This window comes from Megalobrama amblycephala, linkage group LG17 (assembly GCF_018812025.1).
Source record: "Megalobrama amblycephala isolate DHTTF-2021 linkage group LG17, ASM1881202v1, whole genome shotgun sequence".
NCBI lineage: Eukaryota > Metazoa > Chordata > Actinopteri > Cypriniformes > Xenocyprididae > Megalobrama > Megalobrama amblycephala.
In genome coordinates, this window is record NC_063060.1 from 18,694,736 (window position 1) to 18,766,824 (window position 72,089).

The 72,089-nt window shown below is 36.5% G+C and overlaps 5 protein-coding genes across 12 annotated transcripts in view; 4 read left to right on the plus strand and 1 right to left on the minus strand.

Annotated features, from left to right (window-relative positions):
• Positions 1–430, plus strand: part of zgc:92744 (uncharacterized protein LOC436846 homolog) — a 4,463-nt gene extending 4,033 nt beyond the window's left edge. Inside the window, exon 3 of the mRNA XM_048162995.1 lies at positions 1–430. This exon is cut by the window's left edge and continues 300 nt beyond it. The gene's annotated coding sequence lies outside the window, so the exon portion shown is untranslated.
• Positions 431–1,809: 1,379 nt separating this feature from the next.
• On the plus strand, positions 1,810–6,864 carry fuz (fuzzy planar cell polarity protein). 3 transcript variants are annotated; one of them, XM_048164414.1, is made up of 2 exons: positions 1,810–3,538; positions 5,149–6,864. In XM_048164414.1, the coding sequence occupies exon 2, from the start codon at positions 5,216–5,218 to the stop codon at positions 6,494–6,496; it is 1,281 nt and encodes a 426-aa protein (XP_048020371.1). In that variant the 5' UTR covers positions 1,810–3,538; positions 5,149–5,215; the 3' UTR covers positions 6,497–6,864. The 3 variants fall into 3 exon arrangements, with proteins under 3 accessions (XP_048020371.1, XP_048020370.1, XP_048020369.1); XM_048164413.1 differs by having other exon boundaries at positions 1,810–3,372; XM_048164412.1 differs by having other exon boundaries at positions 1,810–3,091.
• A 7,725-nt stretch (positions 6,865–14,589) lies between these two features.
• gpt (glutamic--pyruvic transaminase) lies at positions 14,590–40,096 on the plus strand. Of its 5 annotated transcripts, none has more exons than XM_048162476.1 (12): positions 14,590–14,746; positions 15,204–15,393; positions 28,728–28,817; positions 29,045–29,153; positions 29,644–29,777; positions 30,325–30,568; positions 31,281–31,360; positions 31,539–31,675; positions 32,342–32,516; positions 35,028–35,183; positions 35,266–35,378; positions 39,492–40,096. In XM_048162476.1, the coding sequence occupies exons 2-12, from the start codon at positions 15,253–15,255 to the stop codon at positions 39,580–39,582; spliced, it is 1,470 nt and encodes a 489-aa protein (XP_048018433.1). In that variant the 5' UTR covers positions 14,590–14,746; positions 15,204–15,252; the 3' UTR covers positions 39,583–40,096. The 5 variants fall into 5 exon arrangements, with proteins under 5 accessions (XP_048018433.1, XP_048018434.1, XP_048018432.1 ...); XM_048162477.1 differs by having other exon boundaries at positions 14,594–14,772; XM_048162475.1 differs by lacking the exon at positions 14,590–14,746 and having other exon boundaries at positions 14,815–15,393.
• Positions 40,097–64,675: 24,579 nt separating this feature from the next.
• On the plus strand, positions 64,676–66,389 carry c1ql3b (complement component 1, q subcomponent-like 3b). Its single transcript, XM_048164235.1, has 2 exons — positions 64,676–65,257; positions 66,093–66,389. The coding sequence occupies exons 1-2, from the start codon at positions 64,700–64,702 to the stop codon at positions 66,270–66,272; spliced, it is 738 nt and encodes a 245-aa protein (XP_048020192.1). The 5' UTR covers positions 64,676–64,699; the 3' UTR covers positions 66,273–66,389.
• Positions 66,390–69,791: 3,402 nt separating this feature from the next.
• The window catches only part of pter (phosphotriesterase related), a 5,679-nt gene continuing 3,381 nt past the window's right edge, over positions 69,792–72,089 (minus strand). For both annotated transcript variants that reach the window (XM_048163965.1, XM_048163964.1), the window contains exons 3-5: positions 71,752–72,017; positions 70,481–70,621; positions 69,792–70,276 (exon numbers count right to left, since the gene is read on the minus strand). In XM_048163965.1, coding sequence (XP_048019922.1) covers positions 70,066–70,276; positions 70,481–70,621; positions 71,752–72,017 — 618 coding nt within the window. In that variant the 3' untranslated portion in view covers positions 69,792–70,065. The remainder of the gene's footprint in view (positions 70,277–70,480; positions 70,622–71,751; positions 72,018–72,089) is intronic.

Consider the following 72,089-nt stretch of genomic DNA (forward strand, 5'->3'; position numbering starts at 1 on the left):
GCAAGGAGTGATGTGATTTGTAACGCCTGACTTCTCGATCATTCCTGAAATAATTGTGCAAAAATGATTCAATGTGTTATTGTTTGGTTTTTGGACCCCAAAACATGAAATATTACGAATGAAAAGCCAGTCAGTTCATCTTAATGACAAATCACACCTTGTATTACCTTTCTTTTATTTGTTTTCTTAATTTAATAGCTGTCTCCTTTCTTCCAGAATATGAATCTTCAACCTGAATAATGTAGTTCTCTGGCACATATTCTTGTCATTGTGGTACAATTTACCATAATAAAATGAGGCTTAGCAGGAATTCAGCTTTTCTCAGAACAGATGATGTTATAGTCATGTATCATGATAGCGTAATGGAGGAAGAGGAACAAAGCTGGACTTTTAAAAGATAAAAAAACACAATTGCTTTGTTTTACTAAAATGAGTGTAATGTTTTTTTTTATCAAAAATGTATGCAATTTAACCAACGTTTATTTGTTTCGGTTAAATTACCCATTAAATCTGCACGCATGTATATATTGGTTACATTTACCCATAAAAAGACTGGTAAAGTGAAGAGATTGAAAGGCATTCATAGTTTGTTTGAATTAATATGCCAACAAAACATTAAAGGGTCATAAGAGTGTTATCTAGTAAGTTAAATGAAACAAACTGTTTGAGCTGTTTACACTAGCTTAAAGGTGCCCTAGAACCAGTTTTTACAAGATGTAATATAAGTCTAAGGTGTCCCCTGAATGTGTCTGTGAAGTTTCAGCTCAAAATACACCATAGATTTTTTTTAAATAATTTTTTTAACTGCCTATTTTGGGGCATCATTAACTATGCACCGATTCAGGCTGTGGCCCCTTAAAGCCGCGCTCACACTTAACGATTGTAAGGCCGATTATGAATGTAAATTGATACTTATGACTGATCGCGCTCAAACGCGTCCAGTCAGAGCCAGTTGTGTTCAGTCTGCGATTACAGTCGGTGTTCAAATTCCATGTGTAAGTATTTAAATCTGCTTCAGTCGCAGGAAACAATCGCTGTATGTTGAGCTCAGTCTTAGAATGTTTTAGCTAGTCGTTAAATGTGTGCCCGGCTTAAAAGAACAACATGCACAGATAAAGCTAAATGTGTGCCCGGCTTAAATCGCGCGCTTCCCGCCCCCGGAGCTCTTGACTATAATACAGTGCATTTACAAAGTTCACACAGCTAATATAACCCTCAAATGGATCTTTACAAGATGTTCGTCATGCGTGCTGCATGCATGCTTTGGATCATGTGAGTATAGTATTTATTTGGATGTTTACATTTGATTCTGAATGAATTTGATAGTGCTCCGTGGCTAAAGCTAACATTACACACTGTTGGAGAGATTTATAAAGAATGAAGTTGTGTTTATGAATTATACAGACTGCAAGTGTTTATAAATGAAAATGGAGGCTCTCGTCTCCGTGAATACAGTAAGAAACGATGGTAACTTTAACCACATTTAACAGTACATTAGCAACATGCTAATGAAACATTTAGAAAAACAATTTACAAATACCACTAAAAATATCATGTTATCATGGATCATGTCAGTTATTATTGCTCCATCTGCCATTTTTCGGTATTGTTCTTGCTTGCTTACCTAGTCTGATGATTCAGCTGTGCACAGATCCAGACGTTAATACTGGCTGCCCTTGTCTAATGCTTGAACATGAGCTGGCATATGCAAATATTGGGGGCGTACATATTAATGATCCCAAGTGTTGCGTAACAGTCAGTGTTATGTTGAGATTCGCCTGTTCTTCGGAGGTCTTTTAAACAAATGAGATTTACACAAGAAGGCGGAAACAATGGTGTTTGAGACTCAGTGTATGTCATTTCCATGTACTGAACTCTTGTTATTCAACTATGCCAAGGTAAATTCAATTTTTGATTCTAGGGCACCTTTAAAATGAGGAACAATATAGTGGCCAGAAATTTGCTGACTAAAGTCAGCATCACTCAAAGATATCCAGTGCTTAACATTTTGACTTGCCAATTGCAAAGTGTCACACAATGGTGATCAATAGAGCTGATTACATAACACGGTGTGAATGTTCATCATTTTGGTGTAAATTCAGCATTTCATTCGTTAAAAACAATTGATTTTGACTGTAGCATAATTTAAGCATGCTGCTGATGAAATGTTGTGAGTGTGTTACATTGTACTTACGAAATGCTTGAATTTCAGTGTGGAATGAACTCTGCTGCGTACTCAGAACTTTGTAGCAAGTAACATTTTATAATAAGGTTTAAAATGTTTAGTTCAGAAAGACCAACTTATTTGATTAAATTGTTACAAACATAATATCATGCTGTTAAAAATCTTCTCTCCCTTCTTGAAGTAAGCATCCAGGCAGTTATTTCTATAGAATTATTATAGTAATGAGGAATTTGTTTAATGAAAATTAGTCCTCAATGTGTTAACCCGGTACGCACAATAAATAATCAGACTGAATAAATAGAGCAATCTTAAGATTTTTGTTTTTGGTTGCTAGTAAAATGAAAATTCTGTCATAATTTACATAGCTTCAGGTTGTTCCAAACCTGTATACATTTCTTTGTTCCGTTGAACACAAAAGAAGATATTTTGAAGAATGTGTTAAGGTCAATGGTGCCCTAAAACGGCCTGGTTACAGACTTTATTCTTCCTTTTTATACATTTATACAGAATTGGAACAACTTGAGGGTGAGTAAATGATGGCAGAATTTTCATTTTTGGGTGAACTATCCCTTCAATGATATCATACTAGAACGAAGAACTGCTGAAAATGAGAGTTGTTTAATAGTTTCATATATTAAAGTTCTTTTTTATTTGTCGAGACTTTTCAGGATTCATAAAGTATATTTAGATATAAAATAAAATATTAAGGATACATTAGACATATAAACATTTACTTGCAGTTCTAAACAGAATATGAAATGGTTTCATAGACGCTACTTAAATCTCCGCAAGGTGGCGGTGTAGAGCCGTCAGTTCTCTATTACTTTCATTGGCTACGAAGAAGAGCGGAACCGCTGTTGTCAGAGATGTTGCTGTGGAGACTAGAAGTTTACAACACGAAGTCAGGCAAGACAGATAATGAATTAATTTTCTTATTAACAGTTACCAACTCAAGTTATTAGCTCCGTATTTCCATGTATAGAGATATTTGGTCAAACTTAAGCGAGCTTACGCTGGTTACAGCAGTCTGTGAATGTTTCAGCTTGCATTAGCAACATTTAGTTCACTGTTTGCATAGTTAACGTTACGTTACACTAACAAAACAAACACGCAAAATGTAATTTCGGCGCAGATATGTCACGCTTGCATGCCTATTTGCATGAGGACCAGGCTTTCCTGTTATTAAGGTACGTTGGGGAAAGATGCCCTCTGGGGCAAGATGATTCTATTTTTCCCTCTGTATCATGGCACAAAATCCCATCTGAGCACATTTAATGAACGGCTGTAACGTTCCCAATTTTGTCATTACATCTGGATATCAACATTTGTGAGATTTAGTCGGTCAAAGAACAGGTGCGAAGTTAATTTATCTAATTTTTAAAATATTGTATTATGTTTTTGTGTGATGTTACTTGTTAATGGAGAATTTTTAGAGACACGACTGTACATTTTGGAGTAAAAAATTTTTAATTTTGAAGTGAAAAGATAAAATTAGACCCTTGGGGTAAGATGATATTTAATAATTCCATAAAGTAGATGAACATTTAAGACACCTTTGCTTTTCATTAAAACCTATTTAATGTAAAATACTGAATCAACTACTGTATTTAAAATGTTTTAGTTGAATAATTGAATAACTGATGATAACATGATATCAGTAAAAGAGGTTCATCTGAAAGCAAAATGTATTATATATACAGTTGCAAGAAAAAAGTATGTGAACCACTTGCAGAATCTGTGAAAATGTGCAGAATTTTAACAAAATAGGAGAGATCATACAAAATGTATGTTATTTTTTTATTTAGTACTGCCCTGAGTAAGATATTTTACATAAAATATGTTTACATATAATCCATAAGACAAAATAGCTGAATTTATTAAAATAACCCCATTCATAAGTATGTGAACCATTGATTCTTAATACTGTGTTTGGTTACCTGGATGATCTACGGCTGTTTTTTTATTTTGTGATGGTTGTTCATGAGTCTCTTGTTCATTCTGAACAGTTAAACTGAACTCTGTTCTTCAGAAAAAATCTCCAGGTCCCAAAAATTCTTCAGATTTCCAGCATCTTTTGCATATTTGAACCCTTTACAACAGTGACTGAATGATTTTGAGATCTATCTTTTCACACTGAGGACAACTGAGGGATTCAAACACAACTGTTAAAAAAGGTTCAAACATTCACTGATGCTCCAGAAGGAAACACGATGCATTAAGAGTCGGGGGGGTGAAAACTTTTGAACAGGATGAAGAGGTCCAAATTTTTCTTATTTCGCTTGAATATCATTTTTTTTCATTTAGTACTGCCCTTCGGAAGCAACAGAAGATACTTGCATGTTTCCCGGAAGACAAATTAAATACAATTTACCTTGATCTTCAAATTCCAAATATTTTCACCCCTGTCTATTAATGCATCATGTATTTTTTCTGTAAAATTTTATGTAAAATATCTTACTCAAGACAGTACTAAATAAAAAATAACATGCATTTTGTATTATCTCCCTTATTTTGTTAAAATTATTAACATTTTCACAGATTCTGCAAGTGGTTCACATACTTTTTCTTGCAACTGTATGTAACTGTGAATATTTTAATTGAATATGTGTCATAAAAGCAACACAATGAATTCAGAATGAAGGATTTCACAATTTCACAAGGATTTCAATTAGCTTTGACACTTTGATATATATAGGCTACAGTAAATATTAATGAGAATGATAATAAAACAAGTGATTTATACATTTTGTGCAATGACAACTAAAATAACAAATGTTTCTATTTAGATCCCTTAATAACACATTGGCTGATGCATATGCTAAATCTTTATCCAAATATGTTACAATTTAAAAGTAAACGCACATTGTTCTTGCATCTTTCCCCATCTTACCCTAGACAGGTGTTCGAATGTTTGATACTGAAGTTCTCATGTGTTTATTTCTTGTGTCTTTGTGCACCTAAAGGCTTTATACGATGTCTTCATCACTGATTGTTGTTTAGAGACACTCTCCAGCCCAGTCTGAACTCACTATGCTGCAAGCAGAGACTCTCCAGCTGCTGTGCCTCACAGCTTCCAGTGGGGTCCCACTGTTCTCACGAGGCTCCACCAAGCAGCTTCCCTTTTCCATCATCGGCTCCCTAAACGGTGTCCATATGTTTGGTGCCGGCCATGGGGCTCAGTTATCGAGCTGTGAGACAGATCGAGGCAGCCGTGTGGTTTGGGGGGTCTTTCAGGAGAGCCTGATGCTGATTGCGGTGAGTGGCAGCGGGGGCTCCGCCATCAGTGAGCTGCAGTTGCGTCGCCTGCTGGAGAACGTGTGGAACTGCATGGTCATGGTCCTGGGACAGGACGAGCTGGCAAACATACGCAACGTGGAGCGGTTAAAACGAGAGTTGCGCTCTTGCTACCGCCTGATCGACATGTTCTTGGAGCGCGTCAGTGACGATCAGGGCTTTATGGGAGATCTGACACAATGTGCCGACTGTTTGCTTTCCTCCAACTCCGGCTTGCTTCAGGAAGCTCTAGACTCCTTCGCCCAAGCGGCGGAGAGCGAATTTGGCTGCCTGCTAGTGCGTGGCCGTGTGGCACAGGCCACGGAGAAATGGTGGTCTCGACTGACTTCCCAGGAAGTTGTTGTGCTCTCAATCCTGGTACACTCGCTTTCTGGTGCATCGTCATGTGACTACCCGGTCTTCCTGCCCCAAGGCAGTCCCACCGTCGCTATTCGCTTGCTCAGTTTCCAACTGCTTCCTGGGGTTCACGTGTGCATCCTTTGTGGCCCCAAACCCTCTCTGTACAAGGCGGAGAATGAGCTTGTGAGTCGTTTTTGGTCCACTTTGGTGGAGAATCTACGCATCTGTATGGAGCAGGCCGACCGTTCCACTCTTCCTCCGTCTGTGAGCCTTCGCTGGGACGTCCAGGCTCTTCTGCTCATCAACCGCGAATCTCGACGCGCGGTCACCGTCTGCCCTAGGGTTCGTGGTGGTGCTCCTGCGGAGGCTGTGCCTCTTCTTTCATCAGGAAGGCGTTTGGAGCTCCTTCGCCTTTTTTACACGTTTGCCATGACCCGATATTTTACCTCGCAGGAGACATCAGTCTCACCAGCCTCACCTACCTCAGAGGATTTTTCTCAGGGATTTACCCATGTCCCTGTGCAGTGCTACCTTGTGACTGATGAGTGTAAGTGTTATGGCCTGCAGAGTCCCCAACACCAGCTCTTCCTCCTCATGGATCTCTCGGTGCCAACATTTGCCTTGCGTACGGTGGCTACACAGACTCTCTCTGCGATTACTGCTGCAACTGGTTTTTAGGACATCGGTTTGCTCCTGTATGGAATACTGAACCAGATACCAGACCTACTGGATTTGTAAACATGAACAGTTCAGGCATTAAAGAGATTTTATTTTCTCACCTACGTTGTTGCATAACCTGTTTGACTTTGTTACTTCTGCAAAATGCTAAAGAAGATATTTTGAATTTTTTTCAGCTGTTTTTATCCCAAACAGCATTTAATCCCATTGAGTTTTTTTGTACAGAAAAACCCACCAAGACATTTTTGCCAAATATCTTCTTTTGTGTTTCAACTTCATGGTTAAAGGGTTAGTTCACCCAAAGATGAAAATTCTGTCATCATTTACTCACCCTTATGCTGTTCCAAACCTGTAAGACTTTCGTTCATCTTCAGAACACAAGATGAAGATTATTTTTTAATACAATCTGAGAGATTTTTGTCCCTCCATTGACAGCTACATACTACAACTTTGATGCTTTAAAATGTTCATAAAGAGATTGTAAAACTAATCCGTATGAATTGAGCGGTTAAGTACAAATTTTCTGAGGAGACACAATCGTTTTATATGATGAAAATTAGCTCAATTCATATGAACTAGTTTTCTGATCTCTCTATGAACATTTTGAAGCATCAAAGTGGTAGTTCAGTAGCTGTCTATGGAGGGACAGAAATCGCTCAGATTTTATTAAATATATCTTCATTTGTGTTCTGAAGTTGATTGAAAGTCTTATGGGTTTGGAACGACATGGGGTGAGTAAATAATGACAGAATTTTTATTTTGGGGTGAACTAACCCTTTAAGCTTGTGCCTGGTTGCATATTAATCAAAAGGAGATTTTTTGGTAAGACTTTACAAAAGGGGTCAGTTTGTTAGCAATAGATATCATTAAACTAAACATGAGCAGTAATTGTGCACCATTTATTAATATTGGTTAACCTTTAATGTAATGAAAATTATAATGTTAGAATGTTAATTTTTGCATCTACTAATAAAAGTGTTTAATTGTTAATGTTTGTTCACAATAAAGTACAATAAACTGTTAATATATACTTTAAACCTTTTTAAGATGTTCAAAATATAGTAGTAGATGCTGAAATGAACAATAGCAGATTTGTAGTAGATTAATAGAGTGTTTAATATAGTTTGCTTTAAAGGATTAGTTCACTTTCTAATTAAAATTTCCTGATAATTTACTCACCCCCATGTCATCCAAGATGTTCATGTCTTTCTTTCTTCAGTCGAAAGAAATTAAGGTTTTTGATGAAAACATTCCAGGATTTTTCTCCATATAGTGGACTTCAATGAAGCCCAAACGGTTGAAGGTCGAAATTACAGTTTACAGCAATCCCAGACGAGAAATACAGGTCTTATCTAGAGAAACCTCATTTTCTAAAAACAAAATTAAAATTGTATACGTTTTAACCATAAATGCTCATCTTGAACTAGCTCTCTTCTTCTTCTCTATTAGAATTCAGGCAGTATAGACGCTGCTAAGTGTATTACTGCCCTCCACAGGTCAAAGTTTGAACTAAATTGTCATATACAATATTCTAGTGCAAGTATATAACAATTAGTTCAAACTTTGATCTGTGGAGGGCAGTAATACACTTAGCAGTGTCTACAACGCATTCAAATAGAGAAGAAGAACAGAGCTAGTTCAAGAAGAGCATTTATGGTTAAAACTTATATTATTTATTTTTTTATTTATTTTTAAGAAAATGAGTGATGGTTTCTCTAGATAAGACACTTATTCATTGTCTGGGACCGTGTAGAACACTTTGAAGCTGCAATGAAACTAATTTTGAACTTCAACCATTTGGGCTCCATTGAAGTCCACTATTACCCCTTTTCCACCAAGGCAGTTTGAGTGCTGGTTCGGAGCCAGAGCCTAGTTTCAAATCAGTTCTTTGTCTTTCGACACACAAAGCACCAGCTCCGAACCAGGAAAAGTGGTTCGTAAGTAGCACCAAAACATTGCTGGGCTAGAAGTAAGAACCGCTTGCGTCAGGGGCTGGGGGCGGGGTTACTGTGACCAACAAGAAACTTGTGACCGCATTTTTGAAATAGCAGCTAATCGAGCTAATAGCAGCTCGATTGTAATCTCCGTCTATACAAATTACGGCGATCCGTGTTTGGATGCAGATGTAGGTTCGCAAAGCCATGAGCATCAACTGTAGTGAAACATCCGCGATTGTTGATAGAAGGCTTGTTCGAGATGCTTCGGAGCAGCGCGGACTGATTCGGCGGGTGCCGCGGATCCGCGGGAGCGTTTGTAGAGCATACGACTCCTTGTGCTTTTGGATCGTTCTCGCGGAGCTTTGATGTCATGCGCCGATCGCTCTGCGAGAAGCCGATGCATCTCAAACGAGCCTGGTGTATTTGTGTTTGGCGCTGCAGCGCTAGCTTTGCTGTGAAATATGAGACGTATACAGTGACGTAAGACCTGTGCTGGCTCTAAAGCCCGTGGAAAGGCAAACCGGTTCTTAGAAGGCTCGTCAGTTGAACCAACTCCGAACTGGCACTAGCACTAGCTCTGAACTAGCACCCGGTTCGTGCTGGTGGAAAGGGGGTATATAAGGAGAATAATCCTGGAATGTTTTCATCAAAAACCTTAATTTATTTTCGACTGAAGAAGGAAAGACCTGAACATCTTGGACGATATGGGGGTGAGTAAATGATCAGGAAATTTTAATTTGAAAGTGAACTAATCCTTTAATGTGAACTAATTTAACCTTATTTTAAGTGTTGTCAATCCCATTTTGTATTGTTACTGCATACTTCCTTAGGAGCTAGAATAACAGTAAAATGACAGGATTTAAACAAATGAGATTCTGTGAATCAAAATATGGACACAAATGCACTTACTGACTCTACTGTATGACTGTTAATGTGTAGCATCCACACTGTGATACCAAATTCTACCTTTGATTTGTTATTTTTACTGAACATGAATGTAAATGTGAGTTTGGTATTGAGGACCAACATATCATTTTTGAAAGCTGTTATGTTAATATTCACTTAATGACACTGGTGAATAAATTAGTTTATTAGTGGTGTTAATATTTAGTGGTGTGAATAAAAACAAATTGTTTGAAATGCATCTTAAGATTTTTGCTGTATGTTTTAACAACAACAAGGAAATAAAAACATTCTGCATTCTAGCAATAAATCTAATGTTATTATTTCTGATCCACAGTCAGATTTGTGAATGTTTTTTTTCCCTATTTTGTACAAGTCAGTAGAATTCTGTGTAACTACTCCCCCTGTTGGCCAGTCTTATTATGTTCAAAAACAGTTCTGTTTTTAGAACAACATAAAAAAAGAAGTACTTATTTAAACACACACTGTATAAGCAGGCTAAATAAAGACGGCATTTTGGGTGTGAGTGTCACTGCATGGATATTTTAGGCAATTAATAGTATGTTTATCTCATTTAAAATATAAATAGCATTGTACAGCCTGCACAAAAGTTAACCAGCATTACACCCAACAATTCAGAAGCTAAAAAAAAATAGATAATGACAAAATAAAGTTTTAGTGCTATATTATATTTAGTGCTCATTTTAGTGCTATAGTCATTGTTATTTTGTTCATATATAATTTACTATTAACAAATGTAACTTTTATCTAGTTGGTGGAGAACAGTCACTTCTGCAGTCAAAGGTCTGATCTTCACAAAGCTGAAATATTGTTGCAGTACAGTCAATAAGCTCTATAAATGACTAAAAACTCATGGTATGTTTTATATCGATATTCAGCCACACCCAGCCTCATTATCTTTGCTTAAAAGGAATAATCCAGGTTAAATACCAGTTGAGATCTGTGACATGCCTCAGTGACATGCCTCAGTTTGCAAAGACAATGTGTTGATAGAAATGCGCTTACAATGGAAGTCTATGGGGCCCCTTAGACTGTACTGTCAACCGCCTATCCCTTGTCTCACTGAAAAACTAGTTTGACTATTAGATCAAACATTATATCTCAGAATACAAGCAGAAGGCACTGTCTTATGTCCTTAACTTAAAATATATAGCTTCAACTGTTCGTATTAGTTTTTTATAGCACCCTAAATCCCTGTTTAATGGTCCTTACTGCATATTAAGGGTAGTTACATGTTATAAATTGCATTTAAGTAAATAGTTCACACAAGCTAGTGCATAGGATAAGATAATTTCATTGTGGTCTCTACAAGTACATACATACACACAATTAAAACACGGACACATTTATTGAAGGGCTGTGCTATTGTTTACCAATTTATCCTGTTTGAAAGATGTCAAGCCAACTTGATTAATACTATCTCAACACATTGTTGTGGCTTAACCCAAATTGACATCAAAGAGGAATTAGAAAATTGCTGATAAAGTACTATCTGTATTGTGTGGCTGCATTTATCACTGAGTCCACATGAATAAATATTTGTCAACTGTGCATAAAATATGTGCCACATGTGCACAATTTCTATAGATGGCCTCATATGGGCAGTTCGCAATGGAATAATGAGAAATTGACAAATATGAGGAATATGCTGAATGTGGTTGGTCACATGTTTCTACCCTTAAACCGAGATGCAACTTCTTGACATAATTTGCTTGTCACTGTTGTAAGATCAACAGATCCTCAGACACTTTGATCTCCTGAGATATGGACAGCACAAACACATACAGCCATTTGTCTCCACACCCCACAGAGTGAAGTTGCGGGAAAGCTTCTTTCCATCCTGTCCTTCCTTCACATTTGCTCCTTCTCCCCCACTTCCTTCCCTTTACACATTCTTCCCATCACTCAGTTCACTTAAAAAGATCATATACAAATTATAATGTTCTGTCAATGCAAATGAATTAACAGTCATGTTTGGTATCGTTTGAAATGTCTCAGTGCAACTGGTACAATGGTCTCGTCTACATGAAAGTAAACCAAAGGTATTAAAGATTTTAAGAGTTTTAGAGATACTTTGGTTGCGACCATGGGTGTGCCTCTTTCCCAGAGTCTTTCATCTAAATTACCTCCTGTTCCACAGCAAGGTGCGAACCCCTGAGGTCTGTGACCCTAGTCAATGCAAATTATGATTGTAAGTTCATGCCTCATATTGGGGGATGTTTTGTCTTGGTCTGAGTATTTGACAAAAGGCTCAGGGCGACTCTGTATTCAGATGGAGCCCACATTGCTGAGTGTCTTGGACACTCAGCAATGTGCATGTCAGGTATGCATCTTACTCTATTTCTGAGCATTTGATGTTTTGTATTAATCATCTTTGAATTGATTATGTAATTGACATGATACATTTACCTTACTAAAAAATTGTCACATTTGACTTTATTCTGATTTACTCTGAAATTATTGACTTTAGTAGATTCCGATGTATCCGTACCGCAAATCTGCGTCAGGTTAGTAACGGACTAAAGTCCAGTTGAGTGGAGCATAGGGCACACTAACTGTGATTTTAGAGCTCCGACTAACGCTTGGCATTAGTTCAAGTGTACTTAAACTGTAAAGGCTAAAAAGGGAATTCCGTTTAGGGCAACAAATGTTGATCGACCAACCTAAATAGGGTGAGCCTTACCTCTGTTTATTGTAACGTTACTCTAGCTAAGTGTACATGGGAAACCATGGCATAACCAAACCAAAGCTACTATAAGAGAAGTAATATTGGTCGGCTTACCTGTAGTAGTGGTTATGACCTCTGACTAGAGTTAGTGTTACTCTAATTCAAGTGTATACAGTTCTATGGGGGACTAAACCAAATACTTTTAGAGAAAGCAAGCATGAGAGCGGCACTCTATTAGTATAGTCAATTACCTCTGTCTAGTGACCAAGACTGGCGAGTTTGTGATCGTGGGCCCGCATATTAATGAATGGCCAGTGCGAGGACCCTGTGCGACACTGAGAACCGAATGAACGAGTACATTAAGAGTAAAGAGTTAAATAGAATATTCAAATGTAAAGCTAAATTATTATACAAATGACCAATAATCAATTGACATTTTAAACTAAATTCGAGGTCATAATAACATGGAGTCAGATAAAAGATTATTTGGAATTAAACTACTTTGCCACGCTGAAAAGACGGAACGTGCAAGAAACCTTCCCCGCCCGGTGGGAAACCGCCATTGGGCCGATTGGGCGGGCCTTACACTGTCATGCTATTATGACTGCAGTATGAGTTGTGTGTGTTCCTTTGATTAATTATTGAACTCTGGGAATGATATGGTTGACCCTTGTCTGAATGTATCCCATAGTTATGTGTAGAAGTTGTTGCTTTGTTATGAGAAAGAATGTCCAGAAAAATGAATTTCATTGATGTCATTTGGAGTAACCAATATAAAGGGACCATTTTGGATCAAGTCATGCGTTCAATATCATGTGACATTATTCAGACACCTGCAAAGGACTACATGGTCGTTAAGCAAAGTGACTAACTCTCTCTTAACTATTTGAAAAATTCATGTTTTATCTTGCTCATACACATCCCAAAACATCAGGTCATTCAGTATAAAACATGGAAAATGTAATATTTTAAAAACTTGTACTAAATATAAAATGTTTGATTGTCCTTTTGATAGCTAGCTAGCAATCTAACTAGCTAGCAAGTTATCAGCCTGTTTGCATTGTTTGAAAATAACGTAATTCGGTATAACCAAAAGTGTCATTCGGTAAAGCCGAAATTTTGGTGACAAATTTTGTCCATCTTGTAAAAAATGACAAAAGCAGTGTTAAAGGTGCAATATGTAAGAATTTTGCAGTAAAATATCCAAAAACCACTAGGCCAGTGTTTAGTTCACTTGAGTACTTACAATATCCCAAATGTTTGCAAGTATTTGTAAATCATGAGAAAATTGCAATTTTAACCAAGGCTGTGGGACGTGTGAGGAGTCGCCTGTCAATTGCGTCATACACACTTTACCCTCGGTTTTCAGTTTTATTTTGTAGAAACCATGGAAACACCAAAGATGCTTTAATATTTACATGTTTTAATAGGCAAGGGAACAACTGTTTTGATACATTTATTGACAGAAAACTAATTATTGTTATATAGCTCAACACATTTAGTCTTATTGTTTAAATCTAATTTTCTTGATTTTTTGCGAGTACCATGCTTTACCATGCCTCAGAGAAAAACACTATTTTATGAAGTAGCTAACATAGCATAATCAGATGCAGCTTTATTTTTAGTAACAGTAATACAGCATTTGATCCATCATACAATACGCTTTAAAATTAATTCCATGCCATTTATCAACACAAGCCATCCAGCATTTATTAATATGATATTCTAATATGGATCTAGCTTACTGCATTGTGCAAAAGTGTCTCACAGCAGCCACCGAGCAAACTCACAGAGTAATGTTATAACATAATTTTCAACACACTCAAATGTATCTAATATGATAAACAGAGCTGTGTTACCTCATACACTTGACCGGAAAAGCGGAAGCAGCGCCGGCGACTCAAACTTGGCGTCATCAAGCTACGCCTTTGTTTTGAATAGGCCTCTAGCGACCTCTAGCAGACAGAAACTATTGCATATTGCACCTTTAATTGATTATAAAAACCACATAATCTCATTGTTAACACTTAATAAAACTTCAAAATTAATTATATCTCCATTAGGTTTTTTTTTACACTTTTAAATACTTTATTCATCAATGACCTCAATATGACAACATATATTGCATGTTTTTCATTAACTCATCAAAATAATTTAACCAGTTTCAACTTCATATTTTTAATCGAGATACTACTAGACAAAATTTTAAAAAATGTTGAAATGCCTCTGCGAATTTGATTATACTTATATACATTTAATGCAACTGGACTTTTAAACCTCATAGTTACAGAGAAACAGCCCATAATATTCCCCTCTTTAACAACCACACCCCTCTCCCATATTCTAATAAATGCAAAGTGATTGAATAATGATGCTGCCTGGAACAGAATGGTCTCTGAACACATGACAGCTGACTAGACTCTTCTGTTTCCTTAAGTTTGCCAGTAACTTTGCGGAACTATTCTGTCAAAGAACACACAATCATGTAATGTGATCACACTGCTTGTTAATCTCTCCTGCAAGAACCACAAAGAGCCTAGTCAACATGGGAGGAGCTGACGTGTTTTATTCAGTTATTGAATCAATGGGAGGAGGTTCACTCACTGTGTAGGGAAGTTTTACACAGGTCAAAGTTTGGAGCCGCATCAGACTCTTCACACGGGTCCATCGCTGCGGTCTGTCGTCTCGGTAACCGAAGAAACTTCCCTTTCTACACTTCTGGTGCGTAATACAGTCTGGAGGAGGAGGTACTGGATATAAAACACCCCATTTAAAAAGAGGTGGCAGTCATGGAAAAGTTACTGGCAACACTGAATATACTGTTTGTGAGCCCCGTAGATAAAAAAAGAGGCGTGGGGATTTAGTGGGGGCCAGCAGTGCTTGTGCTTCTTATGAAATCTTGAACTATCTGATGCTCAGTCCAAAGGTCTTCACGTGTTGATATTTGAAGGTTTTGCTACGCGCATAACAGCGAAACCTGCGCGGAAAACCAAAGTTTAAGAAACCAAATTTAAGTTATACCTCTTTGAGTGCTTTAACTGTTTATAAAAATGTTTTCTAATAGAAGCGTGAGGGTTTTGAAATTGGGAAGATGTGAGGCTTACGCGACGGTGTACCCCAGGGTTTCAAACTTGGTCCTGAACTTTCCTCCGCTGCCTTCTCTTTCTTCTCCCCATAGGGGTCTTTCTGCTTTCCCGGCGGCCCAAAGCGAACATCAACAGCAGAAGATGTCCGAAAACGGAGCGTTACCCCATCGGGGGAAAGTGCTCACCGTTGACACCATGAACGCCAACGTGAAGAAGGTTGACTACGCGGTCCGCGGACCCATAGTTCAGCGAGCAGTGCAGATTGAGAAGGAACTGAAAGAGGTATGAACAGATTTTATTTAATTTTCGCAAGAAAGTGATGCATTGAGCTAAAGTTTATGGGTAACACTTTACAATAAGGTCCATTAGTTGACTACGAGTCAGATGTTGTAGTTGTTAACATTAGTTAATTGACTGTGGACTAACATAAACAAACAATGAACAGCTGGATTTGTATTAACTAACATTAACAAAGATTGCCCATTGTCATTTTAGTTAATACATTAACTAATGTTAACAAATGAGACCTTATTGTAAAGTGTTACCAGTTTTTGTTATGTCAGGCTTTCACTTCAGCTATCATCCAGTCATTTTCTTGCGCAATGCGCATAGTTTGGTTTCAAGTCATCCACGTAGAATAAGTGGATGTTTATGCAAATACCCCCCCCCCCCCCCCCCCACATTCACTCTGACGTGAAGACAACTTGGTGAACTGATGCTGTCCTGAGCTATATTGTACAATTTGTTTTAAAAGTTTAGCAGAAGGATGTTTTTTTTGCATTATCTGAATTTGCTGAAATAGCTTTTATTGTTGTAACAATGTTGTCAGGCTCAGATTAAATAATGTTTTTGAATAGAACCATTTGACCATGTAAAGCACATTTTTAGGTTACTTGACAAAACAGTTGATTCTGAAGTGGATTCTGAACCTCCCAGATGAGCATTTTTATACATACTGAAAAAAGAACAGTTTTACTTTTCTAGTGAACATCTTTCCTGTTGTGCAATTGAAATTCAAGTGAAAATCTTTGATTAGTTAAAGGGATAGTTCGCCCAAAAATGAAAATTTGATGTTTATCTGCTTACCCCCAGGGCATCCAAGATGTAGTTGACTTTGTTTCTTCAGTAGAACACAAATTATGATTTTTAACTCTAACTGTTGCGGTCTGTCAGTCATATAATGCATTGAAACGGTAACACCATCTATGAGAATTAAAAAAAACATGCACAGACAAATCTAAATGAAACCCTGCGGCTCGTGACGACACATTGATTTGGTTTAATTTGGATTTGTCTGTGCATGTTTTTTCAACAGTAGGAGTTAAAAATCATCATTTGTGTTCTACTAAAGAAACAAAGTCACCTACATATTGGATGCCCTGGGGGTAAGCAGATAAACATCAAATTTTCATATTTGGGTGAACTATCCCTTTAACCCAGCGACAAACTGACAGAAAAAAAGTCCAGTGTATCTCTCAGTCACTCTCTATCCTAGAAAATTTTCTAGGTCAGTGTTTGTGAAGCAGACTGTCTTCACTCATTAGTGAATAAAGTCCACTCTTTGTTACTCATTTAGTTAGTTTGGCTACAGACATCTCATAGCAATCCTCATTTCTCTTGGCCAAATGAGTGGTGCTCGGAGTAATAGTAAACTCTGAGGTCATGCCCTTGATAAGACCACAGTCTAGAGTCAGCACTGATTGTCATGGAAACAGAGAGCATCTCTGTTTGTCAAGTCTTTACCTCACTCTTTAAATTGGTGGCTGTATCTAAGTAAACTACAGCACTGGCAAGAGACCTTCCAAGAACTAACTCAAATGGAAATTATATTAGATGTCAAACATCTGTTGCCATACAGTTGCAAAACAACTGATGAATTTGGATTTAGACATATTTCCTTCCAGATTACATTTATGACTGAATACATGTGCATTTTTTACTCTTTTGTTTTACTCTTGTCTCAGATCCAATGATTTTCAGTTGTAATCTATGAAAATGCGTTGTAAAAGCAATAATTACATAGTTTACACTTTATTTTAAGGTCTCCTTGTTACATTGTAATTATACATTCAAGTACTGAGTAATACTATGTAACTACATCTACTTACTATAGTTTTAGGGTAGGATTAGGGTTTGGTTAAGGTTAGTTCTGTGTAATTATGCATAATTCATAGCTATTACTATAGTACCTATTAAAGGTGCCGTAGAACGTCTTTTTAAAAGATGTAATATAAGTCCAAGGTGTCCCCTGAATGTGTCTGTGAAGTTTCAGCTCAAAATACCCCATAGATTTTTTTTTATTAATTTTTTTAACGGCCTATTTTGGGGCATCATTAAATATGAGCCGATTTAGGCTGCGGCCCCTTTAAATGCTCACGCTCCCCACCCACTGAGGTCGCGCTTGCCTAAAGCACAAAGTTCACACAGCTAATATAACCCTCAAAATTGTTCTTTACAAAGTGTTCGTCATGCAGCATGTCTAATCGCGTAAGTATGGTATTTATTTGGATGTTTACATTTGATTCTGAATGAGTTTGATAGTGCTCCGTGGCTAAAGCTAATTACACACTGTTGGAGAGATTTATAAAGAATGAAGATGTGTTTATGAATTATACAGACTGCAAGTTTTTAAAAAATGAAAATAACGACAGTCTTGTCTCCGTCAATACAGTAAGAAACGATGGTAACTTTAACCACATTTAACAGTACATTAGCAACATGCTAACGAAACATTTAGAAAGACAATTTACAAATATCACTAAAAATATCATGATATCATAGATCATGTCAGTTATTATTGCTCCATCTGCCATTTTTCGCTGTTGTCCTTGCTTGCTTACCTAGTCTGATGATTCTGCTGTGCACATCCAGACATCCTGCCTTTGTCTAATGCTTGAACATGAGCTGGCATATGCAAATATTGGGGTCATACATATTAATGATCCCGACATGTTATTTAACTATGCCAAGATAAATTCAATTTTTAATTCTAGGGCACCTTTAAGTAACATGCAACAAGGACACTGTAAAAATAAAGTGTTACTATTACACATTTTCTTATAATAAAGTCTTATAATTAAGTCATTTCAATATTACGTAACAACGTTTTCACACAAATTACACCTGTCATTTCCAAAATTACTTCAGATTTGCCCCTAAGCCACAAAAGGCATTTTCTCAGAAGCAAGGTACCGGCAGTCACAGTGACAACATCCACACATACACTGCTAGAGACTGCAGGAACAATGAGTAAGCAGACTCTATTAAAGGTGTCCATGGCAGTTAAATTGTGAAAGAATTCAATCATAACTTCCTACTCTCTACTCTGTCATAAAAAAATGTGCAGCAGTTTCACATAAATATGTTGTAACAGTGCAACCAAGATGTTTTTTCAGCACAATCTACTGGGGAATTTCTTGATATAGGAAAGAATATGCGCTCTGTTTTAGTCTTGGCATCTGTTTTTAGGTCCTGTGGTTTTAGGTTTCTGGGAAAGTCATGCATGACAAAGGTGGCCTTCACCTAATACTGTACAAATCTCTCTTGCTGTCTTTCTTCCTTCTTTTCTTTTATTTACTTGTCTTACAGTGCTTTTTTTTTTTTTTTTTTTTTTTTTTTTTACACAATTTTACCTTTTTTGCATCGCTTTTGTCTCTCTTTGTCTTTCAGCAAAGTTTTATTGGTATGTAAAATATTACAATATTACAAGTAAGTATCCATAGTTACAAAGTACAAATGAACTCACGTCAGAGGTGGCCCTTGAAGTCCACTGTCCTGCAGAGTTCAGCTCCAACCCTAATAAAACACACCTGAAAAATCTAACCAAAGTCTGCAGGATTATTTGAAAATCACAGGCAGGATTACTGTTTGAATCGGTTGGAGTTAAACTCTGCAGGACTGTGCACCTCGAGAGCCAGAGTTGCCACCCCTGACATACATACAGTAGTACACAATATTACATTTGTAAATGATTATTTGGTGAAGTAAGTACAGAAAGTCCAAAGATGAGGTCACATAAATGTGTCAGGAGTAAGAGAGTGAGTGTATAATTATATAGAATTGAGAGGCATGTGACATGGTATGCTTCATTCAGTAAAAAACGATGTAAATCATTTGCATTTGTTCTTAAAATGACTAATTTAGGTTAAACAAAAAAAAAAAAAAAGTTTTGAGCCTTTTTAGAATAGATGTGTTAGTCCATCTGTATTCTACTCCGAAAAGTTGATGTAAAATCTGTCTTTTCTGGGAAAATGGGCCTAAAACATTGGTGACTCATCATGTGCTAAACAGATTTTTATTCAATCAGATGCTTGCTTGAATACATATTCATTAATAGCATGTTAGTGTGATTTATGAACATTTGCTCAAGCTATGAAACACAAATAAATGATATTCTGTGGTGGTTAAAAATGAGATTTTTATGTTTTCAGTCTTGACCTTACCCACAGATTCTCATTTTCCAGGTCCTGTATCCATCCATCCATACATTCATGTCTATTTATCCGTCCGTCTGTCCATCCATCCATCCTTCGTCTATTTGTCCATCCATTTACCCATCCTTCCATCCATGTCTTTCTATCCATTTGTCTGTCCATCCATCCATCCATCCATCCATCCATCCATCCATCCATCTGTCCTCCCATCTGTCTATCCATCCATCCATGTCTATCTATCCATCCGTCTGTCCATCCATGTCTATCTATCCATCCGTCTGTCCGTCCATCCATTTATCCATCCTTCCATCCACATCTTTCTATCCATTTGTCTGTCTGTCCATCCATCCATCCATCCATCCATCCATCCATCCATCCATCCATCTGTCCTCCCATCTGTCTATCCATCCATCCATGTCTATCTATCTGTCCGTCTGTCCATCCATCCATCCATCCATGTCTATCTATCCATCCGTCTGTCCGTCCGTCCATCCATTTATCCATCCTTCCATCCATGTCTTTCTATCCATTTGTCTGTCCATCCATCCATCTGTCCTCCCATCTGCCTATCCATCCATCCGTCTGTCTATCTGTCCATCTGTCCATCCATCCATCCTTCTGTCCTCCCGTCCATCTATCCACCCATCCATGTCTATCTATCCGTCCGTCTATCTATCCATCCATCCATCCATCCATCCATCCATCCATCTATCTATCGTCCATTCATCTGTCCATCCATCCGTCTATCTATAGTCCATCCATCTGTCCATCCATTCTTGCCTATCTATCCATTCGTCCATCCATCCATCCATCCATCCATCCATCCATCCATCCATCCATCCATCCATCCATGTCTATCTATCCATGCAATAAAAGAAAATAAATTACAGAAATAATGTAAAAAAAAAAAAAAAAAAAATTCAAGCAACCTTTTTAACTTTGCAGTTATTTTGACATGTTTACACCATTGCTAGTTACATTGTAGTTTTTTCATGAACTTTTTATCCTGCACAATCTTTAATGTATATGCTGCTATATATTTGTAATGCAGAACATCAGTCATATGTTGACTAAATGAAAGGCAGTTTTTTGATAATGCAGGGAAAGGCCAGCTGTAATAACTACAGGAATGCTTGGTGAAATCTGACCCACTGTCCCTCTCGCTTCGTACTGCGAAGGTCTGCGTGACTCAGTTTTACAGTTCTGAAAAACACAAACCATCTGCTCTCTTCTCAAACAGGATTAAAGGCTGTCATTCTTTTAGGGGTGGTAGTCACACCGCTATCTCTGATTGGCTGCTTGTTAGAAACATCTCCCCTTCCCGACCAATAGGTGAAGGGTTGGGAAATTAAACTTTTGGTTATTTATGGGGTAGTGGGAGTTTCTGGTAGATGCATCAGGTTCTATTGGACAGAGACTCAGTCTCACCCTAGTGAGAAACAGATGTGCAGCTTGCAATCTAGTCCCGTCCGTACCAACTACTGGGAGTGCCGCTGTTGTTTGTTGAATTCCAGACAGCTGGAGCCTGAGGGACAGGATGAGAGAATGAAAGAGCCATAATCAAGTGCAAGTACACTGAGCCTATATTTTTTCCACACAATAGTGTGCTGAACACTTTTGCATAAAGGCTTTTATGAAACAACAAAATAGTTGGTGTGTACTACTCACATATTGTTAAGAAGAAGGCTGTGTGGCTTGATTGAAGTGAAAGCTTTTTTTGTATTCAAAATTTACAAAAATTATATAATGAGCAAGTACATCATGAATCCATTTTCCAAACCGTGTTTTTGTTTCCGTGTTTCCGTTTAAATGAATTATCATGTGGATGGAGTGTAAACATAATAGTGTTGGTCTAGACTAAATATGAGCATTTACTCATCTCACTTGCACAAAAACAGATTCAGTATTCCTCAAAATGAATAAAAACGGTAAAACGCAAACTCAAAATATGACATAATCCTGCAATAATTAAATATGTTAAATTATCTTTCATAAAAAGTAACACAATTAGTTACATTTTTAGGGAGTAACAGGGAGTTCTAGAAACATGTTCACCCAACAGATCCTCTTCATAATGCCATTCCAAACCTGCATGATATTCTTTCTTCTGTGATATTCTTCTCCAACTCGTAAAATAGCTACATTTTCATTTTATGAGATCATGTTGGTTCCGCTTATTACTCTGATAGCAGTAGCAGCTCCTGACTGTAAAGTTAGATAGGGCAGATTCCAGGTCTTATGATAAACATCCTAGCTTTATATTCTAATCGCTGAACACATGCAGACAGACTTTTGTCAGAGGTCTAATGTCCTTGCGTTATTCAGCCTGAGAGTGGTGCTCTAATGTTGATTGACAGGTTTTAAGTGCACACCACACACGCATAGATTGCAATCTTAGTATTGCCTTAATGTATTGCCTCTGAATGTTGTTTTAGGATGTTACAAATTGTGGAAGAATTATGGTGAGGAAAAGAAAGTCATTCTATTCTCAGAACAAACATAAAACAAACACAACAAAACTATATATTATAAAGGCTATTCACATTTGCACGTTTAAACTTTAATTAATTTGATATGAAGAACAGACATGCCAACTAGTTACTGATCAGAAGTGTCTTATTACTCTTTAGCTCTTTTATATTTCCCTTGTTTTTTGGTCAGGTCTTTTTTGTTTTCTAGTTTCTTGTACTTTTGTTGTTGTATTTTAAAGTACCTCAATTGCATCCAAATCTCACTCGTTTATGACTTGATATCTAGAAATATGACTCATATAACATTTTATGAGATTGGATTCAGGACATTCCTGAAGGACTGAATTCATTACACATTCCTGTTGATCATGTAAGGACCTGCTCTAGCTGCATTAGTTCACTAACATTTTTAAAAGAAAGTTTTTGACCTCTTCCTATTAAAATGTTGCAACACTGACTTAATAACAATAATATGTAATGATTTTTATAACACATACCCTGGTTTGTAGAACAGCCTATTACCATTATTTCTAAGGTGTGTGATATTCTGACCTTTATTGACACTCAGGAAATTCATGTATTCACACATTTTTTTACCTATAACTGCAGTAGGGTTATTCCATGTCAAATCAACCAAATTTTGGAAATTCCCCTGGCTCAAAATTTTGTTTTTGTTAATATTTTTTTTTTTTTCTGAAGAAAGACAAACATGAATAAAAATAATGAAAGCCAAAATAATAAATGTATATTGACTGAGTAATCCACTATTTTGTAGAGGGGGGGTCAAAATGACAATTTTCACATGAGATTTGGAGCCAAATTACAGGAGGGTAAACATGACTATAAAAAAATGGCAGCAACATTTTTTTACTTTTACACAGAGATTGGTAGGTGTATTAGTTTACTTTACTTTATTTACTTTAGCAATCTTTGTTGCAAATGCCATCGGTGACAATTCAAAAATGGGAAAAAAGCTATTGTGTTTTTTGCCCCAAGTTTGCATCCCTGAAGCTCAAGACATATTAAAGATATCTTAATATCCTTTTATATATTACAACTGATACTTTTTCTTTTGAAGAGAAATATCTAAACAAATAATGTAAAACTAGAAATGTATCTCGTTTTTTTTCTAACAACACAATTGCATAGAATATTCCTTATCTGAGCTTGAAATGGTCAAAAACCAAATGTGGTTCACTTTGCACACAGCTGATACTTATTGCATTTAAAGAGGAATGTCTGAAGAATAAATAATGTTGAAACTAGAAATGTGTGTGTGTGTAGAACATACTCAGAGAGGTATGTTCTATGCAATTGTGTTGATAGAGGGAAACAAGATACATTTCTAGTTTCAGTGTTATTTGTTCTTCAGACATTCCTCTTTAAACACAATAAGTATCAGCTGTTTGAAACGTTTGCCACATTTGGTTTTTGACCATTGAAAATGGGTAAAATTCAACAATTTGAACATGGAGTCGCGTTGGGATCTCCATATGCGATTGAACCATATAGGACCTAGGAAATGAAGATTCCAAAAGAAAAGTTTTTTGAGAATTAGAATCTTGAAGGATATTAAGATTTAATACTTTTAGAGTTACAGGTATGCAAACTTTGGAAAAAGAATATTTATGGCACTCAGGCGGGTATGCAATGCAATTGTGTTGATAGAAAAAAAAAAAAAAAATGAGATACATGTTTAGTTTCAAAATCATTTGTTTCTCCGATTTCCTCTTTTAAAGAATAAAAAGTAACAGTATGCAAAGAGACCCACATTTGGTTTTTGACCACTAAATGTACAATTGACCAATTTACTCATGGAGCTGCATTAAGATCTCCATCTCTCTGGGATTGAACCATATACTTCCTTTAAAATGAAGATACCATAAGAAATGTTTGTTAAGAACCAGAATATGAAAAGGATATTAAGATATCTTTAATACATCTTACAGGCATTCAAACTTGCATCAAAAAACAAAAGAAGTACTTTTGCTAAACAGATTTAACTAATGGACCTAATAATCTATGTGTAAAAATAAAATATCGATGCTACCATCTTTCTTAAGTCATTTTTACCCCCTGTAATTTGGCTCCAAATCTCAGGTGAACACAAAATGGTGAGGCACACACACACACACTACACACACACACACACACACACACACACACACATACACACACACACAGGTTTGTTTTGTGCATTGTAGGGACATTCCATAGGCGTAATGGTTTTTATACTGTACAAACCGTATTTTCTATCCCCCTACACCAACCCTACACCTAAACCTACCCATCACAGAAAACTGTGCACATTTTTACTTTCTCAAAAAAAAAAAAACCTCATTCTGTATGATTTATAAGCCTTTTGAAAAATGGGGGCATGGGGTAATGTCCTCATAAGTCACCCTCTCCTTGTAATACCTATGTCATACCCATGTCATTATACAAATTTGCATCCTGATATATCACAAACACACACACACACACACACACATATATATATATATATATATATATATATATATATCAGGGACCTCTGGTTGAGTTGACACGGAATGACCTAGTAGTGTTTTAGCTGATTTACCAAAGAGCTCTATCAAACAGTTATCAAACAGAGTGGAGAATGCAGCTGCAGAAATGCTGACTCATACTAGACTGTCAGCTCTTCACTCCCTTTTCTGGCTAACTGTGTCTTACACAACTGATTGCAAGATCATGTTATTCATTTTTAAACTGACATCGGTAATACAATATTTAAATGTATTCTCCAGTTTCTATACTGATTATATTAAGAATTTTTGCAACTACATGTCAACTTATTGTACTAACCTGAACCCTAACACCTAACCCTAAGCTAACAGTTTACTAACAGTCTAATTAATAGTTATATTAATTAGTTAGTAGAGTTAGTTGACATGTAGTTGCAAAGCTACTTATAGTTAATAGAATGTCTAAAGTGGACCATTGAAATAAAGTGTAACTATATTATATTATATTATATTATATTATATTATATTATATTATATTATATTATATTATATTATATTATATTATATTATATTATATTAGACTATTTATAAATGTGCTATATAAGTTTTATTTACAACAAATAATTTGTTAAATTCTGTTGATGGATGATGATGGATTATCCAAGATTTGTCAGTTTGCTCAGTGTTCTCATTGCTCAGGAGACTTAGAGTTTCAATTGTACTTCAGATGTTTCTTCTAAAGAAATAAAAATAGATATACAAATGCGACAATTAAACAAAGTGCATAGCATAGCTCAGATAATTTGGTTTTGGAAGAATTTGATGAGAAATCTTCATATTGAAATCTCTGACTTTTATCACAGACATTGATATGTTGGCAAATGAGCGCAGTTTAAAGTATAATAGGGATTTTTGCCTGAAACTCTGCAGGAGGCACATATGGGGTTAAGTCTTAATTTGCTCTCCATTTAATCTCTTTGCTGTTTAGCAGCAACAATTGAGCTATTGAAGAGATCTCATTTCTGTCTGTCTCCCACACATTCACATTCGATGTTTGTACAGACTTTCACTCAATCTTTGATCATTGATTTCTTTTATCATTTCCTTAAACAGGCAATAATTTTAATGCTGACAAAAAACAAAAAACAACAAAAAAAAAATCATCAGATGACAGCAAAACAACATGTTTTATTATCTAACTCTGTCAGAACCATGTGTTCCACACTGGAGAGGACACCGTATTTGGAAAAACAAAGTGTTTGTGTGTTGCAATCAGCATGCAGTGAGAGTGACAGGGAGGTTGTTTGTGAAGCTTCAGCTGCACACTCTGTTAAAGTGCTTTTGGAATGAGCAAACAGAAAGAATGGGACACAGAAGGGGACTGGGTGAACCCCTGCCATCAGCAGTAATACTGACCCTTGCTGCTTGTTTGTTCGCCTGATAAGGCATTTCAAGCACTGCAGCATTTTAACCCTCTGCTGTTCAGACGAAGTTGGGTTTAAATAAAGGTTTTGTCACAAAACTCAGCTTGCAAATTTGAGACAGATGTGATATTACTTTTCTAAGCAATCAGATTTAAATATTTTGCTGGTCAATGATAAAACCTGTGAAAAAATGTAAATAGACTTACAGTGAGGAAGAGACCCGAGTTGAAAATGTCTGAAATGTAGGATGGTAGGGGAATGCTGCTACCTGATAAGTCCCTTTCCCTAAAACCCACCCCATAGTGAGCCTACTGATCAGCATGCTGTTTCACCGACCACTCAGGTAGAGTTTTCATCATGAATATTAATGTCCCCCCAACCATTCAACTCACACCTAGGCGCTATAATAAAGACTTGTGGGTGGGCACTTTTGACTTGGCCACCCAGAACACCCTACCAACCACTTAGCAACTACCCTGAATTCCCTGGCAAACCACTCAGAACACCTTAGCAACGCCTTAGCAATCCCCCAAACCTAGCATCATACCCAGCAAACAAAAATTGCTGATGTTCATATTAAAAGGTTATTTCACCTAAAAATGAAATTTCTGTCATTAAGTACTCACCTTCATGTTGTTCCAAACCCGTACGACATTCGTTCATCTTTGGAACACAAATTAAGATAGTTTTGATTAAATCCAAGAGGTTTATTTTTATTCCCCATAGAAAGCAACGTACAGTGCATAGCATAAATGAGTACACCCCCTCTGAACAAATACAAAAAATTTATTTTCTTTATGATCACTAATACAATTCATGGAAAGATGGCAAAACTAAAATGTATTAAACATATACATAATAAAAACTGGGAAATATATGTCATTAATAGCCATAAATGAGCCAAATTTGTTTAAATTAAGGATTGCAGAAATGAGTACACCCTAGATTTCATTCAACAAATGTATAATATTCTAGCACTTAGTATGCCCTCCATAATTTTGAATATACTCCTCTGACCCTTCTTGGCACAGAGTGTGCAAGTTCATGACAAATTGTCACGTGTCCTGTTTAACTCCTGGATGTTGAGCTCCTTAAATGCCCTGATCTTTAATGGGGAGTGTTGCTCAACTCATCTCTACAGAATCCCCCACAGGTGCTCAAGAGTCTTAAGATTGAGTGCAATACATGTCCACAGAAGGTTTTTCACCTTGGGAGAATGCATATCCTTATTGTCATGTTGAAAAAATGCCCAAAAATGCAGGGAATGAGGAAGGGGTAACATCTTCTGTTTTAAGTTTGTGTATTAAATTACACAGTGGTGTGGGAATTCATGACAGCATTGATAAAACACAACTCCCTCACACCTTCATCACTCATACATCCCTATATAAGAGCTTTACTACCACTGAACTTTACTGTGGGAACCAGGCACTTCTCATTGTACTCCTTCTCTAGCAACACCATAACATTTTGGATGCTGTTAGATCCAAAATGATTGATTTGGTCTATATTTTGTAAATATGGGCTTTGGAAATGGCTAACTGACTTTATTGTGCTTTGGCTACAGTAGGTAGTTCCAGTGAGAACAACAACCATGCATGTCATTTCTGCAGGCTGCATCTTACTCTGTGAGATGAACAGTCACTCTTTTCATAGCTTTTGCTGGCTCTGAGACACTCGTTTGGTATTTCTCCTGCTCTTTGTCTAGCAAAAAAAATCCCTCATCACTAAATGAAAGCTTAAAATGAAGGCCTGATTATTTCAGGGGCCTTGTCACAAGTCCATTGTTTTTGAATTTCTGTGTTACTTTTGCTATATTTCCAAGGATTTGGTAGTCCTCTTGTACCACTGTCCTCTTTTGTGCTAAGAAATAAGTCTCCTGACAGTTCTCTCCCAAGTGGTTCCATTGTTGTCAGCATGTCAAGTCTGACAATGATTCAGTGGGCTATATAACACGTTTTAATTGTCAAGAAATTACTTCTCTTTAAATGTTTTGGTTCAACATACTTACCTGTTGATCAAACATTGCCTCAAACTTACACCTGAAAAATTTTATTTAATTTTATTTAGTAACTTTTAGGAGGGTGTACTCATTTTTGTTACACATCATTTTATCACCTTGATAATAAAATCTTATTTTCCTTAATAATTTTGACATACTTCTTTGGTAATTGATTAAGCAGACTTGCTGGAACATTATATCTCTAAAGAACCCTAACATGTCTTCTAAGTAATTGAGTAATTGCTGACTTTCAGAAGTTTCAGAGGGGGTGTATTCATTTATGCTGTGCACTGTAATTACCATCATTCAAGGTCCAGAAAAGTAGTAAAGACATGGTTAAAATAGTCAACGTGACTATAGTGGATCAACCTTAATGTTATGAAGGGACTAGAATACTTTTTGTGCGCGAAAGAACCTGCCGTAGAACCTGGAAGCGCTGAACATAAACAGCATAGCAGAATGACAGGAGAGAGACGAATTTGTTGAATAAAGTCGTTATTTTTGTTATGTTTTTGCGCACAAAAAGTATTCTTGTCGCTTCATAACATTAAGGTTGAACCACTGCAGTCATGTTTTTTATAGACTATTTTAACAATGTCTTTAATGTATTACATAGTGTATGACAGACTTTTTTTAGCTTCAGACTATGAATGTTAAAATGAATGTTAAAATCTGTTCAGATTGTAAAAGTTGTGTACTGTATTCCAACCTCAACTCTACTCATGATTGACAACATCTATATGCTAAAAATCATTGTTTGCTTTCTTACATTTTGTGTGATGCATTTGACTCCATTACAGGGTGTCAAGAAGCCTTTTAAAGAGGTCATTAAAGCCAATATCGGGGATGCTCACGCTATGGGGCAACGGCCAATCACCTTCTTTCGACAGGTAGCTGACTCCTTTCCTTTTGATGACTAAGAGTCTCAATGAATCATCTACTCTAGTCATTTCCAGTCATTTTAAGGTCCACTGCACCTTCAGCTGTTCCATGCATTAACCAAAGTCAACAGTTTAGATGGACCGATTTGCACATATCTGAGTTATTTAATTTGATAAATTTTGCTCAGTTTGTTTCTAGATGTTTTTATGGCCTCATAACTGAATTGTTTTTCAAGGTGATGGCACTGTGTACTTATCCACAACTACTTGATGACAACAAATTTCCAGAGGATGCCAAAAACCGAGCGAGGCGTATTTTGCAAGCATGTGGAGGGAACAGCATCGGTATGTGATTTGTGTAAAATGGGAGTTGACATAAAATATTAGATTCTTTTTTTTTTTTTTTTTTTTATACATATTTTTACTTTTTCATACAATGGAAGCCATTGGCGCCAATGTTTTTTTGTTTTGTTTTTTGGACCCCATTGACTTTCATTAAGTGGATAAAATCATCTTTAATCATCTCTTAAATGGTTAAATCATCTTTTCAAAAGAAAGAAAAGAATGGTGACCAGTTACCGGACATAAAATATACACTTTACCTTATCTATGCAGTATATGTAAATTTTAACCTAATATATCACATAATATGATAAACTAAACTCTAACTGTACCAAATGTTAACTGATGTTACTCTGTGTTCTTGGGATGTTACTGATTAAAATGATGATGTTAGTCACTGTTCAAAAGGCAGCAGAGGCTTTAAGGCTCTGTAATATGAAATTCTTTCCACATTTACACCACCATTTGCTCTGTACCTCTTCTTGTTTGTCAGGTGCATACACAACCAGTCAGGGCATTGACTGTGTTAGGCATGATGTTGCCAACTACATACAGCGCCGTGACGGCGGTATTCCGTCTGATCCTGATAACATCTACCTCACGACAGGAGCCAGTGACGGCATTGTGGTACGTCAAGCAAATGCAAACACAGTTCTTTGTACACTTGACTTGTGTACTCAGAGTCAGCCTGCTCCAGTATGTCAATTAAAGAGACAGTCCACCAGTTTTCAGTATTCCAGATGAAAAAGGTTTTTGGTCTTTCAAAATCTGGTCTTGTAAATCATAGTGTGTAAGATACAATGATATTTTATTTTAAATAAGTATAATTTTTAAGTATAAGTGACAATTTTTTCAGAATTATGAGAAATAAACTCGCAATTGTGAGATAAAAAGTCGCAATAATCTTTTATTCTGTAGCAGAAACAAGCTCCTAAAGCAATCAGACTGGATTTTAATTTAAAAAATCGCATAGTCTTACATTACATTGAGCCATATATAGAGACCAGAATATCCTAGAGACTTTGGGGTGCCTCTTTTGACTTGGTCTTGTAAACAGCCATCCATAAACCACCTTCCTCCTCCTAGCATCATGCATCTCTCACTTTTCCTCACTTGAGGAAATGTGAAAATCTAGTTTTCCCTATGGTCTTATTCTCTCTTCTTGTCTTTTTAGACCATACTGAAGTTGCTGACAGCTGGAGAGGGTCGTACACGGACGGGGGTCATGATCTCTATTCCTCAGTACCCTCTGTACTCTGCATCTATAGCAGAGTTGGGTGCCGTTCAGGTGAATTACTACTTGAATGAGGAGAAGTGCTGGAGTCTAGACATTAGTGAGCTACAGCGCTCTCTACAGGCAGCCAGAGAGCATTGCAACCCCCGTGTACTGTGCATCATCAACCCCGGCAACCCCACTGGTAAACCATTTAGATAATTTCCATAAGAACTATTTCAAATTGATCATCTGTAATGCAGTTAATTATTATTAAGTATACATTAATAATAAATAGCTATCAAATTCTAATATAGAATATTTATACAACTTTATAAAATATAAATATATGCCTATTCAAAAGTTTGGGGTCAGTAATATTTTCATCTTAAAAGAATACTTTTATTCATAAAGGATGCATTAAGTTGATCAAAAGTAACAGTATTACACTGTCAAATAAATGCTGTTCTTTTGAACTTTTCTATTCATCAAAGAATCCTGAAAAAGTGTATCAAAGTTTTCACAAGAATATTAAGCAGCACAACTGTTTTCAACATTGTTAATAATAATAATAATAATAATAATAATAATAATAATAAATGTTTCTTGAGCAGCTTGATTTCTGAAGGATCATGTGACACTGAAGACTGGAGTAATGATGCTGAAAATTCAGCTTTAACATCACAGGAATAAATTACATTTTAAAATATATTCAATAAAAAAACAGTTTTTAAATTGTAACACTATTTGTATTTTACAGTATTTACTGTTTTCATCAATATTTACTGTTTAATCAAATGCAGCCTTGGTGAGACTTTCAAAAACATTACAGACTCCAAACTTTTGAACAGTGTAATCAATCAAAACATTGTATAAATAATTTATTGTATAATTATTTTTTTTTTTTTTTGTAATAGGTCAGGTACAAAGCAGACAATGTATTGAAGATGTAATTCGATTTGCAGCCAAAGAAAACCTCTTCCTAATGGCTGATGAAGTGAGTTAATAATGGAGATTATATGGTGTTTACAGATCATACTATAAATCTGTATTGACATCACATCAGCACCTACAGGCATAGAAGTGCACACTTTCTTACAAGGGTTTTAGGCATGCATTTCTCACCCTACTTGCTCAGCATTAAACATTTCTTTTACTATGCATCTATTTCTTAGGTGTATCAGGACAATGTATACGCAGAGGGCTGTGAGTTTCACTCCTTCAAGAAAGTGCTGTTCGAGATGGGTCCAGAGTATTCAAGAACAGTAGAGCTGGCGTCGTTCCATTCCACCTCTAAGTGCTACATGGGAGAGTGAGTACACATCCGTCAGGCTTGTCATTTCACAGAGAAACGCATTACATTGGTATGGACCTGGCATTGTTGTGTGCATATCTAGTTCAGTCATGAAACTCTAGATGGCGCAGGCTGATAGGTCATGCAATCTGCAAGAAATCACTTGGCACAAGCTGATTGGCCTAAAGCTAATGAAATTGCTTGCTCATCATTTAAATAGTCTAGTTCATTCTTTGCTATAGGTTAGTTCTGCAGCACGATATCAGAGTTCCTCTGAAACCTTCCAGCTTCACCTGCCTAGATCTTTTATGGGATTTATGTATGTCTATACATGCATCAGCCTCAGATCTTTCATGCTCACAGCAGCGTGTCTGTGTATCTATTAGCAGTAGAGTCCATACTTGCTCTGCAGCAGCAGCAATAATCAACAGCAGCAGCGTAGCAGATCTAGTTTGCCAAGACCAAATACATTAACAATGCCATATTCAATAACATGCTAAAACTATTTCGAGAGTTGTCATGATTGAAATGTATTTACACAGAATCAGTATAAAACAATATGCTCAAAAGTTTATTTTTGTGCACAAAAAACAATCCAATAACAATGTAGATTTTTTTTATGTGCACCAATCCAATGGTTCTGGTGCACTTTATTCTCTAACATAAACAAACACACACTTTCAGATGTGGTTTTCGAGGAGGATACATGGAGGTCATCAACATGGACCCAGAGGTTAAAGCTCAGCTCACCAAGCTGGTGTCAGTGCGCTTGTGCCCACCTGCGCCTGGACAAGCCCTCATGGACCTGGTGGTCAATTCCCCTCAGCCCGGAGAACCCTCCTACCAGTCATTCATGAAGGTGTCTTGCTCTTTCCAACTTGTAGCACTTTTACCACAGCGAGTAGCAGTGGTGTAAAGAGTAAATGTAATTAGTTACTGTATTTAAAGGTGCCCTAGATTCAAAAATTGAATTTACCTCGGCATAGTTGAATAACAAGAGTTCAGTACATGGAAAAGACATACAGTGAGTCTCAAACTCCATTGTTTCCTCCTTCTTATATAAATCTCATTTGTTTAAAAGACCTCCGAAGAACAAGCGAATCTCAACATAACACCGACTGTTACGTAACAGTCGGGGTGTACGCCCTCAATATTTGCATATGCCAGCCCATGTTCCCAACATTATGAAAGGCATTAGACAAGGGCAGAACGTCTGGATGTGCACAGCTGAATCAACAGACTAGGTAAGCAAGCAAGGACAATAGCAAAAAATGGCAGATGGAGCAATAATAACTGACATGACTCATGATAACATGATATTTTTAGTGATATTTGTAAATTGTCTTTCTAAATGTTTTGTTAGCTTGTTGCTAATGTACTGTTAAACGTGGTTAGTTACCATCGTTTCTTACTGTATTCACGGAGACAAGAGCCGTCGCTATTTTCATTTTTAAACACTTGCAGTCTGTATAATTCATAAACACAACTTAATTCTTTATAAATCTCTCCAACAGTGTAGCATTAGCCGTTAGCCACGGAGCATAGCCTCAAACTCATTCAGAATCAATGTAAACATCAAAATAAACACTGTACTTACGCGATTAGACATGCTGCATGGTGAACACGTTGTAAATAACCATTTTGAGGGTTATATTAGCTGTTTGAACTTTTTTTTTATGTTGTTTAAGGCAAGCGCGAGCTCTTGGGGCGTGGAGCACGAGAATTAAAGGGCCACACACCCTGAATCGACTCATTTCTAATTATGCCCCAAAATAGGCAGTTAAAAAAATGAGTTAAAAAAAATCTATGGGGTATTTTGAGCTGAAACTTCACAGACACATTCAGGGGACATCTTAGACTTATATTACATCTTTTAAAAAAAAGTTCTAGGGCACCTTTAAGTATCTTTTTGGCTACTCTGTTGTTGTACTGAGTATCAAATATATTGGCAGCTTTTACTCTCTACTTGACTACATTTGTGAGCAAGTAAATGTACTTTTTACTCCACTACATTTGTGATGAGTAATGCAATTACAAATGACATTTTTCATGGCAGCTAACTTTTTCTGCAGCACTTTGCTTTTGATATAAAGAAGCGATATCGTCATCTAAGAGCATTGAAGGTACAATATCTGGTGCATTTTGCCTTTACTCACCCAAAATTGTCAACAAGAATACTTTACGTGAATGTGAGTGCATAAGCAGGTAGTTGCTGATCACAGATGTTTTATTTATTAGATGAGGAAATGACTGGTGATGAGGCTGAAACCAGCACATACAGTAGACTTTAACTATTTAATTTTAATTAACGTTATTTTATTTATCCGCTATATTGACAAGACCGTTTTGAAGGATATTGGTTTACTTATGGCCTTTCTGTGCACTTGAGCTCAACTGAGACTTGAGAGTTTGTAGACGTTTAAAAGGTTGTTGTGTCGACCTTGATTTATTGCAACATTGAGGTGTTGAGTTTTATTTTGATTTTAGAAAATAAACTTGATTTCTCATCTTACAAATCAATTGTTTCATATTTTCATTGGCATGTCTCTCAGGACTAGTGCATCTCTGAGCCTACATTCAGCATGAGTAAAATACTTAAGTACTGTTAAAATCAGATACTTTAAGACTTTTACTCAAGTCATATTGGAATTGGTTACTTGTAACTTGTAGTGGAGTCATTTTCGATGTAAGGTATCAGTACTTTTACTCAAGTATGGTTTTCAGGTACTCTTTATACCTCTGGCAAGTAGACAGTAAACTAAATTGGTGGTGTACAACTCTGGTTATGAGGAAAAAGTTACACTGTATATATAGTTTCAATTGTTCCTACATTTTTTTTTTCTTAAAAAACTGCTTTTAGTATACATTTTAGTACAGAAGTTAATTGATGAATCCTGATTTGTTCGTGAAAACATTTGTACATATCTGCACAGTTAGTGAATGAGAATTGTCTTTATTCTGGAGAACACAATATATGATATTTTAAAGAATGTTTAAAGTGTTTTTGTTAATATAATGGTCAGTTTGGTCAAAAAAGAAAATATTTAATTATTTTATGGACAAAAAAGTCATTTCTTTTTTGTGTTCTGCAGAAGAAATTATTCAGTTTTAGAATAACATGAGGTAGATAATGACAGAATTTAAAATAAGTGAAATATCTTTTTAAAAGATGGCCAGTTGCTCAGTTCTTTTGTCTGTATTTAGTTGAGAACATAGATATAGTTTTCAACTGCTGTACAATGTTTCTTTTGTTTCTACAAAAAAAAACACTGAGTATTTTTCTCCCAATTAGCTGTGTATAATCCATTTAACCATACTGGCTACTATCCCAGCCTTTCTTTTTTCATTCCTCTTCCTCTGTCTTGTGTAGGAGCGAACAGCCGTTCTGAGTGCCTTGGCTGAAAAAGCCAAACTGACAGAGGAGATTCTGAATACAGTGCCAGGCATCAGCTGTAACCCTGTGCAGGGAGCCATGTACTCCTTCCCTCGTATCACCATACCTGAACGTGCCATCAACGAAGCCAAGGTCGGTTTGTGTCACATGTTCTTTATGTTTTCTGCTTGGTCTAATTGACTTGGTTCATGGCTTGTTGTGTGTGTGAATACAGGCGAAGGGTCAGGCTCCAGACATGTTCTACTGCATGAAACTTCTGGAGGACACTGGGATCTGCCTCGTTCCTGGCAGTGGTTTTGGTCAAAGAGATGGCACTTACCACTTCAGGTGTGTGTGTGTGTGTTTGGATCTTTCTTCTCATGGTTTGTACAGAGAATTGTTGACACACAATATACAAGTAGTCGACATGAAATATTAAGCAGTGACAACAGTTCTTTTAAAGGTGCCCAAGAATGCTTTTTCACAAGATGTAATATAAGTCTAAGGTGTCCCCTGAGTGTGTCTGTGAAGTTTCAGCTCAAAATACCCCATAGATTTTTTGTTATTAATTTTTTTAACTGCCTATTTTGGGGCATCATTAACTATGCACTGATTTTTTCAGCACGCCGCCCCTTTAATTCGCGTGCTCCCTGCCACACGAGCTCTCAATTATATTACAGCACATTTACAAAGTTCACACAGCTAATATAACAATCAAATGGATCTTTACAAGATGTTCGTCATGCATGCTGTATGCATGCTTCGAATTATGTGAGTAAAGTATTTATTTTGATGTTTATATTTGATTCTCTATGAGTTTGAGGCTGTGCTCCATGGCTAACGGCTAATGCTACACTGTTGGAGAGATTTACAAAGAATGAAGTTGTGTTTATGAATTATACAGACTGCAAGTGTTTAAAAATGAAAATAGCGACGGCTCTTGTCTCCGTGAATTCAGTAAGAAATGATGGTAACTTTAACCTCATTTAACAGTACATTAGCAACATGCTAACGAAACATTTAGATAGACAATTTACAAATATCACTAAAAATATCATGCTATCATGGATCATGTCAGTTATTATTGCTCCATCTGCCATTTTCACTGTTGTTCTTGCTTGCTTACCTAGTCTGTTGATTCACCTGTGCAGATCCAGACGTTACTGGCTGCCCTTGTCTAATGCCTTTCATAATGTTGGGAACATGGGCTGGCATATGCAAATATTGGGGCGTACACCCCGACTGTTACGTAACAGTCGGTGTTATGTTGAGATCTGCGTGTTTTCCGGAAGTCTTTTAAACAAATAAGATTTATGTAAGAAAGAGAAAGCAATGGAGTTTGAAACTCAATGTATGTCTTTTCCATGTACTGAACTCTTGTTATTCAACTATGCCAAGGTAAATTCAAATTTTGAATCTAGGGCACCTTTAAAGTCATGAAATGGAAGTAACATCAAATCTTTTCCTTAGAATTGTGATGTACATCTAGGTGAGTGGATTATTAAAAAAGAAAATAATTCAGGGGCGGGGACTTGGTTCTAAGGGTTATACAGATTGATACATATGGACAAGGGGCCTGATATATAAACAAAATGGGTATAGAAATGTGCATATGCAATTTTCCATGCACATATCAGAATTCATAAAAAAGAAACGAGGCGTAAATATGTGTGCACGGTATGGACAATCTAGACTGTGCATAAGCACTCTTTTACTGAAGTGAGTGAAGTAATGAAGTAAAAAGAATTATTTAAACTGTTTTACATCTGATATACACATTTAGATTAAATATGCCACTCTCATTAAAGGAGATAAGCACTGAAATTTCATTAAATCATTATCCAGAAATTAGAAATTAGAAATACTGGTAACACTTTACAATAAGGTTCATTAGTTAAACATTAGTATATTAACTAACATGAACTAACCATGAGCAATACATTTGTTACTGTATTTGTTAACCCTCTATGGTACGGTGTTGCCTCCAGGCAACATGGTCTATTTTAGTTTGTTTTTAATAAAATAAAGCACAAATTGATTGATCAAGCATATCTCAGGACATAATAACTCAAATACTAATCAATAAAAGTGCAAAAAAGACCAAAACATGACCAACAGGGGTCCATTTTGTGTCCTGTTTCAGCACATGTGCACATATCACATGATTCCATATTTTCTCCATTGAAAAGTGTTTTTTCACTTGTTTGTAACCATTTAATCACCCACAAAAAATATGAGTCACCTTCACTGGCAAGTAAAGAAGTATTTTTAAGTAATTTACATTATATATCATCAAATGTTTTAGAGAAAATTACAAAAAACTGTGTGTTGCCTCAAGGCAACATTGTACCATAATGGAATCGCATAAGGTCATACAGCCATAATAGGTTTCAATACAAATGTATCATATTTGTAAGGAAAAGAGTTAGAATTATCTAAATATGTTGGCATTTTCACATGATTTTGTAATGCACTTAGAAGAATACTAATTCACATACTATATCTGCATATATTATGATCTGCACATTTTCTATAGCACTTCAGAAAAGTATAAAACACAGGTAACACTGGCAGCTGATGAGGGTGAGTATGAGAAGTTAATGAGGGGTCATACTGTGATGAGGAAGATGAAATCATAGTGACAATCCATCAGGGAGATACTGAGGGTGAGAGAGAAGATGGAGATGAGGATGAAGATGGATATAATAATTTAATATAATAACATAAAAATATGATGGTTTGGTAATACTTGCGTTCCACTATGGTACAATGTTGCCTGAGGGCAACAGCTGGATATAAAATGTTACTTTTTATTAAATATGAAACTTTTAATACATTAATAACTAGATAAATTTGTTTGTTTAAGTGTCTAGTTAAAGAAATGAATGTTTTCAATAAATATATTTCTTTTTTCTACATGAAAATGCCAAATGTTTAAATTTTTCCATTGTGGTACAATGTTGCCTCGAGGCAACAAACTTATAAAAATTAAATAAATGTAAAAATTATGAAAATGTTTATTGATATTGTTAAAGTGTCCAATTTTAAGCAGGAAAAACAACACAAATAATTTTTTCCTCACTGATATCATATTGCGTACCATAGAGGGTTAAATGTTAATAAAAATGCAGCTGTTCATAGTTTGTTCATGTTAGTTCACAGCGCATTAAAAGTGCCGAAGAACGTGTTTTCAAAAGATGTAATATAAGTCTAAGGTGCCCCCTGAATGTGTCTGTGAAGTTTCAGCTCAAAATACCCCATAGATTTTTTTTTATTCATTTTTTTTAACTGCCTATTTTGGGGCATCATTATAAATGCGCCGATTCAGGCTGCGGCCCCTTTAATTGCTCGTGCTCCACGCCCCTGAGCTCGCGCTTGCCTTAAACAGCATAAACAAAGTTCACACAGCTAATATAACCCTCAAAATTAATCTTTACAAACTGTTCGTCATGCAACATGTCTAATCGCGTAAGTATGGTATTTATTTGGATGTTTACATTTGATTCTGAATGAGTTTGATAGTGCTCCGTGGCTAACGGCTAATGCTACACTGTTGGAGAGATTTATAAAGAATGAAGTTGTGTTTATGCATTATACAGACTGCAAGTGTTTAAAAAATGAAAATAACGATGGCTCGTGTCCGTAAATACAGTAATAAACGATGGTAACTTTAACCACATTTAACAGTACATTAGCAACATGCTAACGAAACATTTAGAAAGACAGTTTACAAATATCACTAAAAATATCATGATATCATGGATCATGTCAGTTATTATTGCTCCATCTGCCATTTTTCGCTATTGTCCTTGCTTGCTTACCTAGTCTGATGATTCAGCTGTGCACAGATCCAGACGTTAATACTGCCTGCCCTTGTCTAATGCCTTGAACATGGGCTGGCATATGCAAATATTGGGGGCGTACACATTAATGATCCCGACTGTTACGTAACAGTCGGTGTTATGTTGAGATTCGCCTGATCCTCGGAGGTCTTTTAAACAAATGAGATTTATATAAGAAGGAGGAAACAATTGTGTTTGAGACTCACTGTATGTCATTTCCATGTACTGAACTCTTGTTATTCAACTATGCCAAGGTAAATTAAATTTTTCATTCGATGGCACCTTTAACTAATTTCGATGATGCTGAGATCAGATCTCAGTGTGGAGCACTGGCTGTTGTCAGATTCCTTGTGTATTAAAAATTCTCACTGGATTATTACAATTAATGGCAAAATGAATGTTTTGAAATGTAAACTGGTATTTCCTACTGACACACTAAAGCAAAAAATATAAATAACTAGCTTAAACCCCTTTTTTTTAACTGAAATTATTGTAATTGAGAATCTACATGGAATATTTGCTCAAATATAGTTTGTCACCACACAGCTTGTATATAATGAGAAATGTATTTTTTTACATTAAACTCTCCATTCCTCTTCTGTGTTCTTTGCTTTACCAGGATGACCATCCTTCCACCAACAGACAAACTCAAGATTATGCTCAACAAACTGAAGGAATTCCATCAGACATTCACCCAGCAGTATGCTTGACCCCAGTTCAATCACAGCTCTACTACCACAACCTGACTGACTAAAAGTGCTACAATACATTTCTCACTTTGCACCTTCTTAATGTTTGGTCATGATGTGGCCAAAAAATCACTTGAGCCTTGATGGACACTAATTTGCAACTTTTCCACTGGATAATGTTATGCCTTGTAGCTAAAGATGAATGAGTACACTATAAAACTCTCGTTTTGGACTTTTAACATGCAATGGGTAGAATTCGCAAGACTTTATTTCTCATTTCACAAGATTTTAACCAAATGATGACACTTTTCTGAACATCCAGATCTTCATGATGTGGTATAATTCTTAATGTATGTTAGTGTGGTCCGTGAATAGTAAAATGAAAATAATGGGCATTCAAGAGACATGATTTTGCACTGGTTTATTTTCAGTGCTTTGTGGCAGTTGTAATTATAAATGCATTCATGAATCAATATATGCTGTAACATTCCTGTATGTGTAAATAATAATTGATTTAATACAGTATAGATTAATATTTTTGTGCTGTGTGCTGTTTTTGTTGTGCAAGCTCCTCGCCACTAGAGGACACACCACTACAAATCACACATGATCATGTTTTTGAATTGAAGCCTTGTTTTGTAACACCTCTGTCTCTCTCTCTCCCACACACAGAGACACTACTGAGAAGCCCAACTGCTCCATTCTTTGATGGTGTCATTTTGTTAATGAGTTAAGATACATAATGGGATGAGATGTACTTTGAGAACTTCACATCTCAGAAGTTTTAAAAGCTAATTGTCTCTCGTCAGAGCTCTGTTAGATGTGCTTTGATTTCAACTGCTGCACTTTGACATTCTGCAGCAGTTTTTTAAAAACTAATTAAAAAAGGGTCATGTTTGGTAAATGCAGTTCCACAAATATTATACATTACTGGTCAAAATTTTGGAATAATTGCTATTTTTTAAAAACATTTTTAAAAGAAGCCTCTTTGGCGCTTAGAATTTTCAACATAATTTCTTTAGTCTTCAGTGTCACGTGATACTTTAGAAATCATTCTAATACACTGTAAAAAGTAATACACTCTTTCTGCTCAATAAAATTGTGGCAACAGATTACAAGCAATTTTGTTAATTAAATTCAACATATAAGAATTAAGTTAGAATGAATCTAATTAATTCCTTAAAAGTCAACCATTTAAAATGTGTAAAAATAGCAAACACCATTACAAAAACCACAAACTAACATAAAAAGCAAAGAGTCAAACTGCCCAACTAAAAGAAACACTGATTGCCATAATGGTGATCAAACATTTTCAATAAAATCAATACCAACATCTAAACCTCTGTTAATACTTGTGTTTCTCTTTCCTTCACTGATTCTGCTTGTTATCATCAGGTGTCATCAATGTTGGCAGTAAAAAATAAAGAGTTCTTAATTCATCTTTGACGTCTGTCTAATCAGATATTTTTGTTCAAAGTTTACTCGTTTTAAATGGTTGACATTTAAGGAATTAATTTGATTAATTCTAACTCAATTCTAATTGTTGAATTTAATAATATTGCTTGTAATCTGTTGCCAAATTTTTTTTTTTTACAGTGTACGCTGATTTGATGCTCAAGAAACATTTATTATAACTGTGTTAAAAATATTTTTTGCTGCTTAATATTTTTGTGGAAACCATGAGTTTGACCAAAGCTTGGCATAAGAAAGATTAAAATAAAAAAAATAAAATAAAAAATCAGCAAGGATGCATTAAATTGATAAAAATTGACAGTAAAGACATTTATATTACAAAAGATTTATATTTCAAATAAATGCAGTTCTTTAGAACTTTAACCAAAATACTGAAAAAAATGTATCAGTTTTCACAAGAATATTAAGCAGCAAAAACTATTTTCAACTTTTATAATAAATGTTTCTTGAGCATCAAATCAGCATATTAGAATGATTTCTGAAGGATCATGTGACTCTGAAGACCGGAGTAATGATGCTGAAAATTCTGCTTTGCCAACGCAAGAATAAATTACATTTGTGACCCTGGACTACAAAATCAGTCATAAGTCGCACGGTATATTTGTAGCAATACATTGTATGGGTCAAAATTATCGATTTTTCTTTTATGCCAAAAATCATTAGGATTGAGTAAAGATCATGTTCCACAAAAATATTTTGTAAATTTCCTACCATAAATATATCAAAGGGTGTGTGTGTGAGTGGGTGGAGTGGGGTGGGGGGTAAGGGCTGGTCTTGGCCATTAAAATCCTGGGCTTGAAATAGGTCCCACTCCAGCCCTGTCCTCTAGTGAGTCTATCCAGGCTTTAAACAGTCTCTCATATTGTCCCTGACCTCTGTCAGCCCATATTAGTGATGGGAAGCAGAGTCGGCTTTTTAATTAAGTAGCATCTTGTTTGTACCTCCCGCTGCCTTTGTCTTTGCACCTGACGACCGCCTCTAAATGCTGCCTCTTTTTGCTGCTGAATGACTGATCTTGATGTGCTTGTCTTAACAGGGAGTGACAGCGACAGCAGAGGCAAATATCTAATCTGCCAGCCACTCGTATATGAGTGTGGCACAAGACAATCACGCATCCAGAATGTTCTGCACATCACAGTTCTAACATGTTTACAGTTGTGTTCTCAACAAACATTTCTTACAAGAGCAATAAAAACCCACACTGACCCAACCATTTAATATATAGTAAAGTGGTGTCCAAATGTCTGAGACCATGCTGAACTTGATTTTATTTGAATTTTTTTTTTCCAGTCAAGCCATGAAATGAAAGAGCTTTCTTGGAAATAGTAAAAAAAAACATTGTTATACAACACTTATTTCCAGTCATTGAATTTGATTTGCTACGTGACTTTCTGTCAGTAGGTGATAATAAATGAGTCACACTCACTGAAATGTTCAAAAACACTATCGCTAAAGGAGAGCATTTGTGAATGGCAGTGAAGTGACTCAACTGATACTGGTAGGTCACGTGACAACGACAACATGACATGTAGAGTACGTCCGGATTACATTCATACTATACACAATGTACCTTTTTATCAGTAGCAAAGAAATTACTTATTTCACGAGTTCACCCTTACATATAATTAGATATACTAAACGTATGCTTATTTGCCATGCTGTTCCGGGGGAGGGCTCCAAGCTCGGAATTTGGCCCGAACCCAGAGTACCACCCCCATCCCTGGTTGGGATAGGAAATATTTAAGAATGAGGAGTTGGGGTGGCGGAGGGATGCTGGAAAACTGTTGTGGGATGGAGGTAGTTCAGATATATATACCATCTCTCATGCTAATTAGGTTGATTATCTGAACATGCTCCTCCCAAACTTTGCTAATAAAACATAATTTAAAAGAAGCAGAGAATATTTGATTTCGGACACAGCCAGATTGTCAGCCTGTGTACTGTAGTGCACTGGGATATTCATGACTCTTTCTGCAGGTTAAATTGCTTCACCAGTAGGTGGTAATAAATCTTTCATCATCAGTCATTGAATCATTCACTTGAAGGGTTAGTGTAAACAACACAAAAATAAAGATTTTATTTAACAATCTCTTCTCTTCCCTGTCAGTCTACCTACGCTGTTGCCTTACACTGTGGTTCATTCGGAAGGGCTCATCCCTATGCCCTAATCCCTTCAAAGGGTTTACCCTCCGAAGTGAGAGCTTCGAAGGGATGAAGGGTGTAGGGGTCAAAAAAACAACAACTTCTTTTGGAATGCACTTCTGCGTCGTCTTATTGAGACAATCAAGGAAGCGCCTTTGTCGCACATTTTGTACGCTGGTTAACCCCCCAAAAATTATGCATTTTGTTTAACGATAGTTTATTTATTTATTTACGTTAAATATAATGTATATTGTATCTATGTATTTTAAACATTTGAATGGACTTGATAAAGGTAGCTCTTAAGTATTTTTGTTGAAGTACAATATAATTTTGACCATAATAATGTACCAAATCTAACTCGTATAAATATTACAGTAATATAGGAAAATACTAAACATACATATAGGTAAAATCGAACTCCGAGCCCCCTGTACCCATTCTGTGACATCAAACAACTTCCCTGTGCAAAGGATCATGAAGTGTCCATCACTTGTACCCTTTGAAATCCTTTATTCCGAAGGGCCCTTTGAAGTGGCCAGTTTTGAGAACTTCGGTTTGGAACGACCTCCAATATGGCGGCCATGATTGTTTTCACTCCAAAGTGCCCTTCGGAGGGTGATATACATCCTGTTTGGAACGCACCAATAGTAAGCACAGTGCAGCTCTTCTGTGTTCTATGTAAGTGTGCTGTACAAGTCCTGAAAAGTGAAGCCAAAATGTTGGATGCAGTATAGCTCATAAACCCCACCCTCTCCATGTAATATAATGGGACGTGAGATAAACTAAACAATCAAATTACATTTCAAATAATTTTTTTCCAAAGATGGTTTCTGTCATTTTAGGTAATTACCACGCAGATGTATATTCAAGTGTTCGTTTTTTAAATAAGTTTGGGGTTATTTAGTTATTTGATGCTATAAAAATGGGGGTGTGACATCATGATTGACAGCTGAGATTGACAGCTTCTCTGAGCAAAGTAGTAGTCAGCAGCAACCAACAGACTTTTTTCGGGAGATTAAATCTTCAACTTTAATTTCTAGATTTCCATAACTGTTTAATTCATAATGAGTTGTTCTGCAGTAAACTGTACTAACTGATTCTGTGGGAGTGTGGGTGGGGCTTTGATACTGCGGCTACACTTCACGCTCACTCGGAACCCGAGTTCAAAGATGTCAGCGGCATATTTGGACATTGGCAGCTTCACTTCTCTACAGTGGAAGAGAGTAAAGGTGCGCCATCCATATTTTTTATTTTTGTAGTATTGTAGTATTCTCGTTGTTGCTTCATAAAATTAAGGTTGAATCACTGTAGCCATGTGGACTATTTCAACAATGTCTTTAGAACATTTCTGGGCCTTGACAGTGGTAATTAAATTGCTGTCTATGGAGGAGTCAGAGTGCTCCCGGATTTAATCAAAAATATTTTTATTTGTGTTCTGAAGATTGAATGAAGGTCTTGCAGGTTTGGAACGACATGAGGGTGAGTCATTAATGACAGAATTTTCTTTTTTGTATGAACTAACCCTTTAAAGGATTATTTCAAAATCACTATTGTGTGGAGCATGAATACAGACATACCATATCAACCATTTTAGGATAGTCATGTGAACTACGAGGTCAGGTGCGTCACTTCCCCATCTTTGACGAGTGGATTCCTGTGGCTTCACAAAATACTTGGGTATTTCTCGCCTACTGTTTTATGAATACAGTGTGTGAATTTGGAGACACTATACACAATTACAATCGCACAGCAGCAGACTACAGTTGTCAGTTCTGTATTTAAGTCCTTAATATGGATACATTCACACACAGTTCAGTTATTTACAGGAGCGACAACCTCATTCAATAACCAAACTCACACCGATCATTTTCAGGACTCACAACCACATTCTCGGAAAACCTGTGCAGTGTGTACTGAACCAGACTAGACGAGTTTTCTGTTATTTCAAACAGTGTGAGAGAGCTGCTCACATGGATCTGAAAAACAAATAATAGTTAATAATAGTAGTTTGTGATGTCACTTTGTAAAGAAACACTACGCGACTGAACACACAATACACACATGAGTGACAACGCCATTTTCACAAATTCGCATTTGTCATAGACAATAATGGTATAGTTTACAAAAAAATGCACTTTGAAACATGTTTCCAAAGTTTGCATCTTCAGGCCCCAAAAACGCTGTTGTCATGTAAATAAAAGGGCCAAAACAGATAAAAAGTTTTCCATTTTTAGTCGAAAACAGTTTCGTGTAAACGGCCCCTTAGATCCAGAACCTGAGCTGCTCCTGCCAATTTTGTGGTCTGTAGCAAAAGTGGTACAATAAATGTAAAAAAGATGGAACTGCAACTATCTCACAGAGACATCCAGGTCATTCACGGAAGTTAACACCTCGACAGGAGCGTCTTCTGATTAGAAGGGTTGAAGAAAATTGGCATGCAAGTTCAATGCAGTTATCTAAAGAAGTAGAAAGCCAAACTGGGGTGACTATATCCCATGACACAATACAGCATACACTGCAGAGGGATGACATGCATGGGTGCAGTCCACGAAAGAAGCCTCTCCTAAAGACCAGGCACAAAAAAGCCTGCCTAGAGTTTGCCAGGGCCCATGCTGACAAAGATGAAGACTACTGGGACTCTATTCTCTGGAGTGATGAGACCAAGATAAATGTTTTTGGAACTGATGGCTTCAAAACTGTATGGCATCACAAAGGTGAAGAATACAAAGTAAAATGCATGGTGCCTACAGTGAAACATGGTGGTGGCAGTGTCCTTATGTGGGGCTGCATGAGTGCTGCTGGTGTCAGGGAGCTGCATTTCATTGATGGCATCTTGAATTCACAGATGTACCGCTCTATACTGAAAGAGAAGATGCTACCATCCCTCCCTTGGTCGTCTTGCACTTTTCCAACATGACAATGATCCTAAACACACATCTAAGGCCACTGTTGGATTTCTGAAGAAGAACATGGTGAAAGTGATTCAGTGGCTCCTGATCCGAACCCAATCGTACACCTATGGGGAATTCTGAAGAGACAAGTTGAGCATCACTCTCCATCCAGCATCCAGTCTCTAAAAGAGGTCATTTTTGAAGAATGGAAAAAGATGTCTCCAACTTGTTCATTCCATGCCTAGAAGACTTGGTGCTGTCATTAACCCTCTGGAGTCTGAGGCTGATTTGGGGCCTGGAGAAGTTTTGACATGCCCTGACATTTGTGCTTTTTTCAGTTGTTCATAAACATATAAATGACAAAAGTGTCATTACACTGTATTCAGCACAAACTAGGCTACAATAATATATGAGGAACATGTATGTACATGTTTGTGTTTTTGAAGGAATAATGTTTATGCGTGGTTACTGAAAAAACAAAAAACTTAAGTCACTGAAATAAGGCCAAAAAAAGTATGGTAAATCTGTGTTTACAATACTTTAGGGTATTGGAGGTTGTAAACTAGAGTTTTTGCTTCAAAATTATGTAAAAATTATGCTGCCTACTCCTTCATATAAAACAATATATTGATTTAGTTTTTGTAAGACACTTTTTGCCAAGAAACACAGTATGCGTGGAGGTGTGAATCACCACTGAATAATGGGCCATTCTCACCTGAGAAGACAAAAGAATTGGATAGTAATGAGCTGAAATGACTTGCATATTAATGAGGCATTTCAGTCAGGTAGGCTGTGAAAAAAACCTTCTGTGATGTCTCAAGCTCATCATGATATATGAAACATACAGAAAAATATTATTACAATATAAAGTAATGGTTTTATATTATACTTTAAAATATAATGTATTTCTGTGATGCAAAGAGTCTGAATATAGGCTTTTAGTTTAAAAGCATGCACATTTGGAGAAATATTGGATTCTCATATGCTTATGTCAATTTTCTATACAGAGGAGTTATATTTATTTAATATTCATTGTCATTACTATGAGCGCTGGTGTTTTCAATTCATCCTTGAAGTCGGAGGGCGCTCTCTGTACATTTTTAGTCCACAAATTCATCTAAAAGAAGAAGAGGCTATTCCATGAATGGAGTTTCCAATTCATACTGCAGCCGGAGGGCGCTAAAACAAAAACTCATCTAAAATTCATCTATAGAAGAAAAGAAAACAGGAACTAACTGCATGTCTTCTAGAGCTCCCTAACCATGACTTTTACATCCAGATAAACACTTTTTAAGACAATAAATACACGATTGAGACGATGAATGCATGTATTGCCTCTGAATTTGCGTCTGAATAGCGCTCCCTCCGTGGGCGTGGCCGCATTAGCGGATAATGACTTCTGACATGGCTCTCTTTTCATACAGATTACATAAACACAGAAGGTTTGTTTTCGATTTGACTTACATGATTTAAAACCTGACATCTTAACGTTTTTTTAGACATAAGTTTAATTTTTCTGTGATTAGTATTCACTAAGTTACAGTTCATTTTCTGAGAACTATCAGATTGGACTTCGTTCAGAGGGAGAGGAGAAATCACGCATCATGTTAGTTTTCTTTATTTTACAAAAAGCACAACATTGTGTTTTTACTCTGAGTGTATACAAATAAAAGAAGATATTCTATAGTTTCAATTGATATATTACTTATGTCTCTATGACAAAAAATGACGGAGTATTTTAAGTCTGTTTTGCTGCAATGTGAAAAAAAACCTGCAAAACGCGCCGGCGCGTTTTCAGACCTCATCATTGAGTTATATTTATAGTTATATTATTAACCTTACTTTCATGTTATAAGTTAACAGATGTTATATTAAACTTAGTCTTGTCAATGGTTTTGAAATTGTTTTTGTGTTCATTGAGATATTGTTTAAAATGTTACTTTTCAAAGGGGGTGTACTCATTTACGCTGAGCACTGTATTTGTAAGCTGCTGTGTGAACGGGACAGACTCACAACTGTAAATAAATGCAGTTGTCAATCTCAAACATTGACAGTGAACGCTGCCATAATAAAGCAGCAGGCATATTATTGGGGAGTTCATCCAACACTGAGACATTCTGACAATCATATTAGTTTTTAACGTAACTTTTCAACTCAAATTGTTGTGCTGATAAAATAAACAAAATGTATTAAATAAGAAAAATGCAAAATCGTGTTTAGTAGTGGTCTCACTTTTGGACCCCACTGTATAGAGATGTATAGATATGATATATAAAATAATATAAAATTCACTGGAAATGCATAGCTCTAGCATGCACAACTGTGTCTAATCACTATCATTTTAAACATGTGCAACAATGTAAAAAATCCTGTGCATAGATTTCGTTTTATATTCCAGACGCTGCCTTAACCTCCATCGTTTCTCACCTTTTAGTCACTCTCTTTGCTTTCATTCCCATTCTCAGCATGGTTTCTTTAAACATTACAATTAAGACATGCATTTAGTCAGGCTCTTGCCATTATGAGAACAAACCCTCCTTTACTCAGTCACAAAAAGCAAAATGGCAATCAGTAGCTCTATTGTTCAGTGGGTTTCAAAACTGGCACCTCAGCCTCACACTCCAGTTTTTTTTCTTTCTATCTCACATTGCAATCTGAAGCAAGCTTCTCCTTAGTTTCCCATTGATTTTCAGTACCTAAATATGAGGATGGCTGCGCTCCGAATGACGCACCATGTGAATTTTGGAGTCTCATGAATATCATGGATTGGTTTCTAGAATTTATTTTAGGTCCTGGACTCAAACAAATATGTACCGCATTGCGATTTAGTCGAAGCTTAGGCTTAGACTTTGTCATGGAAATGTTGCTCGATAGTACGGGGAAGACTCATTGTCAGTGCAGAACAAAAGCAGTTTTACATGCTCGTTTATATGCTACTTTGTTTTCTCTCTCATCCTCTCGTTCTTTCGCCATACATGTTTTTCTGTATCTCCTCTGGCCCGTCATCTCTGAGAGCCTCTGTTGCTCTGTTTGTGGCAGATTAGTAATGCTTCCCCTCTGTCACGGACAGCAGAAGGAGAGAGACATGGTGCGAACGTGTGCCAGTCCTGAGCAGCTAACACCCAGTAGGGTCTCTGAGCATGTTCACCCATTACATAAGCACAAACAACTCAGTGGCTATAGATACAAAGCTGACTGCATCTTGAAACAAGTTGTTGATATTGTAATGACTTTTACTGTTTTTTGCATTATCTTCAAATATTTGCTTCATATGAATTGCATCTTAGAAAAAGAAGCTCTTCAGTCAAAATTAGTTTCATTGTTTAACCCTTAAATGCATGATTGTTTCGCCAATCGTTCTTACATATTCGGGTCTTTATCGACCCGGATCTATATCTAACGCTGATGGATCGCTACCTGTCGCGATAATATAAAACTCTGATATTAAAGTAACAATTACAGAAGAATAAAATAAAGCATATTTTGTTACCTCTTGGAGCTTGAAAGGGCTCTGTTTGAGCAGATATTTTATGCCATCATCACTGTCCTCGTCAGAGCTCATTTCCCAGTAAATTCAGCAAATAATGGGCTAGTTTTATGTTTGAGGTCATGAATAGGAGCCCATTCATGATCTCAAATGTATTCTCAAAACTATAATTTTCAACATCTTCAAAATCAATATTTCGATTGCTAACAAAGTAACAGTTACAGTCATATTTGATTGCGTTTAGTACTTGCTCTGCAGTAAATCGCTGAGCCATTTCATGTTTTTCTTATTATTTGGTTTTCTGTCTGAATGAGTCGTCACTTCATCATTGTGTATCAGACATTGCCACCTTGTGGAATAAAGGTGAATTCCACTTATTCCGTCATCTAAGATTTAATTATTGTTGTGCAGAAAAAATATATGTACACTCATACACACCTCGGGTCGTTAGCGACCCTATACAATTTTTTACAAAAAATGAATACAAAAATAGGCATTCTTTAATAACTTTATGATTTTTTTTCTTGTTATATTCTTTATAATGAATTGATTGAGGAATACCAAGAAGGTTGATGTCTAACTTTAAAAAATGAACGAGGAGGAGGGTAGTGAATGACGTCCCGGGTCACTAAAGACCCGAGGTATGCATTTAAGGGTTAAAAAAGTAGTTTATTTCAAAACTAAAATCCTGATCCATTCAAATTGAAAATTCAAACTTTAAAAACCACAGTTAAAAAGATAATGATCATAATTTTAATGCTAAAAGTTCCACAAAAAATACTCGCTAAGTACCTTACTGAAAAATTGTAATAAGTCTAATGGTACTTTTCACATAATTTTATAGTAAAATACGGTAACACTTTATATGTATACAGTAATTAAGTAAAGTACTTACAAATAATTTGCAAACTTTTAGTTTATAGCTAATTCATAGTTAATATATTGTAGTCTCTACATTTGTAATACATTATTATACAAATAGTGAGTTCCTCATTCATTGTCACTGTAATTAAAGGATAAGTTTACTTTAAAATGAAAATTACCCCATGATTTACTCATCCACAAGCCATCCTAGGTGTATATGACTTTCTTCTTTCAGACGAATACAGTCTGAGTTATAGTAATAATAAGTGCAGTGCACGGAAAGCACCTGTTTGAAAATCAAAAAAAGTGTATGCATCCATCATAAATGTGTCCTCCACATGGCTCCAAGGGGTTAATAAAGGTCTTCTGAAGCAAAGAGATGCGTTTTTGTAAAAATTTCCATATTTAACACATTATAAAGTAAAATATCTAGCTTCCGCCAAACCGCCGTAGGACATAACGCAAGCGTTTTGAATTGCACTTTATTCGTAAGTTCTTTCTTCAAATATGGAAGACGGTCTGGGGGAAGCTAGTTATTTTACTTTATAACTTGTTAAATATGTTCAAAGCAAAGCAAAATATTTTCTTTTAAAAAATGTTCTGTTTAAGGACTACAACAAACGGCTGGTAGGGACTACAATGAGCTTCTTCCGGGGTTGGTGACATCACTAACCCTAAAATTGGATGAGGATGAGGCCATGTTATTGCATTACAGTATGTAACACAAATGCAATAGCATGTCATAAAAGCAAGATGACAACATGACAAGTTATAACCGTAATTAAACTAAACTATACTAGTTCTATCTTCATGCAGCATATTCTCTGGCTCTGTAGGCATCTTACAACAGTTCACACACGAGCGATTTATAGATCATCATGATAGAATATGCTAATTAATGACTTTAAGATAGTTAACTCCACGTTAGCTACATAAATTCATCAACTAACTGTTCAGAAACGTCCTGTTGCATTCTACATGTTGTCACTTCTTCTTGAGTTTCTCCATTATTGTCCGACTCCGGTTTGAACATAAAAGGCTGAACAGTTTGTGACATTTTCAGTGAGTCTGCGTGAGGTAACGTTAACACAAGCTCCTGAAACTCCGCCCTCTTCTTGAGAGCAGCAGCTTATTTGCATTTAAAGGGACACACAAAAAAACTGAGCGTTTTTGCTCATCCTCAAAAAGTGAAAAATTTAACATGCTCTACATACGGTGTAGTGTGTCTAGAAACCACTCTAATGTATCACGTGCAGAATGAGGCCTGGAATTGTCTTTCTACCCAGGAAAGATGTCATCTTGATGGCAGTTTATGTCTCTGTACAATCCAAATATATGCCTCCATGTCAATGGTACCTTCACACAAATGCAAGTCACCCATGCCGTTTGCTCTGACGCACCCCCATACCATGACAGATGTTATCTTTTGCACCTGTCGCTAATGAAAGTCTGGATGGTCCCTTTCGTCTTTGGTACTACTAACTCAATGTCAGTTTTTTTTTCTTCAAAAACAAGCTGAAGCATTGACTCATCTGACCACAGCACATATTTCCACTGTCTTTTAGACCATCTGAGATGAGCTCGGGCCCAGAGAACTTGGCAACATCTCTGCATAGAATCGATGTATAGCTTTCTCCTTGTGTAACAAAGATTTGAGTTGCATTTCTTGATGCAGCGTCAGACTGCTAAGTGACAACTGATTTCCAAAGTACTCCAGAGTCCATGTGGCTGTACTTAACACAGTAGCATGACGGTTTCTAATGCAATGCCTTCTGAGGGCTCAAAGGTCATGCATATTCAACGGTGTCCTATACTTTGCCCTATACAGACTGAGATTTCTCTGGATTCCCTGAATCTTATCACAATCTTATCAAAATCTTATCACAATATTATGTATGGTAGACATAAATTATTTGCAATCTTGCATTGAGAAAGTTTTGACAATTCTCTCATGACATTTGGCACAAAGTGGAGAGCCATGACCCATCTTTTCTTGCAAAGACTGAATAGCTCTTTTCCACCCAAACATGATACCCTCACCTATTTCCAATCCATCTGCTAATTGTGGACTGTTTAAAAACAGTTTAACTTGGATATTATATAATCTTTTCACTTTTATTTTGCTTCTGTCCCAACTTTTTTGGAGTGTGTTGCAGCCATCAAAATTAAAATTTGTATAATGTAAATACAACTATGTTTGTAAGTGAAAACATTGGAAATCTTTTCTTTGTACTTTTGCCAGTTAAAAAAAAAAAGGTTCAAGAGAATTAACAAATCACAGATTGTGGTTTTTATCACATTTTACAAAATGTCCCAACTCTTCTGAAATTGGGGTTGTAATTAAACAGTAATAATTGTGTTAATTACACTGACAACGAATGAATAACTCACCATTTGTATATAGCCTATTAATATATTAGCAATGTAGAGACTAAAATATATTAACTATGAATTAACTATAAACTAGTAGTTTGTTAATGATTTGTAAGTACTTTATTATTGTATACTTAAGGTGTTACCTAATACTATTAAATATACAGCCATCTTGTAATTTGCAGTGAAAAAATGTAAATAGGCATTCCCAGATTTTTGAAGTAAATATATGTTACTGATTAGTTTTTTTTCTTATCAGTTATTTATTGTATTATTTTAGTGTCATATGTGTTACCATGATGGCGTTTTGTGTTGTGTATATGACACTGTGAGCCTTCTATACAGTATATTATTAATAAATACCTCAGCTTGTGGAAAAGATAATGAGTTTTGATTCTACAGTAAGTGTTGTTTTTCTCATTACCACCTGTGTTTTTAGATGTCTGTCAGTGTATTATAAATGTACAAAAGTACTTTGGTATGTTGGTGTTTTAACATTATATTTTACATTATAATTTTTTAAAGGTAAATTTAAGTGATATCTATAAAACCTAAAATGCTGAAGGTCATTTACAGTGTATGTATGTCATTTCATTATATAAGAATTATACCACAATCGTACGTCTCGAAACATTGCAAAAAAGGCCACAGTATTTCAAAGTTCACCAAGATGTATCGGTTAAAATTTTGGTCTTCAATAACACGCCCACTTGTGAAAGAATGTGAATATGTAGATGTAGATGCACAAAAAATACTAATGAAATATACTAAGACAGTGATCAGGGTTGCCATGGTGATGGTGCCAAATCGCTTTCTTATCAAGGTTATTCAATACTTGCCTCCCTGCTGTCTGAGAAGTGTACAAAGTAATTGATCAATACTAGACTAGTTTTATTGACCAGAATTGGTGAACTCAAAGATTTGTCGATTGTGCCGAAACACTCTCTGCAGCCCATACATCAACGAACTCCAAGATGTTTGCTTCAGTTTCAGGAGTAATTAAATGGTAGAGAGAATAATTATTAAGCCCTTTAGAATGCTATTGCAAAGCAATAGAGGGCAAATCTGAGTATCAGGACAACTAAACTTCTAGGTCCTTTTCTTGTGGAATACAAAAAATAGTTATTTAAACCAAGTCTAGTTAAGTCCTTATTCGGCCGGTCATTCACTTTAAACAGAAAATTCTATCATCATCATCATCTTCCCACCCTCATGTTGGTGGAAACTCAAAGAACAGTGATTCTCAAACTGCACTCTGAAAGTTCTTTCTTGGCATTGATGGTTATACAAAAAACCTTTAAAAAAAAAAAGGTTCTTTAAATTGTTTTTTGTCACTGACTTTTTTAGATTATTTTGGATAAGACTGTGAATAGGTTAGAGAAGGTTAAAGGTATTTACAGTTGTGCACTCAAAAAGCTGTGATGATACAGTTGTTAATGGTGGTCGAAAAATAATCAAATTTTCACCACATTTTTTTTCTTAGAAAAGAGGGGCAACACACACACACACACACACACACACACACACAAAGGCAAAAAAAAAAAAAAAAAATCTGATTACCTTAAATGACTGAGATTGATTACCTTTAGGCAAGTTTAAAGAGTGGTTTGTTTTTGCCATCCCTCGTTCTTTTGAACTGTAGAAATCGTCACCTGCTCAGAGATGGTGTCTGATTCTTTTCAATTGACGTGTTAAATCGGTTTGCAAATCACATTTTTGTGAATTGAATCGATTTGATTGTATCTGTTCTAGATTCAACAACTCACTGACTCAAATGATCCGGTCAGAGTGGATCTCCAGTTAAAGGATTAGTCCACTTTTAAATAAAATGTTCCTGATAATTTACTCACCCCCATGCCATCCAAGATGTTCATGTCTTTCTTTCGTCAGTCAAAAAGAAATGTTTTTGATGAAAACATTCCAGGATTATTCTTCTTATAGTAGACTTCAATGGCCTCCGAACGGTTGAAGGTCAAAGCGAAACGATCGGTCATTTTCGAAAAAAATACAACTGTATATACTTTATAAACACAAAATATCGCCTTGCACGTACTTCCGCTTTTCGCATTCTTCAAAACGCTTACGCTCTATGTCCTACGCCTTCCCTATTCTACTTACGGCAAAAAACGAAACTGGTGCCGCGTTCATTCCGTAAGTAGAATAGGGAAGGCGTAGGACATACAGCATAAGTGTTTTGAAGAATATGGAAAGCGGAATGGTGGAAGCATGTGCAAGGCGATCATTTGTGTTTATAAAGCATATACATTTGTATTTTTTTCAAAAATGACCAATCGTTTCACTAGATAAGACCCTTATTCCTCGTCTGGTATCATTTAAAGCCCTTTGAAGCTGCACTGAAACTGTAATTTTGACCTTCAACCGTTTGGAGGCCATTGAAGTCCACTATAAGGAGAATAATCCTGGAATGTTTTCATTAAAAACCTTAATTTCTTTTTGACTGATGAAAGAAAGACATGAACATCTTGGATGACATGGGGGTGAGTAAATTATCAGGAAAAGATTTAAAAGTGGACTAATCCTTTAACAATTCACTGAATTCACAAGTCTGACTCAAAATGAGCCAAGAAAAGGATATCCTTTGAGCTTGAATGTATGAGCGACAGATGGCGCAAAAAGTGTAGTAATGCCAAGTTTTAGGACTTATTATTGTAAATGAAATTCATATTTAGTTCACGACTGTCAGTTGTTTGTGAACTAAATCTGCTGTAAAAGGGCTAGCTGGTTTAGCCAATTGTATAAAATGCTTAATAGCGCAGTATGTAGGTTTCGCCACTAGAGATCATTTATCCAAAAAAGTAACAAAGGTGAAGCTTGATGACGCTGTGAATGAGCGTGAAATCATGGGAGTTGTCATCTTCACCTTCACAGCCGATGGAAAGCAATCCAACGTGACTCAGGCAGAAATCATGTTCATGGATGAGCTAATGAATTAAAGTTTTAGTAACGTTACTGTGGTATGAAACACGGTGAAGCCGAGAGTCTGGGACATTTACGTTGCTGTTTTTATTATTCTTATATTCTGCAGTCAACCGCTGCCGCTCCTTTCGTTTGTTGCTTATGTATATTTTACGATTAAAGTTACTTTTAATGTCTACCTTCTTCTTCCCTGAACTGATTAAACGAAAGTTATGTTTGATCACTCAAATTCACATTATTTTATTTCATTCTAATAATAAATTTTTTTTTTACTAATCATACAGGTTACTTTATCAAATTGTGACACATCGCTATTTTACTTGGTCAAAACAATCATACTAAAAATACATTTGAGTGTGTTGAAAGTTATGCTAATGTTTGCTATATATATATAGTGCTCAGCGTAAATGAGTACACCCCCTTTGAAAAGTAACATTTTAAACAATTATCTCAATGAACACAAAAACAATTTCCAAAATGTTGACAAGACTAAGTTTAATATAACATCTGTTTAACTTATAACATGAAAGTAAGGTTAATAATATAACTTCGATTACACATTTTTCAGTTTTACTCAAATTAGGGTGATGCAAAAATGAGTACAACCCACAACAAAAACTACTACATCTAGTACTTTGTATGGCCTCCATGATTTTTAATGACAGCACCAAGTCTTCAAGGAATGGAATGAACAAGTTGGCGATATTTTGCAGCATCTATCTTTTTCCATTCTTCAAGAAGGACCTCTTTTAGAGACTGGATGCTGGTTGGAGAGTGATGCTCAACTTTCAAAATTCTCCATAGGTGTTCAATTGGGTTCAGATCAGGAGCCACTGAATAACTTTCACCCTGTTCTTCTTCAGAAATCCTACAGTGGCCTTAGATGTGTGTTTAGGATCATTGTCATGTTGGAAAAGTGCACGACGACCAAGGGCACAGAGTGATGGTAGCATCTTCTCTTTCAGTATAGAGCAGTACATCTGTGAATTCAAGATGCCATCAATGAAATGCAGCTCCCCGACACCAGCAGCACTCATGCAGCCCCACATAAGCACACTGCCACCACCATGTTTCACTGTAGGCACCATACATTCTTCTTTTTTCTTTGTATTCTTCACCTTTGCGACGCCATACAGTTTTGAAGCCATCAGTTCCAAAAACATTTATCTTGGTCTCATCACTCCAGAGTATAGAATCCCAGTAGTCTTCATCTTTGTCAGCATGGGCCCTGGCAAACTCTAGGCAGGCTTTTTTTTGTGCCTGGGCTTTAGGAGAGGCTTCTTTCGTGGACTGCACGCATGCATGTCATTTCTCTGCAGTGTACACCGTATTGTGTCACAGGGAATAGTCACCCCAGTTTGGCTTTCTAATTCTTTAGATAACTTGCATGCCGATTTTCTTCAGCCCTTCTCATCAGAAGACGCTCCTGTCGAGGTGTTAACTTCCATGGACGACCTGGACGTCTCTGTGAGATGGTTGCAGTTCCATCTTTTTAAATTTTTGTACCACTTTTGCTACAGTATTCTGACTGATTAGTAAAGCTGTGCTGATCTTCTTGTAGCCTTCACCTTTCTGGTGTAAAGAAATTATTTACTTTCATAGGTCTTGTGACATTTCTCTTCCATGTGGTGCCATTGCTGACAGCATGAAATGGGAAGGGGTTTTAAAACCCTTTTATAGTCAACTGTCTGTTGGACACAATGTGTAATGAATAATTAGACAAACCTGTGGTTGAATTCTTGTTAAATTAGACATTTGTAGTCTAAAATTTAGCTTTGCTCCAGAGACTTTCAGTGGTGTGTACTCATTTTTGCATCACCCTAATTTGAATAAAACTAAAAATTTTGTTCTCTAAGTTATATTATTAACCTTGCTTTCATGTTATAAGTTAAACAGATGATATTTTAAACTTAGTCTTGTCAACATTTTGGAAATTGTTTTTGTGTTCATGGAGATACTGTTTAAAATGTTACTTTTCAAAGGGGGTGTACTCATTTACACTGAGCACTGTATATATACAGTATAACAACGTGGCATCTGCTGAACCTTTTCTAAGAACTAACTTTTTTTCTAAGCCATTTTTGAACTAAAGACTTACAACCAACTTGTATGGCATGCAGTTTTTAGTTGATGTATGTCAATTCTCCTCAAGTTCTCAGCAGAATAATCAACGGTGTAGTTCATTACATTAACATCATATATGACATGTATATCCATTTATATTCATTGTCAAAACAAGTAGTTTTATAAAGAACCACCTGGTAACTAACTACCAGTAATCACATACTGATTAAGATACAACTGTCCAGTTGCTACAAACGCTAGCCGCAGAACTATGATTTGAAGAATACATAATTATGCTTGCATAGGGTGTGTGAATGTACTAAAGTAAGTAAAGAACTGGCTGGTTACATAAGTCTAGTTAATCATCCCTCGGCAGGAGTGAGTGGCAGCACGGTAAGAGGCCATGCTTTGAGGGGGTGATGGTGTGGTCGCACCTACTCTTCCTTTCTGTTCATCTGCTCTCTCCATTCTGGCTCAGGCCCGGTGCCACAGACCTGCCGAGTGACAAACTTAACAAAGACCACAATAGAAACAATTAGTCACAGAGCAAAGAGAGACAGAGATCCACAGAAAATGAACTTCTGAAGAGGTCATGGCTCATGAAGCACGTTGTTTGAGGTAGTTGGAAACATGATGTAGAAGGAAAGCATCTGCATAACCTAGATGCAGTAAGATACGCAACTTACAGGGATATACTCTTGTGACTTTTTTTTTTTTTTTGTGGCACACAATAGTTCTTTTGAGCTGAATGTCCAGGACATTTTTTTCCATGCACCTGTAATGATACTGAATAGAAACTGGGGTTGTTAATATTAAGCTCTAAACATGATAAAGCAGTATTGAAAAACCATTATTCCATACTGCACTATATTACAAGATTTTTAAAGACCTGATAATGTAGTTGATTTTTTTTTTAACGGATTGATTGAATTTTGATTTCATGCCATCATCTGGATTTTACTGGTCTGTTATTGCCTTGAAATTTGATGCAATCTATTATCATTAGGGAAATTATGTGCCATGGTTTCCTATCATATGCTGATTAAATAAGAAGTTAAAAGATATTCAAGAGTTTTGTTTGAGGCACTTGGTTGAACATAATGATATTGTTTGAATGTGAATGTTTGCACCTTCTGTAATAGTTGTGTATGCTCTATGCTCACCAAGATTACAAACTATAAATATTAGGCCTGGTTTAGGCCTTAGATTAAGCCTGATTAGGCCTTAGTTCAATTAGACCATTTAAGTAGCTTTTATAAATATATATATATATATACACAGGTGCTGGTCATATAATTAGAATATCATCAAAAAGTTGATTTATTTCACTAATTCCATTCAAAAAGTGAAACTTGTATATTATATTCATTCATTACACACAGACTGATATATTTCAAATGTTTATTTCTTTTCATTTTGATGATTATAACTGACAACTAAGGAAAATCCCAAATTCAGTATCTCAGAAAATTAGAATATTACTTAAGACCAATACAAAGAAAGGATTTTTAGAAATCTTGGCCAACTGAACATGAAGAATGAACATGAAAAGTATGAGCATGTACAGCACTCAATACTTAGTTGGGGCTCCTTTTGCCTGAATTACTGCAGCAATGCAGCGTGGCATGGAGTCGATCAGTTTGTGGCATTGCTCAAATGTTATGAGAGCCCAGGTTGCTCTGATAGTGGCCTTCAGCTCTTCTGCATTGTTGGGTCTGGCATATCACATCTTCCTCTTCACAATACCCCATAGATTTTCTATGGGGTTAAGGTCAGGCGAGTTCGCTGACCAATTAAGAACAGGGATACCATGGTCCTTAAACCAGGTTTATTATTGTTTATTATGGTCAGCAGCAGGAAGCATGAAGTGCTCTAAAACTTCCTGGTATATGGCTGCGTTGACCTTGGGAGAAAACACAGTGGACCAACACCAGCAGATGACATGGCACCCCAAACCATCACTGACTGTGGAAACTTTACACTGGACCTCAAACAATGTGAATTGTGTGCCTCTCCTCTCTTCCTCCAGACTCTGGGACCCTGATTTCCAAAGGAAATGCAAAATTTACTTTCATCAGAGAACATAACTTTGGACCACTCAGCAGCAGCAGTCCAATCCTTTTTGTCTTTAGCCCAGGCGAGACGCTTCTGACGCTGTCTGTTGTTCAAGAGTGGCTCGACTCAAGGAATGCGACAGCTGAAACCCATGTTTTGCATACGTCTGTGCGTAGTGGTTCTTGAAGCACTGACTCCAGCTGCAATCCACTCTTTGTGAATCTCACATTTTTGAATGGAATTTGTTTCACAATCCTCTCCAGGGTGTGGTTATCCCTATTGCTTGTACACTTTTTTTTCTACCACATCTTTTCCTTCCCTTTGCCTCTCTATTAATGTGCTTGGACACAGAGCTCTGTGAACAGCCAGCCTCTTTTGCAATGACCTTTTGTGTCTTGCCCTCCTTGTGCAAGGTGTCAATGGTCGTCTTTTGGACAACTGTCAAGTCAGCAGTCTTCCCCATGATTGTGTATCCTATAGAAATAGACTGAGAGACCATTTAAAGGCCTTTGTTTGTTTGAGGCACTTAGTTGAAATGTAAAAATAGATGAATGTAAAACAAAATGTAAAATAGACATCCTGATGCCACCCACGCTGTTGAGAGCGGCGTTTAGAAAAATTTGTTAATACGTGTTGTACGCTTTCCTCTCAATAACAAAATAAACACAAAACAAAAATGACCGTGGTGAGAAAACAAGTAGTTAAGAAAGCATCTGTTCATAATGATGTGGACATTTACACGAGCTCTGCAATTTGGCACTCCAGCAAAGTCATGTCAAGTTATTCATATACTTTATACAATATATAGTGTAAAAGCAAGCAGATTTACAATATTAAACATGAAAAAAAAAACAGTATCAGTATTTTTTTTCAATTAGAATTACTGTACAACTTTTTTTCTACTATAAAGCAGCTCTCCATGTTTTTACTTACGGATGTCCGACCCTGAGGGAATGAACAGAAGAAATGAACCGAAGAAGAGTTCCGCATCAAAGAAGGCAGAGCCTCAGAGCACACCTACCTATTACGTAATCGCCACGGACCGAAATTTACTGTTGTTGCTTTGGCAAACTCCTGAGATGAAAACACAAAACAAACTTTGTTGTGGCCTGATTTTTTTCAAAATTACATCACACCATTTCTTTCTTCAACCAGGAACATCTTATTGTAATGGCCGTTTACAAAGTGCACAACATTGAAATAATCACTGCTTATTTGTTGTAAATGAATTACAATTGTGAGAATAAACTTTTCTTTTAAATAATAAAATAGTTTCGAAGTGGGCGGTTCTTGGCCAAGTGAAGCAGCTATAGAGCCCAGACCTAATGTCATCAAAGATCTGACAGAGTTCCTCTTAAACCCTCCACCTCCCCAGCTCCACCTGTCTAGATCTGCTACTGGAGTTATGTATGTCTATTTCTGCATCAGCCTCAGATCTTACATGCTTACAGCAGCGTGTCTGTGTATCTATTAGCAGTAGCAAGTCCACAATTGCTCTGCACAATTGCTCTGCAACAAATACATTAACAGTGCTATATCCTTTAATAAGTTAAAACTTTTCAGAGCGTTGTCTTGATCGAACTAGGGTTATTCAAGACGCTAAATCATTGTCCAAATGTTCGAGAAAACATTGAGAACTCCACATTGTGCCTATCTGCTTTTCAATTAATAACTGCATAATATTGTGCAATCTTCCCCTAGAAGGGTTTTCATGTGTTCATTTTGATTTCGTTTGTGCACCAAGAGGTCACAAAAAGACATGAGAGCATTATTATTTTTATTTTTGTCCTATATGCATTTAGATACTACACAAAGGTAATGTGATACAAGTAAATACATATTATGGGAAAAAAAGTTTTAATGTTTTTTTGTCTGTTGGAGCACTGCTGTGCATATGAAGATGGCATGTGACTCATGATTAGCAGTTATCGTCCAATCACGCTGAGTAAGCCATGAGAATGCCAGCTGGAGAGGACAAGACAGGACACAAGTGCTCATTGACTCAGAGAGGGTGTGCGCGCACTGGTGCATCTGTGTCTGTCTGTGTACATACAGTACAAGAAGTGTGAGTGAAGCAGTGAGCTTCTTATGCAAATCTATCATGCTTCCTTACATGAGATATGGCACGTGTAAGAACATGTTCTGTGAATATTATTATGTTTATTGTCACTGTCTATGCTCTTTATAACACAGAATGAATATAATTTATGTTTAATTCATCCTTTGCAGGAATTTCACAGGCCAGAGCTTCCTCAGGGAGGAGTGTTTTATGCATGGGATAATCTTTATTAGGCAGCAGACCTCTCTCTCATTCACAAATACCTGATGTCACAAATGCCAGTTTGATGAGGTGAGAACTTAATTTTAGTCATATTGATATTAGTGTCTAAGATGACAATATGTGGAACTTTTTAAGGTGCTCCATCGCTCTGAATGGGTGCAGTTGAATACAATTCTCTAAATGATTTAAGGGTAAAGAGAGACTTTGGGAGACACTATTACTGTAGGATGTGCAGAATAACAATTTACACTGATCACAGTTTACTTCTTGGGCATCAATGAATGTTTGCACCTTTTGTAATAGTTGTGTATGCCCTTATGCTCACCAAGGCTACATTTATAAAATACAGTAAAAAAAACCCTCTGATATTGTTTTATTATTACAATTTTAAATAACTGTTTTTCATTTTAATATAATGTAAAATGTAATTTATTCATGTGATTTTATTCATCCATAGAGAGCAACAGTCAGATTCCAGTACAAGGCAAAGCTGTCCGAACATTCTGAGTTCTACGAGGACATCAACAGTTTTTACAAGATGGAAACTTTAATTACAGTAATTCTGACATGGCGTGAACGCACCTTGTGTCAGGCTCAGTATGCTGTAAAATACTTAAATACTGTTAACACTTTACAATAAGTTCAACATTAGTTCATGTATTAGCTAACATGAACTAACTAGCAATACATTTGTTACTGTATTTGATAATCTTTGCTAATGTTAGTTAATAAAAATACAGCTGGTTTTTTTTTACAATTTTAACAATTACAATTTGAGTTGATTACAACTTGATTTTAATAATGTTTTAATAACTTATTAGTAAATGTTGAAATTAACAAAGATTAATAAATGCTGTATAAGTGCAGTGCATTATTAGTTCATGTTAACTAATGTAGTTAAACAATGTTAATTAATGAAGCTTATTGTAAAGTGTTACCAAAATTCTTGTACATACAAATGTATTGTATATATAATCAACAACTTTAAATTAATAGTGTTACATTATTTATAATTTGTCATTGGCAATGCTTCATGGGATTGTAGTTCTTTCCCTCACTAAAACGGTTAAGTACACAATCTTTTGTTTTTTGTCTGATTTTTAAATACTTCTAAATAGTAAATGTTGCGATTCACCTTGTATTTAGTTGGTTAGGTTCATGGTCTATAACTCTTGAATGAAGATCATAAAATCCATATGGGAAATATATATATATATATATATATATATATATATATATATATATATATATATATATATACACACACACACACACACACACTGATAGCACGTTTACATCTCGGAGACGTCTATCTGATGTGTGTGTTTACATCTGGAAGACATTTTTTAGAGTGTTTGCTCATCTGCAATACATCTATAGGACGTTTCCTGTATGATGTCAAATAGACGTTTAGTAAATGTCTTTAAGATGTTTATGATTTAGAATGTTTGTAAAACTGACATCTTAAAGACGTCTATCAGATGTATGTAAACAGCAGATGCTTTCCAGATGAAGTGATCTTTAACAGACATCACTATATACACTTCTAGAATGAACAACTGAAAAAAAGGGAGGACAATTTATTACAGTCTACAGTGTCACATGATCCTTCAGAAATAATTCTAATATGCAGATTTGGTGCTTAAGAAATATTTCTTATTCTCTATGTTGTACACAGTTTAATATTTTTTATAAAAAACGTGATACATATTTTTCAAGATAAGTACAAAGTTCAAAAGAACAACATTTATTTTAAATAGAAATATTTTGTAACATTGTAAATGTTTTTACTGTGACTTTTGATCAATTAAATGCATCTTTGCTGAATAAATGTATTAATGTCTTTAAAATCAAATAAAAATTCCTGAACCCAAACTGCACACACACACACACACACACACACACACACACACACACACACACACACACACACACACACACACACACACACTTCATGAAACTGCAAACATGTAAGAAATATAAAATTGCTGTTTTTGTAATTGGAAAATGTAATATATTACATTTATTTAGCTAAAACACATTTGACATCACTTACTCCAACTTGACATTTAAGAAAAATATCCTGAGTACACAGTTTAACAATCTCTTGTAAGTTATATGGCTATAAAAGAACATGATGAAAATGGGTTTACTTTTTGAAAAGTGTCTTGCTAAAGAAACAGCTCACGTGCGCGCACACACACACTCTCTCTCTTTCTCACGACACACCCGCCCACCACCCACCTTCAGGTGAGATAACAGGGATGTAATGCATTTCTCTCATACACATTTCTCTTTGTGTTTCCAGTGTTTAACTTTCATTCGTTTTCTCTAAAAACAAACAAAAACTTCTTCAGAGGTTCGTTTGCATCAGTTCGGGGATTATATAACGTCTTCATTGTAAAAGTTAACGGACTTTCTCTGGAGCAGCAGGGAAGTTTAATTTTTGATTTTGGCATCGCTTCTGCGCCGAGCAAGATTGCGCGTAAATCGCAGCGCGAGGAGCGCCCGGTGCTGCCGAGACTGGGCGTCAGAGCGCGGGTGATCGCCACGGGCGTGCTGGGTGTTGTCATGGTGCTGGTGCTGGTGATTCTCATCCCGGTGATGGTCAGCGCGGCAGGATCCGACGCGCGCTACGAGATGCTCGACGCGTGCCGCATGGTGTGCGATCCGTACGGAGCCAAGTCTCCATCACCAGAACCGGCGGACAACCGCTTAGTTCAGTCCCCACCAACTTTCATCCGCGGTCCGAAAGCAGAGCCAGGGCGCTCAGGAAGGATCGGTCCGAGGGGTCCGCCGGGTCCGCCCGGACCTCCAGGTCCCCCGGGGGTCATAGGAGAACCAGGGCCACCTGGATTACCCGGTCCGCCCGGAGTCACCGGTGTCATAAGCGCAGCGACGTACAGCACCGTTCCCAAAATCGCCTTCTACGCAGGACTCAAGAAGCAACACGAAGGCTACGAGGTGCTGAAGTTTGATGATGTGGTCACTAACTTGGGCAACCACTATGACCCCTCGAGTGGTAAATTCACCTGCTCCATCCCGGGGATCTACTTTTTCGTGTATCACGTATTAATGAGAGGTGGTGACGGGACCAGCATGTGGGCTGATCTGTGCAAGAATAATCAGGTATGTCATAAATCCAGCTGTCACAGCCCGCAGGTTTCATAGCCTATTTATTTTTTTATTTTATTCATCAGTCAACGAATCCAGTTTTGGTGCATAAGAAAAAATTAAAAATAAAATAATAAAAAATATAAAATAAATAAATAATAATAATAATAATAATAATAATATTAATAATACTAATACTAATATATATATATATATATATATATATATATATATATATATATATATATATATATATATATATACATATACATATATATATATATATATTATTATCATATAATAAGTTATTAATTGGAAAAAAAACGAAAATATACATAAGAATATATATATATATATATACACACACACATTTTTTAAGTTATTAATTGAAAAAAAAAAAACCTGTTTAATTATTTTCTAATAACCAATGATTATGAAATGTTTAATTGAATTAAATAAAGGTTTCTTAAGCACCAAAACTAGAGTAAATAATTTTAATAAAAATGTAATAATTAATATTTTTCAATATTAAATGTAAAGTTTGTCTTAATATTATCATAATTATTACATTATTATACAAGTTCTATATCATATATTATAATATTGTTCTCAGCCACATCTGATATTGCAGTAAAAGCTAGCATATTTTATATTTTATTGGTACAAATATGCCTACTTCAGTGGACAAACTAAAATGTTGTTTTGCCTTAAGAGAATAATATTAAACTTCCATGGTTAGGATTTAGTTTTAAGTCTTTGGAAGTACTAAGGAGTCTTAACTTAATGTGCACTTCTCTTGTGGGATTTATAAAATATTCATCTAACAGGAGTCATCATCATTTTCTTGCAGGTGCGTGCGAGCGCAATAGCGCAGGATGCAGATCAGAACTACGACTATGCCAGCAACAGTGTGATATTACACCTGGAGCCTGGAGATGAGATCTACATTAAACTAGACGGAGGCAAAGCGCACGGGGGAAACAACAACAAATACAGCACGTTTTCAGGCTTCATGGTCTACGCCGATTAATGCCTGTGGCATAGACTGCACTTTCAGATGTACCTCATTTTGACGTCACAGCGTAATCAGAGTGAGGTCAGAAAAAGTTTAACCCTGAAGCTTGTGACATCTCATCCACGTCAGAGTGAAGGATAAGCAACAGAACGTCCAGTTGAGAACTGGAACTACTGAATGATCATACATCTCGAAGCATGTGAACACACCCTCTACACGCAAATTAGTTTTTAGAGAAATCACTGTGATTTAGGAATAAAATCTTACAGTGCAACACTGATGATTGTAGTATATTTATTGAAAGATTAAATGGCAGTGAAAGCAGAAAATCATTGACATCATTCCATTCCATTCCATTCCATACGTGCCTATTGAAACTGACACATGGCTGATCTGAAGAGGCTGTTACAGAGCACCCGCCATTAGCCCGGAAACATAGTTCAGATGACATTTCTTTAATAGTTTCTCATTCCTCACACACACAATGTGACATTTAAACCACAATTCTGTACTGTTTTATATCAATGTTTTCATTTAAAAATATTATCACTGTCTGTATATGTGCAGTGTCTTCGAACAAATTGAGAATAAAATATATTGTATGATTTGCATGTGTTTATTTCCTATAATACTAAAATACCTACATATATAGTGCAATTACAGCAATCGCCAAAAGCAATCCTATGAAATATCTCTGACTTCATTACTTCAAGTATCATCATCCATTATTACTGTTTGCTTTAAAAACTACTGACTACACTATATGCTACTGTAAAACGTCCTCACCTATATCCACAAAAGAATCGGTTTTGTAAGATACACATGCTAGAAAGTCAACCAAAAATCAAAAAATGCACATTTTAAAATGCCCCTATTGTTTTTTTGTTTTGTTTTTTATGTTACCTTTCATGCATTGTGTAATATAGCTGTCTGTGAATGTAAAAGGTCTGCAAAGTTTAAAAGATCAAAGTGCATGACAAATAAAGTTATTGTCTCCTAAAAAAAACTTTTGATTCTGAACTGCCAAAATGAGTCAATTTCAGTCTCACTTCCTGATATACACCTACGTAACAATGTATCAAATTTGCATAATGCCAGCCTAGGGTCTTCATTGGCTGCCCGCAAATAACATATACTTTGACCCGCCCTCAAACACTGTAGTTGCACTGTAGGCCTGGAAGTGTTTGGTTCGTGCCGTTGACATGTTGAGAAGATGCTGTTTTCAGCGATTTGCATGCAGTTCTAAAGGATGAGGTCTCGCGTTGGAACTGATAAGGAAAAAACGTCGCCATCGTTAAGGCCTTTAAATTCGCGTCCGAAATTTTCGCACGTTAAAAAATAAATACGACCTCACGGTATGTCAATCACATTTACACACTGCCTCTGAAACTTTCGTCCGTCATAAAAAAAAAAAAAAAAATCGGATCAGGTTCAATTTTCTGCGTTTTTCGCATCTGTGGCACGCATTTTGAGAGCCACCGTACAAGCGAACGCCAAAATCCAGAATGCCGTCTGACAAGTTGATCCACGCTGTCAACAGCACAAAGCAGTAGCACTGTATGACAAACAAAGTGCGGAATACAAAGAGACAGAATATAAAGTCAGATTGCGCCAGTAGCAAAGCATCAAACTGAGCCACTAACATCCTGAAGTTAACTTTGAAAAGCTCGGGATAATCACGCAGCTCCTTGATGAGGTGGAACTCTCCTTTCAGTCTATGCAATCTTGGGATTGGATGGACCCAATATTTCCTCTTTCTTTTTCTCTTTTTAAGAAGAGAGAGGACAACTAAATCACGCTCACTGCTTGAAGACTGCTTGAAGAATTTTTTCGCAACGGATTCATTAAAGGTGATAGAGAGGATTTTTTCATCGACTGAGAATCCAAAGACTGTTACTGAGTTTTTGAAATGAGCGCATGCGTAAGAACAGCCCCCCTCCTTCACAGCTCACTTCAAAGGAACGCCTCCCAAAACTAGTGCACGAGTATTGGAACACGAGTGTTTACCACCGGCATTCGCTGTGTCGTGTTTTTTGGATTCATTATGTCGGACTCACCGCAGGTAACTCATAATCTGCAGTTGTTACTTCTGTCTCCTGACAAAAACATTGCATGCGGCGCCTGTAGAGTGTGGAAAGTTACTGGAGCGCGCAGCCACGCTCGTCTCTCACAAGGAACGTCATGGCAGTGATTGACAAGCCAGATGTCCAATCGTTTACGCGATGATCGCGTAAACGATTGGCTGATGTATATTAATATTATTACTTTCAGTGCACCTAATAAATAGTCTTTTATCAGTTAGTAAAGACAGTTTCAAGTAATATTGCAAAAATGTATAAAACAAAACATCCTCTTTAGCACCTTTAATACGCATCAGAGTCAGTGTGCAAGGTCTCTGTGAGTGACGAATTTTTAGGATCACGAATACGAAAAAACGCACAGGGAAATTTCGGACTCAGTGTGCAAAGGCCTTTACTGTTTGTATCACTGTGTTTTAAGCACTGAGGAAGCATCCGGAGCTGAAATTCAGATGGGCAATGGGCATTTAGTTTCCGACACACGCTGTAAGTAGTAGACCAATCACAACAGACTGGGCCATCTGACCAATCAGAGCGGAATAAGACCAATCACAGCAGACTGGACTGTCTGACCTATCAGAGCAGAGAAAGTTCTCAGAAAGGAGGGGTTTAGAGAGACTTTCTGAACAAACTGTTATCAGACTCTTATCTGACTCTTTGAGAAAATAGCTGATGTGCAATTTATATTATGAGAAGATTTAAGTGTTTTCTGACCTTTGCATGTAACTCTATCGTAGGAGACCTCCAAAACAAAATTAGAAACATTTAAAATTGCATAATAGGAGCACTTTAATTTGAAATGGAAGGAAACGGGATAAGATGTTTGACATGCCGTCATCTTATAAGAACTGGATGACTCACACGGCATGTTTTTTTTTTTTTTTACCTTGCTGTTACAAAGGAACAGAGCAACTGACAGTGTCATTATTTTACTAGAGGAGTCACTGTGAGCAGCCACCTGCTCCAGAGAAACTTATCTCTCTGTCCTACACAATGACCTGTCAGAACGCACACCTTCCAATTATTAGATGCGCTGTGAAACATCAGGCTTGCCAAAGCGAACATGTACGGCGAGCAGTCTTACTTTAGACATACGGTCACATTCAGTCATCCCCAATACTAATAGTCAGTTGTTCTAAAGGGGCAGATGTACTTTCAGCATTTTATTGCCATTAATTGGTTGAGATGTTTGCAGCTACACAATATAAGAAAGCACATTTTGCACACTATTACAATGTGTGATTGATTAAAAAAATAATTTTGTGCAGGCTAATTTAATTAGACCTTTGATAGCACTAGCACAGCTCCTTCTTCTGTGCTCATACTACACTTTTTCATTATTATTATTTTTTGGCTTAATTGTGATTTCCTGAGTTTAATTATTAGTCTAATTACTTAATTACATTTTCTTTGTTAGTTCATCCAAAAAAAAAGATGCATTTAAGTAAAAAGCACCTATTTTCCATGACTCAGAGCCATGTTTTTATTTTAACCACTTTTTTTGTGGTGAGAGAACTTTAATCATTGAAGCCTGGTGAATATTTGATTTGAATATTTTAACCTATTCATTCTAGTTAGCGTTAAACCTACGCATGATCTATGGGTCCCAACTCTGCAATCTTACGTGGATTAATGTTCACCAAAGTATGGAATTTAGCACCAAAATCAACGTTCTTAACAATAAAAGTTAGAAATCAAGTTTTGGTATGTTAACATTTAAGGCAGTTGATTTATTTAAACGTCAGCCAGTGTTTAGGATTCTCTATCAGTATTTTGTCCACCTGGTTCTGAGTGATTCCTCGAGTCAGCATTTTGGGAACAATATTCTTCAGGATGTGGGAGAAGCCATGACCACCATACTTGGTCAGTCGGTGCTTGGTGTGGATATCATGGGCGATGAGAATTCTGTCCTCGTAACCTTCCTTGATCAGGAAAGCCAAGCTGGTGGAACAAGACAAAATAACTATCAATGATCTGTTGACAGTAAATAAAATGGATAGTCTCATTAAATTTGTGCATCAATCAAATTTGCATGTTTATAGAACACAATCATGTACTGATTACAAGAAAGAGAAATTGAGGCAGATGTTTATGACCCATCTAATGTAATAATGCCTGTCGTGCTTGTTGGAGGCAGATACTTACTTCTGAACTCTCTGGCTGTCGTTGGGCATGTCAATATCAAGGTTGAACGGGTAATTCAGCACCTCTGTACCAAAGAGGTCATATTCAAGGTAGCTTCCCATCTTTGCAAACTCCAGCAGCTCTAGACGATCAAATATGCTTCTATAAAGGGACACACAATAGAGTGCTGCAGGAGTGATGTATTTTGTAGGCCAAAATCCAGATACAAAGTTAGCATTTTACCACTTCCGGGTTTCATCATCCTGAAGTCAATGGTTTTTTTGAATGGGTTTTTTTGGTTAAATTCCTGAAATACAGTCTGTGGTTAACATAGGTTTGAGATATTTTCACGTTTTATTCTACGACACAAAATACATCAGTAACACCCCCTTGTGATTCTTTTAAAGCTTTTACTTGTCTTGGGAAAAGGTGGTAACTATCAAGTGGCTAACTACTTGACTTTGGAAAGATCATGTAACACTGAAGACAATATTAAAATAGAAAACAGTTCTTTTAAATTGTAATAATATCTCACAGTATTACTGTTTATTTTACTTTTGATAAAAAATAAATAAATGGAGCCTTGGTGAGCATGAGAGACTTTAAAAAAAATTAACATTTTTTGAATGGTGGTATATCTGCATAATATCGACCACCGTGGTCACTAGATCAGGGGTTCTCAACTCTAGGCCTTGAGGTCCACTTTCTTTCAGAGTTTCGCTCAAACCCCGTTCAAACTCACCTGTCTATATCTAGAAGAGATGGTCTTATTATAGGGAGATACGAGGGTGTGTGGCTCTACCAGTAGGGGAAAGCGTAACTGCTAACTTGGATCATGTGTACAATTGTCCATGACTTCTCTTTTTCGGTGTAAACTCTAAAAATAGATCATCCACGAATGTTTAAGAGCAAACATGTTGAAGATTTGCCGATGGGCTGTTGATTCATTAAATGATAAGCTATCTCCTTACAAAAGCGTTTTTTCAACATAGTGAAGCCTATCCTTACGCTTTTTTCAGCTAAGGTTGCAGGCTTGCCTTCAAGTGGCTTTGTTTCTAATAATCCTGAAGACCTTGATTACCTTGTTCAGGGGTGTTTGATTAAAGTTGGAGCAAAACTCTGCAAGAAAGTGGAACTCAAGGGCCAAGGAGTTTAGAACTCCTGCTCTAGATATTGTTATCGGAAAGCTGTTAATCAGAGCTCAACATCCTCATATTTTGTGGCTTTCTTCCTCATAGTAACCATTTATGAAACATTTTCCAGTATGCAGATGTTTTCTCACCCCTTCTTACCTATCAAGATGAGACATGACTGTTTTGGAGATATCTCCACCTGCTTCTTGCAGAATGCGGATGGCCTCTCCAGGAGCGGCTTTGTTCCGGCCGGGGTGGATGATAACCGGGCAGCCGAGCTGAGTTTGAGCGTGGGCAGTGGCTCGCAGGACCTTTTTCTCACTCTCTGTGATTGGCCAGCTAGTACCGATCTCTCCAATCACGCCACAGCGGATATCTGTGCCGTCTGCTCCATGGAGAACCTCACTGACAATAATGTCAGTAAGCTTGTGGGAAAAAAAATGGGAACAAATCATTTCCATCTAGGGGTGTGCGATATGTATTATTTACGATAATAT

Coding starts and splice junctions, on each gene's coding strand:
- fuz (XM_048164414.1), top strand. CDS start 5,216: ATGCTGCAAGCAGAGACTCTCCAGCTGCTGTGCCTCACAGCTTCCAGT.
- c1ql3b (XM_048164235.1), top strand. CDS start 64,700: ATGGTGCTGGTGCTGGTGATTCTCATCCCGGTGATGGTCAGCGCGGCA. Junction 65,258..66,092: donor ATCTGTGCAAGAATAATCAG/GTATGTCATAAA, acceptor ATTTTCTTGCAG/GTGCGTGCGAGCGCAATAGC.
- gpt (XM_048162475.1), top strand. CDS start 15,076: ATGTTTTCTAATAGAAGCGTGAGGGTTTTGAAATTGGGAAGATGTGAG. Junction 29,778..30,324: donor GAGCCAGTGACGGCATTGTG/GTACGTCAAGCA, acceptor TTGTCTTTTTAG/ACCATACTGAAGTTGCTGAC. Junction 30,569..31,280: donor CAACCCCGGCAACCCCACTG/GTAAACCATTTA, acceptor TTTTTGTAATAG/GTCAGGTACAAAGCAGACAA.